We start from the raw sequence: 72089 nt of genomic DNA, 5'->3' as shown, positions 1-72089 counted from the left end.
ACTGCAACTGGTTGCTTATGCATTCAGGAGTCTGTCTAAGGCTGAGAGAACCTACAGCATGATTGAGAAAGAAGCGTTCGTGTGTGTCTATGGGGTAAAGAAAATGCATCAATACCTGCTTGGGCTAAAATTCGAATTTGAAACTGACCGCAAGCCACTCATATCCCTGTTTTCCGAGAGTAAAGGGATAATACCAACACATCGGCCCGCATCCAGAGATGGGCGCTCATGTTGTCCGCATACAACTACGCCATCCGCCACTGGCCAGGCACAGAAAACTGCGCCAATGCTCTCAATAGGCTGCCATTGCCCACCACGGGAATGGAAATGGCGCAGCCCGCAGATTTAGCCATTGTTCTGGAAGCATTTGAGAATGAGCAATCACCCGTCACTGCCCGGCAGATCAAAACCTGGACAAGCCAGGACCCCTTATTATTTCTAGTCAAAAGCTGTGTGCTTCACGGGAGCTGATCCAGTGTCCCAGTGGAAATGCAGGACGAGATAAAGCCATTCCAGCGGCGCAAAGATGAAATATTTATACAGGCAGACTGCCTTCTGTGGGGCAATCGTGTAGTGGTTCCCAAGAAGGGCAGAGACACCTTCATCAATGACCTCCACAGTACCCACCCAGGCATCGTAATGATGAAAGCGATAGCCAGATACCACGTGTGGTGGCCCGGTATCAATGCAGACTTAGGAGAGTCCTGCATTCACAGATGTAATGCATGCTCGTAGTTAAGCAATGCACCCAGGGAGGCGCCGCTAAGTTTATGGTCTTGGCCCTCCAAACCGTGTTCTAGGGTACACGTCGACTATGCAGGCCCGTTCTTGGGTAAAATGTTCCTTGTGGTTGTAGATGCGTACTCCAAGTGGATTGAATGTGAGATAATATCAGCTAGCACGTCCACTACCACTACTGAACACCTGCGGGCCATGTTTGCCACACATAGCTGACCCGATGTCCTGGTAAGCGACAATGAGCCATGTTTTACCAGTGCTAAGTTCAAAGAATTCATGACCCATAACAGGATCAAACATGTCATATCTGCCCCAATTAAACCAGCGTCCAATAGTCAGGCAGAGAGAGTAGTGCAAACCATCAAGGAAGGCTTGAAGAGGGTAACTGAAGGCTCACTGCAGACTCGCCTATCCCGAATCCTGCTTAGTTACCGCACGAGACCCCACTCGCTCACTGGGATCCCACCTGCTGAACTACTCATGAAAAGAGCACTTAAGACAAGGCTCTCGTTAGTTCACCCTGATCTACATGAACAGGTAGAGAGCAGGCGGCTTCAACAAAGAACATACCATGATAGCGCAAATGTGTCACGCGAGATTGAAATCAATGATCCTATATTTGTATTAAATTATGGACAAGGTCCCAAGTGGCTTCCCGGCACTGTCGTGGCCAAAGAGGGGAGCAGGGCGTTTCGGGTCAAACTTTCAAATGGACTCATTCACCGGAAACACTTGGACCAAATCAAACTCAGATTGACGGACTATCCTGAACAACTCACCTTGGACCCTACCTGTTTTGATCCCCCAACATGCACACCAGTGGCAACCAGCACCACAGTTGACCAGGACGCAGAACCCATCATCCACAGCAGCCCAGCAGGGCCCAACACACCAGGCCCAGCAAGGCTAGCTGCACAGCAGCCCAGCGAGGGCCCAACAAATGATTCAACAATACCAGCTTTCACACCGAGACGATCAACCAGGGCAAGAAGGGCCCCAGATCGACTCACGAATTGTAAATAGTTACACTATTGACTTTGTGTGGGAGTGTTGTTATATATGTAAACTTGTATTTACTCTGTACAACCACCAGAGGGCTCATCCCCTGGAGTCCCAAGGGATCCCATAAACTCGTGGGAGCACAGATATTTAAAGAGGCCTCACAGGTTGGAGGGGCACTTTGGAGACCTGCAATAAAAGACTAAGGTCACACTTTACTTTGAGCTCACAGTGTTCGTCTGACTCTTTCTCCATACATAACAGTTAGCCCAATCTATATGTAGATTAAAGTCACCCATGATAACTGCTGTACCTTTATTGCACGCATCCCTAATTTCTTGTTTGATGCTGTCCCCAACCTCACTACTACTGTTTGGTGGTCTGTACACAACTCCCACTAGCATTTTCTTCCCTTTGGTATTCCGCAGCTCTACCCATACAGATTCCATATCATCCAAGCTACTATCCTTCCTTACTACTGCGTTAATCTCCTCTTTAACCAGCAAAGCTACCCCACCTCCTTTTCCTTTCTGTCTATCCTTCTTGAATATTGAATACCGCTGGATGTTAAATTCCCAGCCTTGGTCACCCTGGAGCCATGTCTCCGTAATCCCAATTACATCATATCCGTTACCAACTATCTGCGCAATAACTTCATCCACCTTATTACGAAAGGTCCCATTCTGACCTTTAATTTCCCCCCTAGGTTGTATTTTGCGCATATCACGCAGCTTCTACATTGGTCCTCTATATCTCTACCCATTCCCTTCTACCACCAGCATCTGGACATCAAGCTTATCATGTTGGTTCTACTTGTATTGTACATGCTCCGACCTGGCCTACCCCGGCCAGTGTACCTGTCTCCACCACCCGCTTGGCTGCTTCGTCTGCCCATGCATTTCCTTGTTGATATTGATCGGTAATTTTTATGTGCGCTTTGACCTTTATTATCGCACACTCCCGGGGTAGGAGGGAGACTTCCACTAATTTTTTAACAATCTCCTCATGTTTAATTGGCCCTCCTCCTGAGGTCATGTATCCCCATGCACTACTCCAAAAGCATATCGATTGTCTGTATAGATGTTTACTCGTTTTCCCCTAGCCAGCCTCAGAGCCTCAGTGAGAGCCACTAATTCAGCCACTGGAGCTGATAGGCCCCCTTCTCACCTTCCTTCCCTTTTGACCTGTCCGCTGCTATCTACCACGGCCCATGCCGTCTGTGGTGTCCCGTTGATATAGCGCCGAGACCCATCTACATATAGATCCATGTCTGCCTCCTCAAGTGGGGTTTCACTAGCCTGACTACTTCCCTCGTCTTCTCCTGTTGGGCTACACTGATGCTCTTTTCCCTCCATAATGATCCACCCTGCAAGGTTGGTACAGTTGTCTTTTATTATTGTTACCGTCCCGTTAGGGGATAAAAGCATTGCTTCCCACCTTGCCCTTCGTACATCGGATACCGTTTTTAGCCTTCCTGCGTTAAGCAATTCTATTAAGGTATGCTGTGTATGTGTCCCAACATTACTATGCCACTGGCCTATGCCTATTCTCCGTGTAATGATCTTTACTGTGGTTGGTATAGATGTGGAAGGGCCTATTCTGGTCGGGTAATCCCAGGGCTGGAGCACTTGTGAGAGCTTGTTTTAATCTTACAACCACAATTTCCTGATCTCGGCATTTCTGCAGTAGTTGAATAGTCCTCGTACCCGCCTGACCCCTTTCATGGTTCCTGGCCTGGGCATTGATTGAATTGCTTCCTTTCTGTCCTTAGGCATCTGTCTCTTCCCTTGTGAAATTATGTATCCTAGATGTTACTTCGCTCCTTCCCACCTGCATCGGCCTAGGATTTATTTTTAATCCTGCGCTCTGTAGAGCTCCTAGCACTGTAATTAAAGCTAGTACGTGTTGTTGTTCTGTACTGGAGGCAATCAGGATATCATTCATATACTGCAGAAGGGTGCTCCCTTCTTTGCCTGTTGGGGGCCTTGCCTTCCTGCGCCTCCTCCCTTATTGCAGCTAAAACATATCAGGGGAGCTGCGCAGGGGTGTGTCTCTTCCCCCTTCGTCTCTGCTGCTAACATAACTGCTGTTATTTTAGCTACCTTCTCCCGTTGTTCTGACTTTAACTCCTCTATGTGTTCTGCCCACTCCAAAGTTTCATCCTGCACTCTAAATCCCAACTTAATTATTTTTGCTGGGCTTCTCCTAGCCCGTCTGTAAACATCCCCTGCTTGAGGAATTCCAATTTTTGCATTTTTTGCTACGGCTGTGCACTGCACTATCTTTTATCTCTTCCAGCTTATTTATCTTAGCTTCTAACTCTTGACTTTGTTTTGTTTGATTATCTATTCTTATTCTGACTATTCCAGCATTTCCTCTGTCAGGTGAGTTTTCTGGCTGCCATCCTTGCTTTTTCATTTCTTTTATTAAGAAACCCAAATGAATAATATCCAGTATAAAACAGCTGTCAATGGAAAGGGTTAACTTCTTTGCCGGTTTCTAAGAAGGCCTGATGTCATTATGTGACTTCGCGTAATTTTTTTAATCTTTCCCCATATCAGAAATTTTTTCCCAAGTCTTGGTGCCTTCAAAGCTTGCTTAGAAATTAGGAATCCGTTAAAGCAGCAGAAATCATTAGTAAAGCTGCCATAATTAGCTTTAAATAAAACATTTTCATCGGGAAAGACAGCATTCTAGATTAAACTCCAAGTGTTTCGAAACTTTCAATTCAAATACTTGCCAAAGGCTTTTTAAAAAATTGATTTAAAATGAGACCACACATTTTTAATAGCTATTTGTTTACTGGAATCCAATTTAAAATAAGTACTGGCAACTGTGGCTTATTTATCTTAGCTCTGTAGATCATAATCAAAACAATCAGGGAAACTGACACACTTTTTACATTTTCACACAAGCTATATACCAGGTTCTGTTCACTGAGCAAATCTTGTGTTTTATTTCTCTCAGCACAAAAGTTAAACTTCCATGCCGGTTCCATCTTTTTTAAGAATTTAAAATTCAGCAACATTTTCTAATTCCCAGTTTTTTTCCCTTCCTTTGCTGAGTTCACATAGCTTAGATCTTTTTCCCTCATTATTTTCAAAAGCTCTCCTGGTGTTTAGACCGTTCGGGACTTTTTCTCGATAAGCACTGTCCATTTTGAAAAGGTTTTCAAACTCGAAATTAAAATTTTTCTTTACTGCAGTGAAACCTTTTTGTAATTTAAAATCATTATCAACATAGAGTGTCTTTTATCTCTTTTCCAATATTCACACTTTGAAACAAAGCCGAGATTTCACTGTGGCCATTGTGAAAATTCGGCTTTCGTTTGTTAATTACCCTCCAATAAAACCAATATTTTTTTCACAGCCAATATCAACTAGTATCTCTTTCCCAATTAGACGTTCAATTCATTTTTCTTTTAGCAGTCTAGTTTCAAGGTTGCGTCTTTATCTTTTGATAAAAAACAAGCTGTCCTTTGTGAACTCAACAGTCAAGCTTCCACGCGAACACTTTCACTTAAAGACTGACATTCACACCTAATACAGCTTATCCGATGTTTTTTTCAGCAACTTAATCGCAAACATTTTTTCGTCTGGATACGTTTACACCTCTACCAGATTCCGTGTACTGTTTCCAAGCCCTTGGACCCGTCTAATGTCCGGGCGGACTAACAATACTGCTTGCCTCCCTAATCTGGTTACTCCGACTGGAAGTGTCGGTTTTATTTTTCGTCTTTTCCCTGTTAGCACTTGTACCTGGGACCCTTTTGGTCCATATCTCAGAGACCGCACTTGATCTTCATTTTATCCCACTGGCCAGTTTTCCTAAACATCTTGGGGTCCCACTCCCCTTTTTAGGTTGTATTCCTTCTTTTTCAGGCAATACACCTATCCCCAATCTTGGTTTTCATCCTTCCGTGGTTCGCTATAACTTTGTTCCACAGATTACCCCCTTCTAGTTCTTTATACAGATTACCTCCTTCCCCGTCAATGCTACAGCTGCAGGTGGTACAAAATCATACTCACTGCCATTGCTAGCTGTCACATCATCCAGGTAGGAGGGTCTGTACCCTGCTCGCAGCGTCAATTGTAGAGGTAAAAGGAAGGCTTCTAGCCCTCGGGACGGATTACCTGATATAGGTAATTGACACCTCGCCCTTCTGTTGGGGTAAAAGGAAGGCTTCTCTCCCTCGGGGTGGATTACTTGATATAGATAATCGACACCTCACCCTTCGCCCTCTGTATAGCGACCATGGAAGTAAACAAATGAAACCTTAGGTTTAACCGGCTTAATTTCGAGCAATGCAAGGGAAGGTTCAGTCGTGGAACCTTCAAAATATAAGAGGTTTCGAGTATAATTTATACAGGTTTTGGAGAGGAGCTACTCTCTTACAAAATCATCGATAGGTCTATTGCTATCAGCGGAGTTACATTGAGTTGTCGTCTCTTATCAGACTGGCTCTAAATGGTACATGCAATTTGTCTATCTCCCATCATAGGTTAATTGTGTTTGTTCACTTAAATGTGCACTTTGCCTTAGTCTATATCGCCGAAAGTAACTGTTCTCAAAATACTGGCTTCCTTATCTTTTCCTCAGAGACTTCTGATCAAAATTGTAACTGCTGACTTGTTATGTGTTATAAGTGCGCTATACCTACATACGCAAATGTTACGCACATAGGCAATTCCTCAGATCTAATACTGATTAGTTCACCACCTTCAGCATTGTGTTCTGACCACCTATCTGTCTACTCTTTTGCCTGCTATAATTTATATCCCTTACACATTTGTTTTAAAGAAAAGTTTATAGTTATTGACACAGTCTTGTTCAAAAATATTATTTTTATTTCCTTCTATATAAGTAATTTTAACTATTCAATCAAAACTGCGTGTCTGCCTTAGAGGTTCAAATACTTTTTCAAGCTTCCTTTCCGTGCACCAACATAATTTATAAGAACATTTAACCTGAATGCATTAATTGCAGGATCCAGAGCATTCTCCATAGAACTGTATATAGTGCACATGTGTAATTTCTAAACAGGTTGTGGTCAAGAAGGTAAATTCGAGCATTTTATGTTTTGTAATAACTAAAACATAACTGTAGGCGGAAGACCTTCTCCACCAGAGTATCATTTTTCTTCCTCGAACAGTCTGGTCACACGACAACAAGGAAAGACCCCAGAAATTTCTTCGCTGCTTTCTTCTGAATCTTTTCTAACTTGGTTTTTCCCAACATGTTAATTTTGCAACATTTCCACACATTTACATTCCATGGTTAATTTGTTCCAAGCCTGTGAAATGCCAATTTTTTTTCACAAGTCCAGACCGGTTAACAAAAACATAACTTTGTGTTGTGAAAAATGTGGTCAAGTTTTGGGAACTACATAATATTCTACACACAGGTTTGAAAATAATTCTCTTTGTTTGTGAAAGTTCTGCTGAATGTCTTAATGTTATGTTGCTTACGATGGACTGAATGGCCCGCTCTTTGGGCTCAATTTTCTCCGTTCATTTGCGCCGTTTTGTTTTGCGTATTTATTTTTTTCAAAGTTTCCCCCTGCGATCTGCGCCGGCGTAACTGACTTAGTTATGATTTTTTTACGTTCTCTCATGTCTGCGCTGGTTTTTTCAATTGATCGCAGTTTGACCAAAAAAATTTTCTGTTAGGTCGGCGTATCTGGTCACTCCCAAAAAACCTGCTGGTGAGTTAGGAAAACCAGCGCACATTCACAACTCTGCGCTGAAAGACGCCATTGTTGTTAAATCGAAGATTTTGGAGGGAGTCAAGAACACTGTCAAAATCAATAATAAAGTTCAACTTTTTTTTAGTGTAAATTTGTTGGATTTCAGAAGTTCTCTCATTTTTTAACTCACTCACATGCCACCAGCGAATGGCTTGAAGCAGGGCTGGTGGGTTATAGGTTTGGCCGACAAAATCGTCCCTGCGCCTGGACGAACGGGCTCAGCTAATACAAGCTGTGGGGGTAGCCGGGGTAGCCTCCATGAGCGCACCTCCTCCAAAGTCAGGAAAACAGTGGGAGCTTCATCCAGCTCCATCCCCTCCCCCTCCCCCTCAACCCCATGTTCTTGGTCTGGAGGGTTGGATTGGAAGATGTTCTCCTCTTCAGGCTCATCCTTTTCTGAATCTTCTTCTGCATTGTCAGGGTTGGCCTCAAGTTCTGCAAAAGATAACAGAACAGTCAAATGGTTAGCAGCAGAGGTGGGGGCAAGGTGGGTGGCAAGAGTAGGTTCACACATTGCAGGCCAGGCAGCAGGCTGATTTGAAGGACCACGATGAATTTGCAGGACTTACCCTCGCCCTCGAGTGTGGGCCCAGCTTGTGCAGTGGTGATTGCTTTTCTCCAGGCAGGACCCATCAAAGCAGCGACCCTCTCTTCCAAGGGTGTCAGTGAGTGCAGATTTGCCGAGCCTCCTCCTGTTTGAGTTCTTTCCCTTTTATTATGTGCCACCTTCCTCTGCAAAGATGAAAATGCAACTTTTTAGAGAGGGTGTCTTTCTGCTAGGTGAGACATATACAGCTGGTCACATTTACAATTGCAATTGCAATTCCAGTTAATAAATGAAAATATTACTTGCACTAACTACTTGACCAAGGTCCTGCCATTTCTTTTTGCACTGGCCTCCAGATCTCGTAGTGGTCACCATTGTACAGTAATTTTCTGCAAGTTGGTTCCAGCGTTTCTTCATTTCTTTGGGTGGAACTTTTATGTGACCTCTGCTGGTGTCCAGCTCCTGCCATCTGTTCTCAATCACAGTAACTAGTGCCTCCACTTCTTCCTGTAAGAAATTCTTGATCCTTGCACTGCGTTGCATCTGGTTTTGCTCCAGCTGTGATTTTCCCAATGCTTTCACACAGCACTCCTTCTCACACACAACTGGCTCTTTAAAAATGTCCAATTGCCAACTCGAAGCTGTACTGAGCATGTGTGTACATTGGAACGACGTCAAAAACATAACTTTTTTTCCGCACATGTGCAGAAGGTGCAGCTTCATTTTTCGGCGCAGGCAGCAGGCTCTATCCCCCAAGGCGACTGGACACGCTGCGCAGTGCCAAATTTGAATTATACTTTGGGGAAACTTTGGCAAAATATTTCTGCCACATTTCTGGCCTCGAAAAACGGGCGTAACTCTGGCAATACGCCAGAAAACGGGCTTGGGCAAAATTGAGCCCGATGTATTGAAGTGTTAAGGTGATGCGCGTTTGGGACATTGCCGGCTTTGGCCGCAGGTTTCTGGTGGAGAAAGAAATGCATAGTTTTTACAAGAGCTCAGGGATATACAAGAGGGATTTCTTACACTACATCAGTGACTACATCTCAAAAGGTACTTCATTGGATGTAAAACACTTTCTGACATCCTGAGGTCATGAAAGGCACTGTCTGTCTTACAAAAGTTCCTTTTAGATCCTTATTTGACAAACAAAAATGCCAAATTATACACACGTGAACATATTTCTGCTTATTGATTGTAAAGTTTTTCCTGAGTAGAGGCAATCATGATGTGAAGTAGAATAATGTTGATAATCATCTTTTCAGTTATTGATTGGAAGTATCCAGCAGAGCACACTGATAGCTGAAGAGTGTCAAGGTCAACAATACCACTTCCCCGGAGAGTTATACATTTCCTCTTCAGACTGAGTTGCATTCTGTGAGAAACTAGGTTTAGCTTAGATTTGCTTCACAGTGTTCAAAACTTTAAACATTTAAAAGGAATTGAGGGATCGATACATTGTTCAGTGACATAAAAATATTTTGTTCAATAAACGAAGGAGGTTGAAAAAGTCATATTTTATGAAATATTAGGTTCTGAGCAATGGAGTGGTAAAAACGTGATGCCTTATTGCGAAGGGGCATGGCTTTGCACTGAAACTCTTTTGAGTGAAACTCTTTTGAGTGGCTTTGCACTGAATTCCTGATCTCCAGCAGATCAGGTGGTGAAGATCATATTTCCAGGTGGATTGCATGTGGAAAGAAGAGGAATCAGAGGTCGGGACACCACTGTGCTGTTCACCTGCAGCTCAATGTGGCCAGTTCAAAGCAGCATTGGAAGACGCCCAGGAGCAGGTCACTTCCCCAACAGGAATGGAAACTGGAAATAAAGTGAAAATTAGAAAGAAAAAAAAAAGGAGGAGGTTGTCTCCTCATCAAGCTAAGAAAGGCTCGTAACTCCTCAGTGGAGGCAGATACAGGATTCAGTTAGTTAATTAACACAAGACAATTTTATTGAACAAGACACTTTTAGTGCTAAAAAAAAAACAGTAATGTTTTAAATAATATCTGTAATTTTACCAGAACTGTGCCAGAAATTATTAATACACCATGAGAGGCCCATGAGTGTTAAATATATCTCACAATGTGGGATAAAACACTGACAATCTCACTGATAATTTACAATTCCGAAGAACATACTACACAGTACTATACTGCTTAGATTGTACTAGGACTTATTTTTTAGGACGAAATAACCTTTCATTCACTAAAAGAATATAATTCCTGAAGGTCAATGATTACACGACCAATCCTTCAATAAACTATGAACAAAGGTTTTTAGGGAACATACTAAGAATGCAAATGAAATAAAATCACACCATCAGACGAGGCATGTAGCCTCATGGCTTCAACCAATAATACCTCAACAAGAGACATTGACAAATAATTATCAGTTTGTGGGTGGACACCTATTTTTTAGAACTAAAACTGTGTTACATGTGGGTGGGAGATACATGGGGGTCATCTCGCTTGTTTTTTTTTAAAGATTATTATCCGTTTATCACATTTTTGGAAATACCTTTACCTATTAAACTTTTGTGAAACTTCTTCAGTGGCCAGAATATTTATTGTTCAACCAAATGGACAGCAGATTCTGAGGAAAGGACACCACAAATAGCCCTCAGCTGGTCTCCAAACAGACTCATTCCTCTGATTTCAGTGGCCCAGATTTTTCTGGAGTGGACATCTTTCAGCCCCCACTGTGTTAGAATTTTTCCCCTTACCTTTCAGTTTGAAATTTGTTTTCACTTCAAATTGCTAGAAATGTGAGCTGATAACAGCGCACCGAGTGCAACAGGGCATCTAGGACCTTGGTGAGTGACAGGACCAATAGTCTATCTCCTTAACCAATGAGATTTAAGGATAAATAGAGGAACAACGGAGAAGGAAATAGGGTGAATTAGAGTCAAATTAGATACAGAAAGAGAAATAAAGAGAGGAAAAGAAAGATTGGATAAAAGAAAAGAAAAAAGAGACAGAAAGGAAAAGTTAAAAAAAATTAAAACTATTTAAAAATCTGTAGCAATCATTTACAACCTGTAGGACTAAGATTCCATAATTCCAATTGTTCCCTTTCTGGGCTAGAAAAGTTGTGTGGCAATGTAGGAACATAAATCTTGTCATTAAAATGTAACTTATGCTGTTAAGTATCAGCCCTAGCTTTCTGCAATTAATGTGCAAATGCAGCAACTTTGTGAAACTCACAGTGAGGTTGAGGACGAGCTGATATTTTCCTGAAGCTAACAGTGGAGTGGCGCAAATCATCCAGCAACTTGTGATGATTCGTAATTCATGGGGTTTCGCTTTCCCGCCACAAGTTGCTGAGTCATTTACACATTAATAATGGCGAGCGCTATTAAACTCGCTGTTATATCTATTGGCAGCAAATTCTGGCCCATTATGCCTATTTGTGAAGCATCTTGGGAAGCTCTTCTACATTAAAGGCACTATATAAATGCAAGTTGTTGCTGCTGATGTTCACTGAAATTCCATCGATATCAGTATTAAGGAGCAAACACAACCCAAGGCGATTCCTTTGGTGACATTGTCACAGCATGTCTGCACTACTATTTACTGAACTGAATATTGATCTACCTATCTAATATATATGTAAAATTAAGTAGATGGAGTGCGTGCTTCATTAAAAATATTCTTGATAATCTTGTCCCTTTGGGCAAATCCCTCATACTACATGTAATACCAGTTAATTGTTAATGTCCAGCGTGTCACACCTTGCCTGTCACACTCACCCACCCTGGAGTCTCATACAGCAGGACTGACTGTATTGTAAAAGTCATGTAATAATTCCTGCTCTGCAATGTAAAACTGAGGCAAAATAGTAATGTCAGTGAATTTGTTTGCAATTCACGACTTTCCAGCCCTTACCCCACCATTTATAAAATATTTTCATCCTGCTGTTAATAAAGATTAGTTTCAGCTGCCTCACACTCATGTTGAGCAAAACTTTGGGCCCTGATATATCAATTGTCTGAGGACCTCTGATCTCCTAGTATTAAATGTCCCCTCACCACCACCCCAGTGATAATCTGTGCACCATCAGTGGCCCATTCTTGAAGTCCTCTTTAAAAATCCTCATGTCTATGTTGAACTGTTAATATAACAGTCAGCTTTCAAAAACACCGTTCCTGCTTATCACATCTCTTTACTTTTCCCAAGGCCAATCCCAATAATAACTCAGTATCAGATCATCCGAGCACAACCAATGGCCACTGGTAAATAATTAACATCCACAATCCATCCCACTGAGCAACAAAACGCCTCCATGCCCGGCTCTCCAAACCGGCTCCTCCCCTACCCCGCCCCACCCCCGCATTATACAGAGCATCGTAACAGCTCCTGGCACACCACTAGACCCCCTCCACTGAAACTTCCAAAAGTGGCACAGGACTCCCAGTGAGCAGTGGAATCAGCCCTCGCACACCAGTCTTAACCCCCCCTCCCCCCCCCGTCTCCCCCCCACCAATACTTCAGCAGCAAAAATGCCTCTGGAGCACCAGTCACAGCAGCAAATCTGCCCAGTGAGGGTGAAGAACGCCCTTAGTGAGGGTCATTTTAACAGAACCCCCGCCAGAGAGGAACTGACGGGATCAAATCGGCCAACAGTTTACAACCTGCTCAATTTTACTTTCCGTTGAAGTCATAATTAGATTAATGTTTCCCCCAGTAAACATAGAAACATAGAAAATAGGTGCAGGAGTAGGTCATTTGGACCTTCAAGCCTGCACCACCATTCAATAAGATCATGGCTGATCATTCACCTCAGTAACCTTTTCCTGCTTTCTCTCCATACCTCTTGATCCCTTTAGCCATAAGGGCCATATCTAACTCCCTCTTGAATATATCTAACGAACTGGCATCAACAACTCTCTGCGGTAGAGAATTCCACAGGTTCACAACTCTCTGAGTGAAGAAGTTTCTCCTCATCTCGGTCCTAAATGGCTTACCCCTTATCCTTAGACTGTGACCCCTGGTTCTGGACTTCCCCAACATTGGAAACATTCTTCCTGCATCTAACCTGTCCAGTCCTGTCAGAATTTTACATGTTTCGATGAGATCCCCTCTCATTCTTCTAAACTCCAGTGAATACAGGCCCAGTTGATCCAGTCTCTCCTCATATGTCAGTCCTGCCATCCCGGGAATCAGTCTGGTGAACCTTCGCTGCTCTCCCTCAATAGTAAGAATGTCCTTCCTCAGATTAGGAGACCAAAACTGAACACAATATTCCAGCTGAGGCCTCACCAAGGCCCTGTACAACTGCAGTAAGACCTCCCTGCTCCTATAGTCAAATCCCCAAGCTATGAAGGCCAACATGCCATTTGCCTTCTTCACCGCCTGCTGTACCTGCATGCCAACTTTCAATGACTGATGTACCATGACACCCAGGTCCCGTTGCACCTCCCCTTTTCCTAATTTGCCGCCATTGAGAAAATAGTCTGCCTTCACGCTTTTGCCACCAAAGTGGATAACCTCACATTTATCCACATTATACTGCATCTGCCATGCATTTGCCCACTCACCTTACCTGTCCAAGTCACCCTGCAGCCTCTTAACATCCTCCTCACAGCTCACACCGCCACCCAGCTTAGTGTCGTCTGCAAATCTGGAGATATTACATTCAATTCCTTCGTCTAAATCATTAATGTATATTGTAAATAGCTGGGGTCACAGCACTGAACCTTACGGTACCCCACTGGCGACTGACTGCCATTCTGAAAAGGACCGTTTATTCCTACTCTTTGCTTCCTGTCTGCCAACCAGTTCTCTATCCACATCTATACATTATCCCCAATACAATGTGCTTTAATTTTGCACACTAATCTCTTGTGTGGGACCTTGTCAAAATCCTTTTGAAAGTCCAAATACATCACATCCACTGGTTCTTCCTTGTCCACTCTACTGGTTACATCCCCCCAAAATTCTAGAAGATTTGTCAAGCATGATTTCTCTTTCATAAAACCACGCTGACTTGAACCGATTCTGTCACTGCATTCCAAATGTGCTACTATTTCATCTTTAATAATTGATTCCAACATTTTCCCCACTACCGATGTCAGGCTAATTCCCCGTTTTCTCTCTCCCTCCTTTTTTGAAAAGTGATGTTACATTAGCTACCCTCCAGTCCATATGAACTGATCCAGAGTTGATAGACTGTTGGAAAATGATCATCAATGCATCCACTATTTCTATGGCCACTTCCTTAAGTACTCTGGGATGCAGACTATCAGGCCCTGGGGATTTATCAGCCTTCAATCCCATCAATTTCCCTAACACAATTTCGTGACTAATAAGGATTTCCTTCAGTTCCTCCTTCTCGCTAGACCCTCGGTCCCTTAGTATTTCCGGAAGGTTATTTGTGTCTTCCTTCGTGAAGACAGAACCAAAGTATTTGTTCAATTGGTCTGCCGTTTCTCTGTTCCCCATTATAAATTCACCTGATTCTGACTGCAAAGGACCTATGTTTGTCTTCACTAATCTCTTTCTCTTCACATATCTATTGAAGCTTTTGCAGTCAGTTTTTATGCTCCCAACAAGCTTCCTCTCATACTCTATTTTCCCCCTCCGAATTAAATACTTTATTCTCCTCTGCTAGATTCTAAATTTCTCCCAGTCCTCAGGTTTGCTGCTTTTTCTGGCCAATTTAAATGCCTCTTCCTTGGATTTAACACTAACACTAATTTCCCTTGTTAGCCACAGTTGAGCCACCTCCCCCATTTTATTTTTACTCCAGAGAGGGATGTACAATTTTTGAAGTTCATTCATGTGATCTTTAAAAGTCTGCCTTTGCCTATCCACCGTTAACCCTTTAAGTATCATTCACCAATCTATCCAAGCCAATTCACGTCTCATACCATCAAAGTTACCTTTCTTTAAGTTCAGAACCCCTAGTCTCTGAATTAACTGTGTCACTCTCCATCTTAATAAAGAATTCTACCATATTATGGTCACTCTTCCCCAAGGAGCCTCTCACAACAAGATTGCTAATTAATCCTCTCTCATTACACATCACCCAGTCTAGGATGGCCAGCTCTCTCGTGGTAATTTTAATTTCAAACACATATGAGACGGAGAGAGCGAGAAGCACAGATGGTTCCTGTCCTATTTTAATTTTATTTTATTTATAAAACAAGTTGAATTTTGAAAGCAAACAAAGCCTGTTTGAGGGAAATAGATAGGAAGAGAGGATGGCGAAAGAGAAGAGGAGAAGGAGAATTAGTTGAGGGTGAGGTGTCTCTGAACACTCGGCACCACCTTTGGGGGAACAATGGGGGTGGATGGATGCATAAGGGTAAGATAAGTGACAGCAAGGGGAGGGGAGTATCATGTATCTTCCATTATTATATATAACTGTATCCTAACATGCTATACATGACTGTAATAAGATATGACCTGTAACCACCAGCATACCTTACCACCAGGGGTGCACTTACAAGAGACAAGTATATAAGGACAGGTCTCAGGCAAGTGCAGCATTCCAGAGCTGTGAAATAAAGGTGCAGGTCCAGAGTGACCTTGACTTCACTACATGCCTTTTGTGAATCTGTACTGAGGGGACAGGACTTTACAGTGGCGACGAGTTACGGGATTACAGAATCCACAGAATGGCGAACAACGGATCAGATGAAAAGTACAATGCGGGAGACAATTGGGAGGACTTTATAGAAAGGCTCCAGCAAAGCTTTGTAACCAAAGACTGGTTAGGTGACGATAAGGCAGACAAGAGAGGAACCCATCTCTTGACCAGCTGTGGCTCGAAAACATACGCTTTAATGAAGGATCTGTTGGCACCCGAGAAACCAGCAAGCAAGTCGTTTGAAGAATTGAGCACACTGGTAAGAGACCACCTGAAGCCAGCGAGCAGCCGACACATGGCCAGACACAGGTTCTACAACTACAGACGCTGTGTGGGTCAGAGCATAACCGACTTCGTGGCAGAACTTCGGAGGTTGGCTAGTTTATGTGAGTTCTCCGATGAACTGAGGAGAGAAATGCTGAGAGACTTTTTCATTGAAGGAATAGGCCACACAGGCATATTCTGAAAGCTCATAGAGACCAAGAACCTGAACTTAGAGGCAGCAGCACTGGTTGCACAGACATTCTTGGTAGGGGAAGAAGAAACGAGGTTGATTTACAATGCAGGTACGACAACTAACGAAATATCGGAACAAGAAGTTCACAGCACTAAACAAGCTGCTACTCCCACACACAGACAAAACCGGGAGAACAGGCTCTCGACAGCAGGCAGAAGCCATCAAGTGCCACAGGAACGGCTGTTCACACCTCATCAACCCACAATGCGAGCAATCAACTACAAACTGAGAGAAGCTTAAGAGAGATCAGCCAGACGCAGCTCATTCTTTGGGAACACTTTGAACAATGGAACAGATCTGTGCTGGAGGTGTGGGGGTGGGCGCTCGTCAAGGGGATGTCAATTTCAGCAGGCTGTTTGCAGAAATTGTGAAAATAGAGGGCATCTGGCCCGCATGTGAAAAAAAATGGCAGCTCGGCTGGTATACGATTCGGATGGGTCGGAAAGCGGACCAGAAAATGGTGGGGACAGTACCCGGGACACCGGTGTACAGCGGGTCAACACGATCAATGGCCGCTGCTCCTACAACAGGATGCCTCCTATAATGATGAGGGTCCTACTCAACGGGATATCTGTCAACATGGAGCTGGATACGGGAGCGAGTCAATCTCTCATGGGCGCTCAACAATTTGAACAACTGCGGCTGCATAAAAGAGACAGACCAAAACTCACAAGGGTCGACACCACACTAAGGACCTATACCAAAGAAATCGTACCAGTCCTCGGCAGCGCCATGCTCTCTGTCACACAAAAAAGGGACAGTGAACCGACTTCCCCTGTGGATTGTCCCCGGAGACCCCCCAGCACTGCTGGGGAGAAGCTGGCTGGCAAAACTAAACTGGAAATGGGATGATGTCCATGCCATGTCATTAGAGGAACAGACCTCCTGCTCAACAGTTATAAAGCGATTTGAACATCTCTTTCAGCCAGGTGTGGGCACTTTCAAAGGGGCCAAATTCAAAATCTACATCACACAGGATGCTAGACCGGTCCATCACAAGGCCAGAGGTATACCCTATGTGATGAGGGAAAAGATTGAACACGAACTAGACAGGCTTCTGCGGAAAGGCATTATATCACCTGTGGAATTTAGCGACTGGGCAAGTCCCATCGTTCCAGTCATGAAGTCTGATGGATCTGTACGAATCTGTGGGGACTACAAATCTACCATAAACAGAGTCTCCCTACAGGACCAGTACCCGCTGCCCAGAGCGGAGGACTTATTTGCCACATTGGCTGGAGGTAAACTTTTCTCAAAATTATATGACGCAAGAATTGACCGAGGAATCCAAGCTACTCACCACCATCAACACACATCGAGGCCTTTTCATGTACAATCGATGCCCATTCGGCATCAGGTTGGCAGCTGCCATATTCCAGCGCAACATGGAGAGTCTGCTCAAGTCCATCCCGGGGATGGTTGTATTTCAAGACGACATACTTATTATGGGCAGGGACACTGACTCCCATCTCCGTAATTTGGAGGAAGTACTAAAGCGGTTGGATCGGGTAGGCCGACGAGTCAAGAAATCCAAGTGCCTGTTTCTCGCACCCGAGGTTGAATTTTTGGGCAGAAGGATTGCCGCTGATGGAATCCGCCCAACAGAGTCCAAAACAGAAGCAATTCGCCTGGCACCCAGGCCCCGGAATGTCTCAGAACTGCGCGCCTTTCTCGGGCTATTCAATTACTTTGGGAACTTTATGTAGAACTTAAGCACGTTGCTGGAGCCTCTCCACGTGCTACTCAGGAAGTGGTGCGATTGGTTTTGTGGGGACGCCCAGGAACGCGCCTTCAATAAGGCACGCAAACTTCTGTGTTCCAACAGTGTTTTGACTTTCTTTGACCCAGGTAAAAAGCTAGTTCTCACATGCGATGCGTCAGCGTATGGGGTCGGGTGCGTTTTGCAACATGTCAATAGTGCGGGCAAATTACAACCCATAGCTTATGCCTCCTGGTCACATTCGCGGGCGGAGCGCGGGTACAGAATGGTAGAGAAGGAGGCGATCGCGTGCGTGTACGGTGTCAAAAAGATGCACCAATACCTTTTCGGGGCCAAGTTCACGTTAGAAACCAACCACAAGCCCCTCACGTCCCTTCTATCCGAGAGCAAAGCAATAAACACCAACGCCTTGGCGCGAATTCAACGGTGGGCACTCATGCTGGCGTCTTACGATTACACCATAAGGCACAGACCAGGCACAGACAACTGTGCCGACGCGCTCAGTAGGCTACCCCTGGCGACCACGGAAGGGTCTGACGAACAGGACTGTGAGATAGTCATGGCAATCAATGCCTTTGAGTCCACAGGTTCGCCCATGATGGCTCGCCAAATCAGAGCCTGGACGGCCAGCGAGCCCACGTTATCCTTAGTAAAAAGATGTGTCCTAACCGGTGACAAGGCAGAGGCTCGCGATGCCTGCCCCGAGGAATTAAAACCCTTTCACAGGCGCATGCATGAGCTATCACTACAAGCAGACTGCCTGATGTGGGGCAGCCGAGTAGTCATGCCTCTGCGAGGCAGAGAGGCATTTGTCCGGGAGCTCCACTGCAAGCACCCGGGGATCGTTTTCATGAAGGCCATAGCCAGATCCCACGTCTGGTGGCCTGGTATTGACTCGGACTTGGAGCTCTGCGTCCGAAGGTGCACCATTTGTGCCCAACTCAGCAATGCCCCCAGGGAGGCTCCACTGAGCCCCTGGCCCTGGCCTACCAAACCGTGGTCGCGGGTGCACGTAGACTATGCGGGCCCATTCATGGGCAAAATGTTCCTCGTAGTTGTAGATGCATTTACAAAGTGGATCGAATGCACCATTTTAAACTCGAGCACAACCTCTACCACTGTGGAGAGCCTCGCAACCATGTTTGCAACGCATGGAATCCCGGACATATTGGTCAGTGACAATGATCCATGCTTCACCAGCGCAGAATTCCAAGACTTTATAATTGACCACGGCATAAATCACGTAAAGACGGCACCGTTCAAACCGGCCTCCAACGGCCAGGCGGAGAGAGCAGTGCAAATCATTAAACAAGGCATGCTTAAAATCCAAGGTCCCACGCTGCAGGGTCGCCTGTCGCGACTGCTGCTGGCATACAGATCTCGTCCGCACTCATTGACTGGGATCCCCCCGCGCAACTGTTGATGAAAAGTACTTTAAAAACAAGGCTCTCATTAATCCTCCCAGACATGCACAAAATCATTGAGGCAAAGCGCCGTAAGCTGACTGAGTACCATGACAGAAATTCGAGGGGGAGATAGAATGAGATAGGGGACAAAGTGTTTGTACTAAACTATGGCAGGGGTCCCAAATGGCTTGCAGGGACAGTAACAGGCAAGGAAGGAAACAGGCTACTAGTAGTACAAATGGACAATGGCAAAACCTGCCGGAGGCATGTAGACCAAGTCAAAAGCAGATTTACCAACAATACTGTGGAACCAGAGGCAGACTACAATGTGGAACTCGCACCACACCTGGTGGACAGACAGAGGGAACAACCTGAGGAAAGGGCAATCCCAACAGACAGCCCAGGCGAGTCAACAACAATCACACCAATTGAAACAGACAGCACAGGCGAGGTACCAGCAACCACACCCAAAGAAAAACAGACACCAAGGCAAACAACTGAACCACAACTCAGCCGCTCCACGCGAGAGCGTAGACCACCTGAGAGACTGCGTATGGGGTCGGGTGCATTTTGCAACATGTCAATAGTGCGGGCAAATTACAACCCACAGCTTATGCCTCCAGGTCACTTTCGTGGGCGGAGCGCAGGTACGGAATGGTAGAGAAGGAGGCACTCGCATGCGTGTACAGTGTCAAAAAGATGCACCAATACCTTTTCAGGGCCAAGTTCGCATTAGAAACCGACCACAAGCCCCTCACATCTCTCCTATCTGAGAGCAAGGCAATAAACGCCAATGCCTCGGCGCGAATTCAACGGTGGGCACTCATGCTGGCATCCTACGACTATACCATAAGGCACAGACCAGGTACAGACTATACCATAATGCACAGACCAGGCACAGACAACTGTGCCGATGCGCTCAGCAGGCTACCCCTGGCGACCACGGAAGGGTCTGACGAACAGGACTGTGAGATAGTCATGGCAATCAATGCCTTTAAGTCCACAGGTTCGCCCATGATGGCTCACCAAATCAGAGCCTGGACGGCCAGCGAGCCCACATTATCCTTCGTAAAAAGATGTGTCCTAACCGGTGACAAGGCAGAGGCTCGCGATGCCTGCCCCGAGGAATTAAAACCCTTTCACAGGCGCATGCATGAGCTATCACTACAAGCAGACTGCCTGATGTGGGACAGCCGAGTAGTCATGCCTCTGCGAGGCAGAGAGGCATTTGTCCGGGAGCTCCACCGCAAGCACCCGGGGATCGTTCTCATGAAGGCCATAGCCAGATCCCACGTCTGGTGGCCTGGTATTGACGCGGACTTGGAGCTCTGCGTCCGAAGGTGCACCATTTGTGCCCAACTCAGCAATGCCCCCAGGGAGGCTCCACTGAGCCCCTGGCCCTGGCCTACCAAACCGTGGTCGCGGGTGCACGTAGACTATGCAGGCCCATTCATGGGCAAAATGTTCCTCGTAGTTGTAGATGCATTTTCAAAGTGGATCGAATGCACCATTTTAAACTCGAGCACAACCTTCTCCACTGTGGAGAGCCTCGCAACCATGTTTGCAACGCACGGAATCCCTGACATATTGGTCAGTGACAATGGTCCGTGCTTCACCAGCGCAGAATTCCAAGACTTTATAATTGACCACGGCATAAATCATGTCAAGACGGCACCATTCAAGCCGGCCTCCAACGGCCAGGCGGAGAGAGCAGTGCAAATCATTAAACAAGGCATGCTTAAAATCCAATGTCCCACGCTGCAGGGTCACCTGTCGCGACTGCTGCTGGCATACAGATCTCGTCCGCACTCATTGACTGGGATCACCCCGCGCAACTGTTGATGAAAAGGACTTTAAAAACAAGGCTCTCATTAATCCTCCCAGACATGCACAAAATCGTTGAGGCAAAGCGCCGTAAGCTGACTGAGTACCATGACAGAAATTCGAGGGGGAGATGGAATGAGATAGGGGACAAAGTGTTTGTACTAAACTATGGCAGGGATCCCAAATGGCTTGCAAGGACAGTAACGGGCAAGGAAGGAAACAGGCTACTGGTAGTACAAATGGATAATGGCAAAATCTGCCGGAGGCATGTAGACCAAGTCAAAAGCAGATTTACCAACAACACTGTGGAACCAGAGGCAGACTACAATGTGGAACTCGCACCACACCTGGTGGACAGACAGAGGGAACAACCTGAGGAAAGGGCAATCCCAACAGACAGCCCAGGCGAGTCAACAACAATCACACCAATCGAAACAGACAGCACAGGCGAGGTACCAGCAACCACACCCAAAGAAAAACAGACACCAAGGCAAACAACTGAACCACAACTCAGCCGCTCCACGCGAGAGCGTAGACCACCTGAGAGACTGAACCTATAAAGACAATAAGACCTTGGGGGAGGGTGGTCATGTATCTTACATTATTATATATAACTGTATCCTAACATGCTATACATGACTGTAATAAGATATGACCTGTAACCACCAGCATACCTTACCACCAGGGGTGCACTTGCAAGAGACAGGTATATAAGGACAGGTCTCAGGCAAGTGCAGCATTCCAGAGCTGTGAAATAAAGGTGCAGGTCCAGAGTGACCTTGACTTCACTACATGCCTCGTGTGAATCTGTACTGAGGGGACAGGACTTTACACTGAGTCCACGGCCAGATCAGCCATGATCTTGTTGAATGGCGGAGCAGGCTCGAGGGGCTAGATGGCCTACTCCTGTTCCTAATTCTTATGTTCTTATGTTCTAAAGCATCTTAGTTATCAGGATAGGTTAAAAGAGTTGGGACTCTTTTCCTTAGACTTAAGCGTAGAATTAAGGGGGATATCATTAAGGTTTACAAGATAATGAAGGGAATAGATAGTGTTCCAGCTGACCATTTATATCAATTAAATAGGTTATACAGGAGCAGGGGGCACAAATTTAAGTTGTATAGGGCTAGATCTAGGTTAGATGTCAGGAGCTGGTTCTTTTCACAGAGAATAGTAGACCTCTGGAACAAGCTGCTGTTTCATGTGGTGGATGCAGACTCACTGAATTCCTTCAAATAAAAGGTTGGAGCGTCGGCCGGCAGAATCGCTCCCTCACCAAAACACAGGAGCTCAGGATCCATTCCACCCACCCCCCTGCCACCCCCCGCCCTCCGAACTTCTTTTGAAGCTGCTGTATAGCCTCTGGATTTTCATCCCTTATGTAAGTGGCTGGCAGTTCAGTTCGGCTTCCACCCCGCCCCACCCGCACCCCCGGGCTTCTTTTGTGTCCGGGCGAGGGAGTGATTCTGCCGGCCATCGCTCCGACCCTCGAGCCCGGTGAAGAAACGTTCGGTGGTGCCACGGGACTTTGAAAAAATCAAAAATTAAAGAATTGCATTCGACTTCCATTTTCTCCCTTTTGACTTTGAAACAATTAAGATTTATGATGCATATTCTTTGCCTTCTTGACTCCCTCCAAAATTTCGCCTAAAAACAATGGCATCTTTCTGCGACAATTTTTTAATGTGCGCTGCTTTTTCTTAAGTGCCCAGAAAGTTTTTTGGGAGTGGTCACATACGCCATCCTAGGAAAAATGTAAGTTGGCCAAACTTGCTTAAATCTGAAAAACTGGCGCAGACATCAGGTTACAAAAACCTGATGCAAAAACATCCTAACCTAAAATAAGCCTACCTAACTGAGTTACGCTGGCACAGGAACTTGGAGGAAACTTGGAGATTTTAATTTACTCCCAAAAAGCGGTGCACGCCAAAAAAATGGTGCAGATAACTGGGGAAGATTGAGCCCATTATTGTCCCAATCACTTTCTGGTAAGATAAAATCTCCAACTACTATAGTTGGACAATGACTAGTCACCATCCTTATCTCATCCCATAGTTCCAGATCAAGGCTTTTCCATAGCCTGGAGGTTTAGAGCATACCTCCAATAATAGTTTACCTCTGTTATGATCAATCAATTCCACCCAAAGTGATTCTGTGTCTGTCCTTTCCTTTGTTTATATCTTGATAGAAATGAGAAAACATTGCAATTACTAATAGGGGTATTCAACATTTAGGAAGGATAAACAGAAAGGAAAAGGAGGTGGGGTAGCATTGCTGGTTAAAGAGGAAATTAATGCAATAGTAAGGAAGGACATTAGCTTGGATGATGTGGAATCGGTATGGGTGGAGCTGCGGAATACCAAGGGGCAGAAAACACTAGTGGGAGTTGTGTACAGACCACCAAACAGTAGTAGTAAGGTTGGGGACAACATCAAACAAGAAATAAGGGATGCATGCAATAAAGGTACAGCAGGTACCATGGGTGACTTTAATCTACATATTGATTGGGCGAACTGAACTGGTAGCAATGCGGTGGAGGAGGATTTCCTGGAGTGTATTAGGGATGGTTTTCAAGACCAATATATCGAGGAACCAACCAGGAGCTGGCCATCCTAGACTAGGTGATGTGTAATGAGAAAGGACTAATTAGCAATCTTGTTGTGCGAGACCCCTTGGGGAAGAGTGACCATAACATGGTAGAATTCTTTATTACGATGGAGAGTGACACAGTTAATTCAGAAACTAGGGTCCTGAAATTAAGGAAAGGTAACTTCGATGGTTTGAGGTGTGAATTGGCTAGAGTAGACTGGCAAATGATACTTAAAGGATTGACAGTGGATAGGCAATGGCAAACATTTAAAGATCATATGGATGAACTTCAGCAATTGTACATCCCTATCTGGAGTAAAAATAAAATGGGGAAGGTGGCTCAACCGTGGCTAACAAGGGAAATTAAGGATAGTGTTAAATCCAAGGAAGAGTCATATAACTTGGCCAGAAAAAGCAGCAAACCTGAAGACTGGGAGAAATTTAGAATTCAGCCGAGGAGGACAAAGGGTTTAGTTAAGACGGGGAAAATAGAGTATGAGAAGCTTGCCAGGAACATAAAAACTGACTGCAAAAGCTTCTATAGATATGTGAAGAGAAAAAGATTAGTGAAGACAAACATAGGTCCCTTGCAATCGGATTCAGGTGAAATTATAATGGGGAACAAAGAAATGGCAGACCAATTGAACAAATACTTTGGTTCTGTCTTCACGAAGGAAGACACAAATAAGCTTCCGAAAGTACTCGGGGACCGAGGGTCTAGTGAGAAGGAGGAACTGAAGGATATCCTTATTAGGTGGGAAATTGATGGGATTGAAGGCCGATAAATCCCCGGGGCCTGATCGTCTGCATCCCAGAGTACTTAAGGAAGTCGCCCTAGAAATAGTGGATGCATTGGTGATCATTTTCCAACAGTCTATCGACTCTGGACCAGTTCCTATGGACTGGAGGGTAGCTAATGTAACACCACTTTTTAAAAAGGGAGGGAGAGAGAAAGCGGGTAATTAGAGACCGGTTAGCCTGACATCAGTGGTTGGGAAAATGTTGGAATCAATTATTAAGGATGAAATAGCAACGCATTTGGAAAGCAGTGACAGGATCAGTCCAAGTCAGCATGGATTTATGAAAGGGCAATCTTCTGGAATTCTTTGAGGATGTAATTAGTAGAGTGGACAAGGGAGAACCAGTGGATGTGGTGTATTTGGACTTTTAAAAGGCTTTTGGCAGCGTCCCACACAAGAGATTGGTGTGAAAAATCAAAGCACATGGTATTGGGGGTACCATACTGACGTGGATAGAGAACTGGTTGGCAGACACGAAGCAGAGAGTCAGGATAAACGGGTCCTTTTCAGAAGGGCAGGCAGTGACCAGTGGAGTGCCGCAGGGCCCAGTGCTGGGACCCCAGCTCTTTACAATATACATCAATGATTTAGATGAAGGAATTGAGTTTAATATCTCCAAGTTTGCAGATGACACTAAACTGGGTGGCAGTGTGAGCTGTGAGGGGGATGCTAAGAGGCTGCAGGGTGACTTAGACAGATTAGGTGAGTGAGCAAATGCATGGCAGATGCAGTATAATGTAGATAAATGTGAGGTTATCCACTTTGGGGGCAAAAACACGAAGACAGAATATTATCTGAATGGTGGCAGATTAGGAAATAAGGAGGTGCAACGAGACCTGGGTGTCTTGGTTCATCAGTCATTGAAAGCTGGCATACAGGTGCAGCAGGCGGTGAAGAAGGCAAATGGCATGTTGGCCTTCATAGCTAAGGGATTTGAGTTTTGGAGCAGGAAGGTCTTACTGCAGTTGTACAGGGCCTTGGCGAGGTCTCACCTGGAATATTGTGTTCAGTTTTGGTCTCCTAATCTGAGGAAGGACATTCTTGCTATTGAGGGAGTGCAGTGAAGGTTCATCAGACTAATTCCCGGGATGGCAGGACTGACATATGAGGAGAGACTGGATCGACTGGGCCTGTATTCACTGGAGTTTAGAAGGATGAGAGGGGATCTCGTAGAAACGTATAAACTTCTGACGGGACTGGACAGGTTAGATGCGGGAAGAATGTTCCCGATGTTGGGGAAGTCCAGAACCAGGGGACATAGTCTTAGGATAAGGGACAGGCCATTTAGGACCGAGATGAGGAGAAACTTCTTCACTCAGAGAGTTGTTAACCTGTGGAATTCCCTGCCGCAGAGATGCCAGTTCACTGGATATATTCAAGAGGGAGTTAGATATGGCCCCTACAGCTAAAGGGATCAAGGGGTATGGAGAGAAAGCAGCAAAGGGGCACTGAGGGATTGATCAGCTATGATCTTAGCAAATGGTTGTGCAGACTTGAAGGGCCAAATGGCCTGCTCCTGCACCTATTTTCTATGTTTCTATGTTTCTGTCAGACATCAAGGCAAAGAAATAACTTGCATGTGATTGGGATCAAAAGTCTGCAATGTTTGCAGTGCATTTAGGGTGTGATTAGAGTGGGCACGTTGGATTTTGGGGTTGGACCCAGTTCTGCCATGTGTTTGACACATTTTGACTGTGCCAGAGTTTGCTGAGCCATTTGGAGGCAGGCAGTTTTTGTGTCTGCCCAATTTCCAGACGCTGTTAGCAAAAGAAGAGAGAATTCCCAACAGTTCGACTTCTGTTGCTCCAGTATCATATACTCATGCATGAAGTTTTTTTCTACTCCATGGAAAATTGAATCATACCATATTATAGAGACAGTACAGATTTGTAGAACATCAGAAATCGGTCAGATTAAATACTTACACCAGTCAAAACCTAATCACTAAATTGATATATTTCATTACAAATTATTTTCATAAAACCATACAGCCCATCATGTCTAAGCCGGCTCTTTGAAAGAACTATGCAATTAACCCCACTCCCCTGCTCTTTTCCCATAACGCTGCAGGTGTTTTCTTTTTCCAATATAGATCCAATCCCCTTTTGAAAGTTATTATTGAATCTGCTTCCACCACCCCTCCAGGTAATGCATTCCAGATCATCATAACTTGTTGCATAAAACTATTTTTCATTTCCTCCAAGGATTTTTCTCAATTATCGTAAATCTGTGTCCTCTGGTTACCGACCCCCCTGCCAGTGGAAACAGTTTCTTCCTATCGACTCTATTAAAATTGCTCATAATTTTGAACACCTCTATTAAATCTCTCCTTAAACTTCTCTGCTTTAAGGAGCACAATTCCAGCTACTCCAGTCTCTCCACATAACTAAAGTCTCTCATCCCTGGAATCATTCTGGTAAATCTCCTCTGCACCCTCTCCAAGGCCTTAACATCCTTCTTAAAGTGTGCTGCCCAGAATTGGACCCTCACTGAGGCTGAACCCGTGCTTTATAAAGGTTTAGCATAACCTCCTTGCTTTTGTGCTCTATGCCTTTATTTATAAAGTAAAAGGATCCAGTATGCTTTTTTAACATCTTGCTCTCCCTGTCCTGCCACCTTCAAAGATTTGTGTCTGTGAACCCTGGTAAAACATTTTTGCATTGCAGGTTCTATTGTGGAGAGGCTTATTTGCACTGTGCTTCTGACTGATTGGCACTCCATTATCACATGACCTGATTATTGATGGTACTCTTGGAGGATAAGCCACACTCAGAAGTTTCTCTGGAGTGTGTAATTGGAACCGCCCAGCCCAAGTTCTGAGTGACCTTGCAAAATGTAATTCGAGCCATTTTGACTTCAGAATCATCTGCAAGCAGTCACAGAGAGGATAGAACTCCCAGCAAAGGCTTCCCAAACTCCTGTCCCACCCGAAGTGCATGCATCTCAAAGCCGAAGTTCCTTACCCCAGTACAGGTGCATGATCTTGCCGCCCCCGCCCTGCCATAGATGGGGCATTGTGTGTGGGTCACGGATTGTTAACAGGCTTATTGATTATGAGTGAATAGTGACAGTGTCATGATTTCCGGATTTCATCCACTGTGGTGTAAAGGGGATTGGAAGTACGTGATACGTCTTCCCTGAATTCCCTCCGATCCCCCTTCCCGCTTCCCCATCTCTCTCACCCCCCCATGTCTCTCCCTCCCCCCGCCCGTCTCTTTTTACCCCCGTGTCCCTCTCTCTCTTCCCCCCACACATGTCTCTTGCTCTCTTCTCCCCTCCGTGTCTCTCTCTCTCTCTCTCCCATGTCTCTCTCTCTCTCCCCCCATGTCTCTCTCTCTCCCCCCGTGTCTCGCTCTCCCCCCCATGTCTTTCTCTCTCCTCCCCCCGTGTCTCTCTCTCCCCCCACCGTGTCTCTCTCTCCCCCCCATGTCTCGCTCTCTCCTCCCCCCGTGTCTCTCTCTCTCCCCCCCCGTGTCGCTCTCTCTCCCCCCGTGTCTCGCTCCTCCCCCCGCCCGTGTCTCTCTCTCCCCCCCGTGTCTCTCTCTCCCCCCCATGTCTCTCTCTCTCCTCCCCCCGTGTCTCTCTCTCTCCTCCCCCCGTGTCTCTTTCTCTCCCTCCCCCCCGTGTCGCTCTCTCCCCCCCCCCCGTGTCGCTCTCTCTCCCCCGTGTCTTGCTCTTCCCCCCACACATGTCTCGCTCTCCCCCCGTCCCTGTCTCCCCCCCCGTGTCTCTCTCTCCCCCCCATGTCTCTCTCTCTCCTCCCCCCGTGTCTCTCTCTCTCCTCCCCCCGTGTCTCTCTCCCTCCCCCCCGTGCCGCTCTCTCCCCCCCCCGTGCCGCTCTCTCCCCCCCCGTGTCGCTCTCTCTCCCCCGTGTCTTGCTCTTCCCCCCACACATGTCTCGCTCTCCCCCCGTCCCTGTCTCCCCCCCCCGTGTCTCTCGCTCTCCCCTTACTCGGCGCCTCTCCCCCCCACCACCTGTCGCCTCTCTCCCCCGCCCTCTCTCTCCCACTAGCTCCGATGTTTTCTCTCCCACAGAAGCCTGCAATAATGCAAAGGCTGGAAGCAATGTTTCAGCAGCAGACTACATGCGGACTCGTCAGGGCCCCACTTCCGGTTCCAGTTCCGGGTCCGAGGAGTCTGCGCATGTGCGAGAAGTGTCGGGGGCGGAGTCCAGAGGTCGCTGGCGCTGAAAAACCACAGTGCATTTCGACACTCTGTTCTATTATAGTAAAGCATTAGATTGTCGACTGCGGAAGGCCACTGGTTCAGAATGTCAGCTAATATTTGCATTTCATGTTACCTGACAGGAAGAGTTTGAGTGTCAGTCAGGTGATATGGATGTTGGTTGGGGAAAGACTGAGTAAATACAGAAAGTGCTGGAATACTCAGCAGGTCAGGCAGCATTTGTGGAGAGAGAAACAGAGTGAACATTTCAGGTCGATTACTTTTTGAAATGTTAACTTTGTTTCTTTCTGCACAGATGTTGCCTGACCTGCTGAGCATTTCCAATACTTTGTTTATATTTCGGTTTTCCAGCATCCGTAGTATTTTGCTTTTGTTAAAGTTCTGAGTAGTTTTGTTATGTAGAACATACTTTTATTGGAAACCTACATCTTATTGTTTACTTAGGTGTCCAAAGACCTTAAATCGACTGTAACAAAAGCATTTGGAATCTTTGAGTCCAAGCTTGAATTTGACCTTCATGAAAAGAGGTAAGAATCCAGAATCACAAGGTAAATACTGATGAGGACGGCCATTTAGCGCACCTTATCTCATCCATCTTATAAACTTACAAATCCCCAATCACAGCCTTCAACCGTCTCTTACATTGCCAGATTTTCAGAGGAAAGCTCTGCTCTCAGCATAGAGTCTCACATGATTGCAGCACAGATTGGAGAATCAGGCACGGAGGTTAGCACATTCAGTTTGTGCACTTCCGATTCTCCAGGCATTGAAACGATGGCTGGAAAATCCAGATTGATGACCTCTTCATTATTGCCATTCAAAAATGACACAAATCTGTAAGAACCTCTGCTGGTAAGGAATAGCGGTGAAATCTCTATACTAATTTCTAATTGGCAACGTGAAGCTAAAATCAAACCCTTTTAATCAAACCCTTCATATATTAAGTTTAAATATTAGAGTAATGTTTACCCCCAAGTAAATAGAAATATTATGTGTACTATTTGGGATCAAACCCCCTCTCTCGGATTATGTGTGACAAAAGCTTTTCCTGTGGAATAGTGGAATTTAAAATTCTGCCCACAATTTATTTCCATGAGACAAAAGTAAATTTGGGGGGATGTAATCTATGACTCATAGATAATGTAAGTATAACCAAATTACGTAACTTAGGGTCATATTTTCTTCTGTTCTCAAAAAAAGTGTTTAATGCCCTTTTTTCCCATGAATTAAAACCTGCTAAAAAGTGGCAGATACGTGCTGTTTTCAAACATGCAATCTCATTGAACAACAACTTGTATTTATATAGAACCTTTAACGTAGTGAAACGTTCCAAGGCGCTTCACAGAAGTATTATGCGCGAAAGATTTGACACCGATCCGCATAAGTAGAAATTAGTGCAGGTGATCAAAAGCTTGGTCAAAGAGGTGTGTTTCAAGGAGCATCTTCAAGGTGGAAAGAGAGGTAGATAGGCGGGGAGGTTTTGGCCGGGAGTTCCAGAGCTTGGGGCCTAGGCAACAGAAGGCACGTCCACAATTGGTTGAGCAATTATAATCAGGGATGCTCAGGAGGGCAGAATTAGAGGAGCACAGACATTTCTGCAGGGTTGTGGGGCTGGAGGAGATTACAAAGATAGGGTGGGGTGAGGCTATGGAGGGACTTGAAAATAAGGATGAGAATCATAAAATTAGGCATTGCTTAACTGGAAGGCATAGTAGGTCAGCGAGCACAGGGATGATGGGTGAGTGGGACTTGGTGCGAGTTCGGACACGGGCAGCCGAGTTTTGGAACACCTCTAGTTTACGTAAGGTAGAATGTGGGAGGCCAGCCAGGAGTGCGTTGGAATAGTCAAGTCTAGAGGTAACAAAGGCATGGTGAGGGCTTCAGCAGCGGAAAGGCTGAGGCAAGGGCAGAGACGGGCGATGTTACGGAGGTGGAAATAGGCGGTCTTAGTTATGCTGCGGATATGTGGCCGAAAGTTCATTTCAGGGTCAAATATAGCACCAAGGTTGCGAACAATCTAGTTCAGCCTCAGACAGGAGCTGGGGAGGGGGATGGAGTCAGTGTCTAGGGAATGGAGTTTGTGGTGGGGTCTGAAAAGAATAGCTTCGGCCTTCCCAATATTCAATTTGAGAAAATTTCTGCTCATCCAGAACTGGATGTCGGACAAGCAATCTGACAATTTAGAGACCGTGGACGGGTCGAGAGAACTGATAGTGAGGTTGAGATGGATGTCATCAGAGTACAGGTGGAAACTGACGCTGTGTTTCTGGATGATGTCATCAAGGGGCAACATGTAGATGAGAAATAGGAGGGGGCCAAGGATAGCTCCTTGGGGGACACCAGAGGTAACGATGCAACACAAATTTATTTGTGGGAGCGACAAAAAAAGCCATTCATGGTGCGATTATAGGAATAAATCCTGTAACATTTCTCAGTTAATGAGTCACTTAATTGGTACAAATTATGCAAATGTTGATAATCCAGCTAAAGAGGTGAAAAATTTCTCAGAAACACTGAGCAGCAACTTTGAAAAGCTCCTTTTTCCTGTGAGATTCCCAAATACTGGTGAATTGTGTAATGGAGAAATGTCAGACCTTTTAGTGCCGAAGACGGGTAATCATGCTGCAGAGGAGGCAAGTATGGCAATATGTCTCTAACCACCAACACCACAGACCATGAGCTGAATTGGACCAGACACATCAACACCTTGGCTACAAGAGTACACAAAGGCTGGTTACTCTGCAACGAATGGCTCATCTTCTGATCCCTCAAAGCCTATCCATCATTGGGAAGGTACTTCCTCCTTGAAATTGGTTTTCTTTTTATCGTGCCATGGAATTGCTTTTTTACATAGAAACATAGAAACATAAAAAATATGTGCAGGAGTAGGCCATTCGGCCCTTCGAGCCTGCACCGTCATTCAATGAGTTCGTGGCTGAACATGCAACCTCAGTACCCCATTCCTGCTTTCTCGCCATACCCCTTGATCCCCCTAGTAGTAAGGACCTCATCTAACTCCTTTTTGAATATATTTAGTGAATTGGCCTCAACAACTTTCTGTGGTAGAGAATTCCACAGGTTCACCACTCTCTGGGTGAAGAAGTTTCTCCTCATCTCGGTCTTAAATGGCTTACCCCTTATCCTTAGACTGTGACCCCTGGTTCTGGACTTCCCCAACATTGGGAACATTCTTCCTGCATCTAACCTGTCTAAACCCGTCAGAATTTTAAACGTTTCTATGAGATCCCCTCTCATTCTTCTGAACTCCAGTGAATACAAGCCCAGTTGATCCAGTCTTTCTTGGTATGTCAGTCCCGCCATCCTGGGAATCAGTCTGGTGAACCTTCGCTGCACTCCCTCAATAGCAAGAATGTCCTTCCTCAAGTTAGGAGACCAAAACTGTACACAATACTCCAGGTGTGGCCTCACCAAGGTCCTGTACAACTGTAGCAACACCTCCCTGCCCCTGTACTCAAATCCCCTCGCTATGAAGGCCAACATACCATTTGCTTTCTTAACCGCCTGCTGTACCTGCATGCCTACCTTCAATGACTGATGTACCATGACACCCAGGTCTCGTTGCACCTCCCCTTTTCCTAATCTGTCACCATTCAGATAATAGTCTGTCTCTCTGTTTTTACCACCAAAGTGGATAACCTCACATTTATCCACATTATACTTCATCTGCCATGCATTTGCCCACACACCTAACCTATCCAAGTCACTCTGCAGCCTCATAGCATCCTCCTCGCAGCTCACACTGCCAGCCAACTTAGTGTCATCCGCAAATTTGGAGATACTACATTTAATCCCTTCGTCCAAATCATTAATGTACAATGTAAACAGCTGGGGCCCCAGCACAGAACCTTGCGGTATCCCACTAGTCACTGCCTGCCATTCTGAAAAGTACCCATTTACTTCTACTCTTTGCTTCCTGTCTGACAACCAGTTCTCAATCCATGTCAGCACATTACCCCCAATCCCATGTGCTTTAACATTGCACATTAATCTCTTGTGTGGGACCTTGTCGAAAGCCTTCTGAAAGTCCAAATATACCACATCAACTGGTTCTCCCATGTACACTCTACTGGAAACATCCTCAAAAAATTCCAGAAGATTTGTCAAGCATGATTTCCCTTTCACAAATCCATGCTGACTTGGACCTATCATGTCACCTCTTTCCAAATGCGCTGCTATGACATCCTTAATAATTGATTCCATCATTTTTATATTATATCAGCCAAGTTTTGTCGTGACAGCACTCATGAGTGCATGTTGGGCACATGGTTCTCTGAATTGTACCACAGGTTGGTAGGGTATGGGTTTGCCTCCACAATTTCATAATGTAAATTTTTAATCTCACAGACCAATGCCACACGATATCCAGCTGGACAGTGATTCAGGTCAACATTACAGATAAGCAGGCAGATATACTTCCCACACAACTACTTGTGTGGGAAGTGTATCCACCTGCAGCACCTGACAGACTGCATTGCGGCACTGGAGCTGCAGGTGGATTTACTCTGGAGTATCCACGATGCTGAGAATGACGTGAATGACGTTTCGTGAGTTGACCACACCGCAGGTAAAGTGTACACACCCTGATAGGGGATGGGTGGCCAACAGGAAGAGCAGTGGAAGGAAGGTAGTGCAGGGGGCCCCTGCGGTCATGCCCCTGCAAAACAGATACATCGCTTTGGGTACTATTGAGGGGGATGACTCATCAGGGGAGAGCAGCAGCAGCCAAGTCCATGGCACTGTGGCTGGCTCTGCTGCACAGGAGGGGAGAGCTAGAGTGATAAGGGATTCAATTGTAAGGGGAATAGATAGACGTTTCTGCGGCTGCAATTGAGACTCCAGCTTGGTATGTTGCCTCCCTGGTGCAAGGGTCAAGGATGTCTCGGAGCGGGTGCAGGACATTTTGAAAAGGGAGGGTGAACAGCCAGTTGTCGTGGTCTATATCGGTACCAACGATATAGGTAAAAAACGGGATAAGGTCCTACAAGCTGAATTTAGGGAGCTATGAGTTAAATTAAAAAGTAGGACCTCAAAGGCAGTAATTTCAGGATTGCTACCAGTGCCACGTGCTAGTCAGAGCAGGAATCACAGGATAGCTCAGATGAATATGTGGCTAGAGGAGTGGTGTAGAAGGGAGGGATTCAAATTACTGGGACATTGGAACCGGTTTTGGGGGAGGTGGGACCAGTACAAACCGGACGGTCTGCACCTGGGCAGGATCGGAACCAATGTCCTAGAGGGAGTGTTTGCTAGTGCTGTTGGGGAGGAGTTAAACTAATATGGCAGGGGGATGGGAATTTATGCAGGGAGACAGAGGGAAGTAAAATAGGGGCAGAAGCAAAAGATAGAAAGAAGAAAAGTAAAAGTGGAGGGCAGAGAAACCCAAGGCAAAAATCAAAAAGGGCCACATTGCAGCAAAATTCTAAAAGGGAAAAGTGTGTTAACAAGACAAGCCTGAAGGCTCTGTGCCTCAATGCGAGGAGTATTCATAATAAGGTGGACGAATTAACTACACAGGCAGCAATTAATGAATATGATACCATTGGCATCATGGAGGCATCGCTCCAGAGTGACCGAGGCTGGGAACTCAACATCCAGGGGTATTCAACATTCAGGAAGAATAGACAGAAAGGAAAAAGAGGTCGGGTAGCGTTGCTGGTTAAAGAGGAAATTAACACAATAGTAAGGAAGGACATTAGCCTGGATGTTGTGGAATCTGTATGGGTGGAGCTGCGGAATACCAAAGGCCAGAAAACGCTAGTGGGAGTTGTGTACAGACCACCAAACAGTAGTAGTGAGGTTGAGGACAGCATCAAACAAGAAATTAGGGATGCATGCAATAAAGGTACAGCAGTTATCATAGGCGACTTTAATCTACATACAGATTGGGCTAACCAAACTGGTAGCAATACGATGGAGGAGGATTTCCTTCAGTGTATTAGGGATGGTATTCGAGACCAATATGTCGAGGAACCAACTAGAGGGCTGGCCATCCTAGACTGGGTGATGTGTAATGAGAAAGGACTAATTAGCAATCTTGTTGTGCGAGGCACCTTGGGTAAGAGTGAGCATAATATGGTAGAATTCTTTATTAAGATGGAGAGTGACACAGTTAATTCAGAGACTCGGGTTCTGAACTTAAGTAAAGGTAACTTCGATGGTATGAGATGTGAATTGGCTAGAATAGACTGGCAAATTATACTTAGAGGGTTGACGGTGGATAGGCAATGGCAAACATTTAAAGATCACATGGATGAATTTCAATAATTGTACATCCCTGTCTGGAGTAAAAATAAAACAGGGAAGGTGGCTCAATCGTGGCTAACAAGGGAAATTAAGGATAGTGTTAAATCCAAGGAAGAGGCATATAAATTGGCCAGAAAATGCAGCTGAGGACTGGGAGAAATTTAGAATTCAGCAAAGGAGGACAAAGGGTTTAATTAGGAAGGGGAAAATAGAGTATGAGAGGAAACTCGCCAGGAACATAAAAACTGACTGCAAAAGCTTCTATAGTTATGTGAAGAGAAAAAGATTAGTGAAGACAAACGTAGGTCCCTTGCAGTCAGATTCAGGTGAATTTGTAATGAGGAACAAAGAAATGGTGGACCAGTTGAACAAATACTTTGGTTCTGTCTTCACGAAGGAAGACACAAATAATCTTCCGGAAGTACTAGGAGACCAAGGATCTATTGAGAAGGAGGAACTGAAGGATATCCTTATTCGGCGGGAAATTGTGTGAGGAAAATTGATGGGATTGAAATCCCAGGGGCATGATAGTCTGCATCCCAAAGTACTTAAGGAAGTGGCCATAGAAATAGTGGATGCATTGGTGATCATTTTCCAACATTCTATCGACTCTGGATCATTTGCTCTGGACTGGAGGGTAGCTAATGTAACACCACTTTTTAAAAAGGGAGGGAGAGAGAAAACGGGTAATTATAGACCGGTTAGCCTGACATCAGTAGTGGGAAAAATGTTGGAATCAATTATTAAAGATGAAATAACAGCACATTTAGAAAGCAGTGACAGGATCGGTCCAAGTCAGCATGGATTTATGATGGGGAAATCATGCTTGACAAATCTTCTGGAATTCTTTAAGGATGTAACTAGTAGAGTGGACAAGGGAGAACCAGTGGATGTGGTGTATTTGGACTTTCAAAAGTCTTTTGACAAGGTCCCACACAAGAGATTGGTGTACAAAATTAAAACACATGGTATTGGGGGTAATGTACTGACGTGGATAGAAAACTGGTTGGCAGACAGGAAGCAGAGAGTCAGAATAAATGGGTCCTTTTCAGAATGGCAGGCTGTGACTAGTGGGGTACCGCAAGGTTCAGTGCTGGGACCCCAGCTATTTACAATATACATTAATGATTTGGATGAAGGACTTGAGTGTAATATGTCCAAGTTTGCAGATGACACTAAACTGGGTGGCCTTGTGAGCTGCAAGGAGGACGCTAAGAGGCTGCAGGGTGAATTGGACAGGTTAGGTGAGTGGGCAAATGCATGGCAGATGCAGTATAATGTGGATAAATGTAAGGTTATCCACTTTGGGGGCAAAAACACGAATGCAGAATATTATCTGAATGGCAGCAGATTAGGAAAAGGGGAGGTGCAACAAGACCTGGGTGTCATGGTACATCAGTTATTGAAAGTTGGCATGCAGGTACAGCAGGCGGTGAAGAAGGCAAATGGTATGTTGGCCTTCATAGCTAGGGGTTTTGAGTATAGGAGCAGGGAGGTCTTACTGCAATTGTACAGGGCCTTGGTAAGGCCTCACCTGGAATATTGTGTTCAGTTTTGGTCTCCTAATCTGAGGAAGGACGTTCTTGCTATTGAGGGAGTGCAGCGAAGGTTCACCAGACTGATTCCCGGGATGGCTGGTCTGACATATGAGGAGAGACTGGATCGACTGGGCCTTTGTTCACTGGAGTTTAGAAGGATGAGAGGAGATCTCATAGAAACATATAAAATTCTGACGGGACTGGACAGGTTAGATGCAGGAAGAATGTTCCCGATGTTAGGAAAGTCCAGAACCAGGGGACACAGTCTAAGGATAAGGGGTAAGCCATTTAGGACTTAGATGAAGAGAAACTTCTTCACTCAGAGAGTTGTTAACCTGTGGAATTCCCTACCGCAGAGAGTTGTTGATGCCAGTTCGTTGGATATATACAAGAGGGAGTTAGAAGTGGCCCTTATGGCTAAAGGGATCAAGGGGTATGGAGAGAAAGCAGGAAAGGGGTACTGAGGTGAATGATCAGCCATGATCTTATTGAATGGTAAGTACTGTCTCGAAGGGCCGAATGGCATACTCTCGCACCTATTTTCTATGTTTTTATGGTTCTAATTCCATTCTTCTCAGCTGCAGCCTGAAAACCTTTGCTCTACATTACATTTTCCAGCTTACATATTGCCTGGTATCTGAGTAATTCTGAAAGTTTGGAGATGGCAATATGAAAGCTTAAAACAAATTAAACATGTAAATAATTCGTAAACCACAACACCCAAATTCTTTATAAAATATAGCTTTGTTTTCTCTTTGGTTTGTTTCTATCTATATATTTTCAAATCGGTCAGAGGGACGATTTTGCCAATGGGGGAAAGTTGGGTGCAGGCGGCATTGGTGGTGTGCACTGTAAGTGGTTTTGCCCCTGGTGGTTTCGAATCACCCCTCTTACAGTATTTCTAGACACAGGTGTTATAGTCGTGAACAGTAATATACAGTCACATACAAATCTTTTCGGTCGCCACCATCACAATGCTTTTATTCAAGTTAAAACACACCTGCACCCAGTAAAAAGATACCCTGGTAATGTAATACAAACAAACACAGTACAACACACAGTCTGGCCTGTCTAAAATGACCCATAACGCGAAGTACCCATATCTGAAACACCCCTGCTCAGATTCAAAATAGCACCACTGGATCTGTGCAACAGAATGTGCATATGCTTATGATCCTTGCAAAAACCTCCCCACTAAAACCCCTAAAGCTTGATTGGACACACGACACCCTTTCACACTATGCAGTGGTCTTAAAGATGTGTGGACTGGGGTAAATGCTCACCAATTACCCTTCTGGCTTACTCGCTGCTTCTCCCGCTGAGGCGTATCTTCTGGGTCTTCAAGTCCAGTCTCAAGGTCAGCTTCCCAGTCGAAGTAGCAAGGCTCTCTGGTGTTTCTTCTCTCCATCCCAGATGGAGTGCTCAGTCCTTGTGCATTGCAAGCAGGCTTAAGAGAGGGGGAGAGAGAGAGAGATGGCAGCCAAAACTGCCTCTCTTATACTTGCAAAAATGCTCCTTTTTACGCCAAAAGTCCACCTGTACTTCCCCTGAGGCTGTCCAACTGAAAAGCAAACTCAAGTCTGTGGCTTGTTCATTTGTCAACTGGGCTGTACCACGATGTGTGGCTCCGATGGGTCTGTGGTCGAATAACTTTCCTTTGTCTTTCGATGGCCTGAAAACGCAGCCACTTTACTTAATGTCGCATTGATTGCTTCTCATTCCATGACAAAAGGCACCCATCAACCATGATGTTCCTGCTTTTAGCCATTCTCATTCCCGCCCAGCTGATGTGTATTCAAGTTAAACATGTTTGGACCTGCCCCAGGTCAGTGCTGTCCGCTCTCTGCAGTAACAGAAAATGTTACCAAGCAATTTAAGTTTTTGCTGTCGATGTTTGCTGAATCTTATAGCACTCCCAGCTGCAGCCCACCCTCTGATAGCAATCTTCCATTAATGGGCTTGTTAAGCCCGCCCTGCGAGGTTCCCAACCAATTAACAGGAAGCTGGTCTGATGATGTCATCTAATGACATATCATCAGCTGGTTTTCTTAAAGGGACCATGGCCACATTCATTTTGACAGTTCTTCTGTCAGTGTTCTACAGCATTGAACTGCTGCAAACACTGAGAAACACTGCACAAAGGTATACGGCTGGACCCAGGCTCTCCCATGACTCCCTCCAGATGCTTATAGAGGGAGTCACAGCACGCAGAGAGGTTCTCTTCCCTTCCAATGTATGGAAAAGACCTCTCCAGGACACCAACGCAGCCACATTGCACAGGAGGGCACAAGCAGGGATGTCGTCAGGTGCTGGTTACAGTGGCACAAACCTTTCAATGATCTTAGTGGATCACGAAACGTTACTGCAAAGCCAAACTCAGCCTCATCCTGCTGTGCCATTCATCACATCCCCATCACTCTGCATTCCGTACCCTACTCCTGCACAAACTTACTCACACCAATTTACCTTGCACCTCCACCCATCCCGCTATCCACATTATCACTTCCCCATCTCACTAGCCACCATTCACTCTCACCCTCATCCTTGTCCAATCATACCAACTAATAACTCGCAAGGCTAGGCACTTGGGTTTTAGCCAATCTTCATGTAAAGTTTCTGCTAATGTGTTGTCAAACATTGAAATCTTTATTTTGAACACTTCGTGTTCTTGGACAGATTTGTGTGCACCTTTGGAAGTGGCTTAGTGAGTTGTAGTGAATGGTAAGACATAACGGTACCCTTCACAATGGTGATGAGTGTGAAAGGAATGGTTTGGGCATTGCAGGAATGCTCTATGGAGCTGGTGTGGGGCCAAGGTGCACAGCATCAAATGAAGTAAATGTAGCCATGGTGTGGCCATCCCTGGCAGCAATGTGGTTGGGTGCTGATGCCCCGTGTTCTGTGCAGCACCAGGTGATTGCGGAGAAGGTTGGTGTTATTGTTGGCGACGCTCGTGTGCCTGGTGATTTTGGTGTTGGTGCTGATCGTGGTGGGATTCCATGGACCAAGGTGAGATTTTTTCAAGGGCACCAATGCTGTTGGAGTAGATGGCAGGTGAGGTTGAAATGACAGAAGAGATCTGTCAATGGTAAGAGAGATTGTTCCAAGGAGATGACAGTGAATGGACAGTTCACTGCAAACACTTCCAACTGCATTCGGCTCAAAAGTTTCTTCCAGTTCCTGAAGGCTTCAGATTCTGACATTGGAAAGTGAACAGCTGTGAAATTATAACTTTTGTCCCACTTCTTCAGCTGTCAACTTGCCAAAGCAATAGAGTCATTGAGAACCTGACTCCACTTACCCCTGCCGTGTTCCCCGAGGTACGGCAAACCCGTCAGAAGGTTGGTAAGATTGTAAGTGCCTGCTTTAAATGCTCTTAAGTAGCATTCAACTACCCCTTAACGACTTTAATTAACTGACCTGCCGCTTGCTGTCAGGTCTGTGATCCGCACGCAGACTTGTCAGGTCAGAAACTCACACAGAGGCAGGTTTAGAGCAGGATCCCGACCCGCTGTCAATCAGAGCCGCCTCCAAATCTGCACTCGCAGGGCTGGGAAGATGCCGGCCAGGGTGTGGGTGTTGCACTACATGCTCTATTTGAATCATTGTCGTGGAGTATTTAAAATAAATACTCAACACCAGATCTGGGTTTGAAGATTCAAATAGTCTTTATTTTACACCGGTGGGGAACTTGCCTGCTGGTTGTCTGTTGCCAGGCCTCTCCAATGATACAAAGTTCCAAGAAACCTTTTATACACTTAATGATACATGTCAGCCTCGTGCACGGCCCCCCTGTGCCGTTTAATTGGCCCAAAGCCCGTGTGCACAATTGTTGCTTGACGAATTCCCTTTCGCATCACACAATCAGTCGCCTTTGTCTCATACTAAATGGAGTTTTTCCAACATGAGACTTTTGACCTCTTGCCCTGTTTAGCTGCCCTTCTGGACCTCCTGTGGTTCAACAGTTTGGCTATTTGTGGTTCAATAGTTTGGCCTCCTGTGGTTCAACAATTTGGCCTCCTGTAATTCTTAACCCTTTAATTATAACAGAGCTCGAAAGCCCCACTTCATACTTTACACTATGTTTTAAATAATTTTGTAAAGAAGCTGTCATCTAGTTTTTGCATAAAGCAAAAGGAAATAACACACATCTATCCAGCCTTATCTGCCAACCTACTTATAGTTTATTTATGGGTAAACAGATATGTTAATTACGATCTGATCATTAATAAACTTAAATTTTGTCCTGTAATGCTCCCCTTTCATTATGTAAAATATGCTAACTCAATTTATTTTTCATTTTAGATGGAAGTCCTTCAGAGGAAAGATTAGAACTCAGGGCAAGAATCCAAAGCCAAGAATATGGCAGCTGGTGACCACATCTCTGAAAAATTAATTAAAGATAAAGCAATTTGAGGAAAACAAAGAATTAAAGTCTGACTTCAGCAATATGATCAAAATGGTATGTTAGAATTTCATATTTAGAACTAAAATTTCCACTTGGTGGGAACACTCTTACTATCACGAGCTGGTTGTGTAGTAACTGGGAAAACCAACATCCAGTGATGTCATCCGACCCCATTCATTTTTTGACTGGGCTTAATCCTTCAATTAGACATCTTGGGGGTAATGTACTGACGTGGATAGAAAACTGGTTGGCAGACAGGAAGCAGAGAGTCGGGATAAACGGGTCCTTTTCAGAATGGCAGGCAGTGACTAGTGGAGTGCCGCAGGGCTCAGTGCTGGGACCCCAGCTCTTTACAATATATATATTAATGATTTAAATGATGGAATTGAGTGTAATATCTCCAAGTTTGCAGATGACACGAAACTGGGTGGTGCTGTGAGCTGTGAGGAGGACGCAAAGAGGCTGCAGGGTGACTTGGACAGGTTAGGCGAGTGGGCAAATACATGGCAGATGCAGTATAATGTGGATAAATGTGAGGTTATCCACTTTGGGGGCCTTTATACACTGGAGTTTAGAAGGATGAGAGGGGATCTCATAAAAACATATAAGATTCTGACGGGACTGGACAGGTTAAATGCGGGAAGAATGTTCCCGATGTTGGGGAAGTCCAGAACCAGGAGACACAGGATAAGGGGCAGGCCATTTAGGACTGAGATGTGGAGAAACTTCTTCACTCAGAGAGTTGTTAACCTGTGGACTTCCCTGCCGCAGAGAGTTGTTGATGCCAGTTCATTGGATATATTCAAGAGGGAGTTAGATATGGCCCTTATGGCTAAAGGGATCAAGGGGTATGGAGAGAAAGCAGGAAAGGGGTACTGAAGGAATGATCAGCCATGATCTTATTGAATGGTGGTGCAGGCTTGAAGGGCCGAATGGCCTGCTCCTGCACCTATTTTCTATGTTTCTATGTTTCCTCATTCACTAGTGAATGCTTGCTTAATAAAATCTCTGAGCGGGAGTTTAGTTAAGTTGCATCCTACTTGCTAATAAGGGCCTGCAGTAGTATTGAAGGATTTCCAAATCTTTGGGCAGAAATCTCACCCAGCATTATTCCATTCCACAAATCCCACCCGTTTACATTGCACATTAAAGGTAAGCTGTATGTGGAAGGGAGTTCTTAATGTGACAAGAGAGGTTTGCTTGGGTTTTTGGGGAGGGTTGTTATCTTTTGTTTTTATCAGAACAGGTATGGTGTTTATGTTGATAGGAAAGCAGCCAAATGAATGTTTTGAAAATCACCAGAAAGCCGACTGAAGATAAATTATTTGTAAAAGTTCAACAGAACAGGAAGATCTTTAAAGAAGAGATCTGTGTGAGACGGCTGTTAGAATACAAACTTTCACTGCAGTTCAGGGAGCAACAAGTATCTAATTTCAAACTAAAAATTCCAGCGGTCACATTTTCAGCTGCCTTGGCCCTACGTTCTGGAATTCCCTCTCTAAACCCCTCAACTTTCCCTCCTCCTTTAAGACCTTCCTTATAACCTACCTCTTTGACCAAGCTTTTAATCACCCCTCCTAATAGCTCCTTTTTTGCCATCGTGTTGCTTTTTGTCCAATTATGCCTCTGTAAAGTACCAAGGGCCAATTTTCTATGTTAAAGGAGCTATATATTCTCAAGCTGTTGTCCTTAGTTGATTCTTCCATAATTCGATTGATACCATAAAATGCCAGAAATTATGGTGGAATTTGTGGAATAACGCTGGGAATGTGCCAAAAAGGTCAATAATTTTTGGATCGAATGATAGGTGGAATAGGAAGCAGAAACATTTATACTGGTGCATCCTTTGAGGTTGGAAATAGCCTCAATGTTGGAGCAAAGTAGGAGGAGCTTTATTCTACAGCTGGCCTGTGTTACAGCTGCCCTTTAGTGTATGATGTTGACAATGGGGAAATTATTCCATTCCACAATATTAACATCTCTTACCTGGATGAGCCCAAAATAAAATAGAAAACAAAATATGAAATATTAAGATACTCGGAATGTGGCCACCCTTTGCCCAGTATATAAATTCACTGAGTGCATTGTGCAATGCAAATCATTAGATTCCAGGTTTGATTCCTGGTTTATGCTGAAGGCAAATTCAGCCAAGGTGCGAGTGAGGTACCACAATTTTCCTCGTTATTTATAGGTGAGGGAAGAGAAAAATCGATCACTAATCAACATCTCCTGTTGGATGTGCATGTGTCGATTTCAGGCAAAGATAGGATCAGGAAGGGCTCCAATGACCCGATAGCGAACCATCCCCAAAAGCCATGGCAGGATATGCAGCCTTGTGTAAGTGATAGGATGCTCCCACCCAGGACTTGTCCTGCTGACCCTGCCAAGGAGAAATTTGTTGATTTAAATACTGCCAAAGGAACCGGCCTGCCCCAGAGGCTGCATACTGCAGTGGAAGAATCTTACCCCCTCCCCAGAAAGTGGCAGTAACTACCTGCCAGGCCACAATTCAGGCCTGGACTCCAGGTCGACCTCACTTGCGCCATCTGCTCCGCCACTGAGAGGCCACGGACAATGGGAACTCACTCGCCAGATGTCCCAGATCCCTCACTCTCCTATGCCATTGGAATTTAGATTAAGGTGTGATCTGTTCGAAGTTTTCAAGATATTAGGAGAACAGATAGGGTAGATGGAGAGAAACTATTTCTGCTGGTTGGGGCAACTAGGACTAGGGGACATAGTCTAAAAATTAGAGCCAGACCTTTCAGGAGTTAAATTAGGAAACACTTCTACACACGAAGGGTGGTAGAAATTTGGAACTCTCTTCCACAAATGGCAAATGATGCTAGATTAATTGTTATTTTTAAATCTAAGATCGACACATTTATGTTAACCAAAGGTATTAAGGGATATGAGGCAAAGGCAGGTATGTGAAGTTAGATCACAGATCAGCCATAATCTCATTGAATGGCAGAACAAGCTTGAGGAGCTAAATGGCCTACTTCTGTTACTATGTGTTGTGTATGGAGAAAGAGTCAGGCTGAACACTGTGAGCTCAAAGTAACGTATGACCTTAGTCTTTTATTGCAGGTCTCCAGAGTGCCTCTCCAACCTATGAAGCCTTCTTAAAGACCTGTGCTCCCAAGGGATTATGGGATCCCTTGGGATTCCCAGGGATGAGCCCTCTGGTGGCTGTACAGAGTAAATACAAGTTTACATATATAACAACACTCCCCCCCGCACAAAGTCAATACTGTAACTATTTACAATGTGAGTCGATCTGGGGCCCTTCTTGCCCTGGTTGATCATCTCGGTGTGAAAACTGGTGTTGTTGAATCATTTGTTGGGCCCTCGCTGGGCTGTTATGCAGCTGGCCTTGCTGGGCTGCCTGGTGTGTTATCCCCTGCTGGGCTGCTTCCTGGTCAACCGTGGTGCCGGTTGCCACTGGTGTGTATGTTGGGGGATCAAAAAAGGTAGGGTCCAAGGTGGGTTGCTCAGGAAAGTCCGTGAATCTGAGTTTGATTTGGTCCAAGTGTTTCCGGTGAATGAGTCCATTTGAAAGTTTGACCCGAAACACCCTGCTCCTCTTTTGGCCACGACAGTGCCGGGAAGCCACTTGGGACCTTGTCCATAATTTAATACAAATACAGGATTATTGATTTCAATCTTGCTTGACTTATTTGCGCAATCATGGTATGGACTTTGTTGAAGCCGCCTGCTCTCTACCTGTTCATGTAGATCAGGGTGAACTAACGAGAGCCTTGTCTTAAGTGCTCTTTTCATGAGCAGTTCAGTAGGTGGGATTGCAGTGAGTGAGTGAGGTCTCATGCGGTAGCTAAGCAGGACTCGGGATAGGCAAGTCTGCAGTGAGCCTTCAGTTACCCTCTTCAAGTTTGCTTGATGGTTTGCACTGCTCTCTCTGCCTGACCATTGGACGCTGGTTTAAACGGGGCAGATGTGACGTGCTTGATCCCGTTACGGGTCGTGAATTCTTTGAACTCAGCACTGGTAAAACATGGCCCATTGTCGCTCACCAGGCAAACATGGCTCGCAGGCTTTCAGTAGTGGCAGCAGACGTGCTAGCCGACCTTATCTCACATTTAATCCATTTGGAGGACGTGTCGACAACCACAAGGAACATTTTACCCAAGAACGGGCCTGCATAGTCGACGTGTACCCTAGGCCATGGTTTGGAGGGACAAGACCATAAACTTAGCGGCCCCTCCCTGGGTACATTGCTTAACTGCGAGCATGTATTACATCTGTGAACGCAGGACTCTAAGTCCGCATCGATACCGGGTGACCACACGTGGGATCTGGCTATCGCTTTCATCATTACGATGCCTGGGTGGGTACTCTGGAGGTCCCCTTCTTGGAGACCACTACTCGATTGACCCACAGAAGGCAGTCTGCCTGAATAGACATTTCATTTTTGCGCCGTTGGAACGACTTTATCTTATCCTGCATTTCCACTGGGACACTGGATCAGCTCCCGTGATGCACACAGCTTTTGACTAGAGATAATAAGGGGTCCTGGCTTGTTCTGGTTTTGATCTACCGGGCAGTGACAGGTGATTGCTCACTCAAATTCTTCCATAACCATGGCTAGATCTGCGGACTGCGCCATTTCCACCCCTGTGGTGGGCAATGGCAGCCTACTAAGAGCATCGGCGCAGTTTTCTGTGCCTGGCCCGTGGCGGATGGCGTAGTTGTATGCGGACAACGTGAGTGCCCATCTCTGGATGTGGGCCGATGCGTTGGTATTTATCCCTTTACTCTCGGAAAACAGGGATATAAGTGGCTTATGGTCAGTTTCCAATTCGAATTTTAGCCCAAACAGGTATTGATGCATTTTCTTTACCCCATAGACATTAACGTTAACGCTTCTTTCTCAATCATGCTGTAAGCTCTCTCAGCCTTAGACAGACTCCTGGATGCATAAGAAGACAGACTGTAGTGTAACAAAATTTGCAGATGACACAAAGATTAGTGGGAAAGCGGGTTGTGTAGAGGACACAGAGAAGCTGCAAAGAGATTGAGATAGGTTAAGCGAATGGGCTAAGGTTTGGCAGATGGAATACAATGTCGGAAAATGTGAGGTCATCCACCTTGGAAAAAAAACAGTAAAAGGAAATATTATTTGAATGGGGAGAAATTACAACATGCTGTGGTGCAGAGGGACCTGGGGGTCCTTGTGCATGAATCCCAAAAAGTTAGTTTGCAGGCGCAGCAGGTAATCAGGAAGGCGAATGGAATGTTGGCCTTCATTGCGAGAGGGATGGAGTACAAAAGCAGGGAGGTCCTGCTGCAACTGTACAAGGGATTGGTGAGGCCACACCTGGAGTACTGCGTGCAGTTTTGGACACCTTACTTAAGGAAGGATATACTAGCTTTGAGGGGGTACAGAGACGATTCACCAGGCTGATTCCGGAGATGAGGGGGTTACCTTATGATGATAGATTGAGTAGACTGGGTCTTTACTCGTTGGAGTTCAGAAGGATGAGGGGTGATCTTATAGAAACATTTAAAATAATGAAAGGGATAGACAAGATAGAGGCAGAGAGGTTGTTTCCATTGGTTGGGGAGACTAGAACAAGGGGGCACATCCTCAAAATACGGGGGAGCCAATTTAAAACCGAGTTGAGAAGGAATTTCTTCTCCCAGAGGGTTGTGAATCTGTGGAATTCTCTGCCCGAGGAAGCAGTTGAGGCTAGCTCATTAAATGTATTCAAATCACAGATAGATAGATTTTTAACCAATCAGGGAATTAAGGGTTATGGGGAGCGGCCGGGTAAGTGGAGCTGAGTCCACGGCCAGATCAGTCATGATCTTGTTGAATGGCGGAGCAGGCTCGAGGGGCTAGATGGCCTACTCCTGTTCCTAATTCTTATGTTCTTATGTTCTTTTGTTGCAGTTTCCCGAAATCATTAGCTTGTTCAATACACACCCGACGCCATATGATGATGCATCACATGCTAGTACCAAATGCTTACATGGATAGAAATATAGACACATAGAAAATAGGTGCAGGAGTAGGCCATTCGGCCCTTCGTGCCTGCACCACCATTCAATAAGATCATGGCTGATCATTCACCTCAGTACCCCTTTCCTGCTTTCTCTCCATACCCCTTGATCCCTTCAGCCGTAAGGGCCATATCTAACTCCCTCTTGAATATATCCAATGAACTGGCATCAACAACTCTCTGCGGTAGGGAATTCCACAGGTTAACAACTCTCTGAGTGAAGAAGTTTCTCCTCATCTCAGTCCTAAATGGCTTATCCCTTATCCTTAGACTGTGTCCGCTGGTTCTGGACTTCCCAAACAATGGGAACATTCTTCCTGCATCTAACCTGTCCAGTCTCCTCAGCATTTTATATGTTTCTATGCGATCCCCTCTCATCCTTCTAAACTCCAGTGAATACAGGCCCAGTCGATCCAGTCTCTCCTCATATGTCAGTCCTGCCATCCCGGGAATCAGTCTGGTGAACCTTTGCTGCACTCCCTCAATAGCAATAACGTCCTTCCTCAGATTAGGAGACCAAAACTAAACACAATATTCCATGTGAGGCCTCACCAAGGCCCTGTACAACTGCAGTAAGACCTCCCTGCTCCTATACTCAAAACCTCTAGCTATGAAGGCCAACATACCATTTGCCTTCTTCACCGCCTGCTATACCTACATGCCAACTTTCAATGATTGATGTACCATGACACCCAGGTCTCGTTGCACCTCCGCTTTTCCTAATCTGCCGCCATTCAGATAATATTCTGCCTTTGTGCTTTTGTCACCAAAATGGATAACCTCACATTTATCCACATCATATTGCATCTGCCATGCATTTGCCCACTCACCTAACCTGTCCAAGTCACCCTGCAGCCTTTTAGCGTCCTCCTCATAGCTCACACCGCACCGAGCTTAGTGTCAGCTGCCAACTTAGAGATATTACACTCAATTCCTTCATCTAAATCATTAATGTATCTTGTAAGTAGCTGGCATTCCAGCACTGAGCCCTGCGGCACCCCACTAGTCACTGCCTACCATTCTGAAAAGGATCCGTTTATCTCGACTCTCTGCTTCTTGTCTGCCAACCAGTTCTCTATCCACATCAGTACATTACTCCCCATGCCATGTGCTTTAATTTTGCACACCAATCTCTTGTGTGAGACCTTGTCAAAAGCCTTTTGAAAGTCCAAATACACCACATGCACTGATTCTCCCTTGTCCACTCTACTAGTTACATCCTCAAAAAATTCCAGAAGATTTGTCAACCTTTCATAAATCCATGGTAACTTGGACCAATCCTGTCACTGCTTTCCAACTGCGCTGCTATTTCACCTTTAATAATTGATTCCAACATTTTCCCCACTACTGATGTCAGGCTAACCGGTCTATAATGCCCCGTTTTTTCTCTCCCTCCTTTTTTAAAAGTGCTGTGATATTAGCTACTCTCCAGTCCATAGGAACTGATCCAGAGTCGATCGACAGTTGGAAAATGATCACCAATGCATCCACTATTTCTATGGCCACTTCCTTAAGTACTCTGGGATGCAGACTATCAGGCCCCTGGGATTTATCGGCCTTCAATCCCATCAATTTCCATAACATAATTTCCTGCCTAGTAAGGATTTCCTTCAGTTCCTCCTTCTCACAAGACCCTTGGTCCCCTAGTATTTCCGGAAGATTATTTGTGTCTTCCTTCGTGAAGACAGAACCAAAGTATTTCTTCAACTGGTCTGCCATTTCTTTGTTCCCCATTACAAATTCACCTGAATCTGACTGCAAGGTACCTACGTTTGTCTTCACTAATCTTTTTCTCTTCACATAACTATAGAAGCTTTGGCAGTCAATTTTTATGTTCCTGGCAAGCTTCCTCTCATACTCAATTTCCCCCCTCCTAATTAAATCCTTTGTCCTCCTCGGCTGAATTCTAAATTTCTCCCAGTCCTCAGGTTTGCTGCTTTTTCTGGCCAAATTATATGCCTCTTCCTTGGATTTAACACTATCCTTAATTTCCCTTGTTAGCCACGGTTGAGCCACCTTCCCCGTTTTATTTTTACTCCAGACAGGGATGTACAATTGTTGAAGTTCATCCATGTGATCTTTAAATGTTTGCCATTGCCTATCCACCGTCAACCCTTTAAGTATCATTTGCCAGTCTATTCTAGCCAAATCACGTCTTATACCATCAAAGTTACCTTTCCTTAAGTTCAGGACCCTAGTCTCTGAATTAACTGTGTCACTCTCCATCTTAATAAAGAATTCTACCATATTATGGTCACTCTTCTCCAAGAGGCCTCGCACAACAAGATTGCTAATTAGTCCTTTCTCATTACACATCACCCAGTCTAGGATGGCCAGCCTTCTAGTTGGTTCCTCGACATATTGGTCTAGAAAACCATCCCTAAAACACTCCAGGAAATCCTCCTCCACCGTATTGCTAGCAGCTTGGTTAGCCCAATCTATATGTAGATTAAAGTCGCCCATGATAACTGCTGTACCTTTATCGCACGTATCCCTAATTTCTTGTTTGATGATGTCCCCAACCTCACTACTACTGTTTGGTGGTCTGTACACAATTCCCACTAGCATTTTCTGCCCTTTGGTATTCCGCAACTCCACCCATACAGATTCCACATCATCCAAGCTAATGTCCTTTCTTACTATTGTGTTAATTTCCTCTTTAACCAGCAACTCTACCCCACCTCCTTTTTCTTTCTGCCTATCCTTCCTGAATGTTGAATACCCCTGGATGTTGAGTTCCCAGCCTTGGTCACCCTGGAGCCATGTCGCCGTGATGCCAATTTTATCATATTCATTAATTGCTGCCTGTGCAGTTAATTCATCCACTTTATTACGAATATTCCTCGCAGTGAGGTACAGAGCCTTTAGGCTTGTCTTTTTAACCCACTTTGCCTCTTTAGAATTTTGCTGTAATGTGGCCCTTTTTGATTTTGCCTTGGGTTTCTCTGCCCTCCACTTTTACTTTTCTTCTTTCTATCTTTTGCTTCTGCCCCCATTCTACTTCCCTCTGTTTCCCTGCACAGGTTCCCACCCCCCTGCCATATTAGTTTAACCCCTCCCCAACACACTAGCAAACACTCCCCCAGGACATCGGTTCCGGTCCTGCCCAGGTGCAGACCGTCCGGTTTGTACTGGTCCCACCACCCTCAGAATCGGTTCCAATGTCCCAGGAATTTGAATCCCTCCCTTCTGCACCACTTCTCAAGCCACATATTCATCTGAGCTATCCTGCGATTCTTACTCTGACTAGCACGTGGCACTGGTAGCAATCCTGAGATTACTACCTTTCAGGTCCTACTTTTTAATTTTACTCCTAGCTCCCTAAATTCAGTTTGTAGGATCTCATCCCGTTTTTTACCTATATCGTTGGTACCTATATGCACCATGACAACTGGCTGTTCACCCTCCCCCTCCAACATGTCCTGCAACCGCTCCGAGACATACTTGACTCTTGCACCAGGGAGGCAACATACCATGCTGGAGTCTCGATTGCGGCCGCAGAAACGTCGATCTATTCCCCTTCTTTTTCCTGCCTTCCTGTGCAGCAGAGCCACCCATGGACTTGGCTGCTGCTGCCCTCCCCTGATGAGTCATCTCCCCAGCAGTACCCAAAACGGTGTATCTGTTTTGGAGGAGGATGACCGCAAGGGACCTCTGCACTACCTTCCTTCCACTGCTCTTCCTGTTGGTCACCCGTTCCCTATATGTCTGTGTAACCTTTATCTGCGGTATGAACAACTTACTAAACGTGCTATTCACGGCATCCTCAGCATCACGGATGCTCCAGAGTGAATCCACCCACAGCTCCAGTGCCGCAATGCAGTCTGTCAGGAGCTGCAGCAGGATACACTTCCAGCACATGTAGTCGTCAGGGACACTGGAAGCGTCCCTGAGTTCCCACATAGCACAGGAGGTGCATGACACGTGTCCGAGCTCTCCTGCCATGACCTAACCCCTAGATTAACTTAATTTGGCAACAATAACAATAAAGGTTATCTACTGATAAAGGAAAAGAGAAAGAAAAACTACTCACCAATCACCAGCCAATCACTTACCCCATTGGCTGTGACGTCACCTTTCGATTTCTTTCTGCTTCTTTGTTTACCTTCTGTCTCTGCACCAGCTGGCCTCTCCGACGCTTCCTTGACTCTCGGACCTTTTATAGGCCTCCGACTTCCCGGACTCCCACTGCTCAAACTCCCGCCTCCTGAATTCTCGAGCTTTTTATAGGCCTCAGACTCCCCGGACTCCCGCTGCTCGAACTCCTGCCTCATCGACTCTCTGGCCTTTTATAGGCCTCTGACTGCCCGGACTCCCGCTGCTCGAACTCCCGCCTCCTCGACTCTCGGGCCTTTTATAGTCCTCCGACTCCCTGGACTCCCACTGCTCGAACTCCTGCCTCCTCGACTCTCCGGCCTTTTATAGGCCTCTGACTGCCCGGACTCACACTGCTCGAACTCACACCTTCTCGACTCTCGGGTCTTTTATAGGCCTCGGACTCCCCAGACTCCCGCTACTGATCATACAACACAAGCAATTTGTTTGAGCATAATAATTTTCTTGCTTTTACAAAGGCATTTTCTTGGCTTTTGCCCCTTTTTGCCCCTTTTTGTAGTAAGACATGTAGTGGTTCTAAGAGTGTGCTGAGATCCGGTAAGAGGTTACCAAAGTAGTTCAAGAGTCCCAGAAACGACCGCAGCTCCATCACGTTCTGTGGCCTCGGTGCGTTCTCAATTGCCTCTGTCTTTGCCTGATGCCGTCCGCCGCAATCCTCCTTCGCAAGAACTCCACTTCAGGCACCAGGAAAATGCACTTGGAGCATTTTAATCTGAACCCCATGCGGTTGAGTCAACTAAGAACCTCCTCCAGGTTCTGCAGATGCTCGACTGTGTTCCGAACTGTGACCAAGATGTCGTCCTGGAAGACCACATGTGTGCGGGACCGACTTCAGTAAACTTTCCACATTTCTCTGGAATATCGCCAAATGGGCATCTATTATAAACAAAAAGATCTTTGTGCGTGTTGATGCAGGTGAGGGCCTTCGATGATTCCTCCAGTTCCTGCGTCATGTCGGCTGAAGTCAGATCCAGCTTCGCGAATGTCTTTCCTCCCACCAGCGTAGCAAAGAGGTCATCGGCCTTTGGTAGTGTATATTGGTCCTGCAGGGAAAAACGATTGATAGTTACTTTGTAATTGCCACAGATTCTGACGGTGCCGTCTCCCTTTAGGACTGGGACAACAGGACTGGCCCACTCGTTGAACTCGATCGGTGAAATGATGCCCTCTTTTTGCAGCCGGTCTAGCTCAATCTCTACCCTTTCTCTCATCATGCACGGTACTGCTCTCGCCTTGTGATGAATGGATTGCGCCCCCAGAATTAGATGGATCTGCACTTTTGCTCCTTTGAATTTCCCGATGCCTGGTTTGAACAGCGAAGGAAATTTGTTTAAGACCTGGGCACACGAAGTGTCATCAGCAGGCGATAGCGCTCGGACGTCGTCCCAGTTCTAGCGTATCTTTCCCAGCCAGCTCCTGCCGAGCAGCGTAGGACCATCGCCCGGTACCACCCAGAGTGGTAGCTTGTGCACCACTCCATTGTAGGAGACCTTTGTGGTAGCACTGCCAATTACAGGAATCAGTTCTTTTGTGTAAGTTCTTAGTTTCGTGCGAACTGGAGTTAAGACTGGCCTTGAGGTCTTGTTGTACCACAACCATCGAAAGTCTTTTTGCCCATGATGGATTGGCTCGCGCCCGTGTCCAGCTCCATTGACACTGGGAGTCCATTTAGTTCAACATTCAGCATTATCGGGGGACAATTCGTGGTGAATGTGTGTACCCCATGTACCTCTGCCTCCTCGATCTGAGGCTCTGGTTCATCGTGATCCTCCGTGGATCTGTCCTCCTCTGCAACGTGGTGGTTTTCAGGTTTAACAGGCTTTGCAGTTCGCCTGCACACTCGTTGGAGGTGTCCCATTGTTCCACAGCCCTTGCAAATGTACTCTTTGAATCGGCATAAATGGAAACGATGATCACCCGCGCAGCGCCGACAAGGTATTAATGGCCTTGCATTCATCACCCTTGATGGTGGACTCAGACATCTGTGGATGTGCAGCTGCAGGTATGTGTGACTTTTTCGTACGTTACGATTTGAAAACAACATCACTTTGTTCACAGTACTTGTAGCAGCACTTGTGTACTGAGAGATTTGCTTTGTATTGTCACTGGTGGCAACGAATGCCTGGGCTATCGCTATGGCCTTACTCAAGGTTTGGGTCTCCCCAGTCAAAAGTTTGCGAAGTATGGTTTCATGGCCAATGCCAAGTACGAAAAAGTCTCTGAGCATGTGCTCCAAATGTTCTTCAAATTCGCAATGTCCTGCAAGGCGCCTTAGCTCAGTGACATAACTCACCACTTCCTCGCCATCAGAACGCTTTCCTTCGGGTTCAAATGCTCTCAGACCAGTGTGCACAAATTGTTGTACGATTTCTCCGTGGGTTTCGCTGGAGTGAGCAGATTCTTCATGAGGCCATACGTTGGTGGCCCACAGAAGGTGAGGAGGATCGCCCTTCGTTTGGCAGCACTCTCTTCCCATCTAGCTCGTTGGCCAAAAAGTATTGGTCGAGTTTCTCCACAAAAGTTTCCCAGTCATCTCCCTCCGAGAATTTCTCCAGGATGCCCACTGTTCTCTGCATCTTTGGGTTCACTATCTGTATCTCGTTGCCAGTTGTTTGTATGGAGAAAGAATCAGACTGAACACTGTGAGCTCAAAGTAACGTGTGACCTTAGTCTTTTATTGCAGGTCTCCAGAGTGCCTCTCCAACCTGTGAAACCTCCTTAAATATCTTTGATCCCAAGGGATTATGGGATCCCTTTGGACTCCCAGGGATGAGCCCTCTGTTAGCTGTACAGAGTAAATACAAGTTTACATATATAACACTATGTTCCTCACATCATCATAGGCAGTCCCTTGATATCAAGGAAGACTTGCTTCCACTCTAAAAGTGAGTTCTCAGGTGGCTGTACAGTCCAATGTGGAAATTACAGTCTCTGTCACAGGTGGGGAAAACAATGATTTAAAGAAAGGGTGGGTGCTGCATATGGTTCACCGCACGCTCCTTCCGCTATCTGCGCTACGGGACTCGAGGTGCTCAGTACCCTCCGGAATGTTCTTCCTCCACTTTGGATGGTCTTGGGCCAGGGATTCCCAGCTGCTGGTGGGGATATTGCACTTTTTCAAGGCGGCTTTGAGGGTGTCCTTGAAACATTTCCTCTGCCCACCTGGGGCTTGCTTGCCGTGTAGGAGTTCCAAGTAGAGCACTTGCTTAGGGAGTCTCGTGTCGGGCATGTGGACAATGTGGCCTGCCCAACGGAGCTGGTCGAGCGTGGTCAGTGCTTCGATGCTGGGGATGGCCTGAGCAAGAACACTGATGTTGGTGCGCCTATCCTCCCAGTGAATTTGCAGGATCTTGCCGAGGCAGCGTTGGTGGTACTTCTCCAGCGCTTTGAGATGCCTGCTGTATATGGTCCACGTTTCTGAGCCATATAGGAGGGCGGGTATTACTACTGCCCTGTAGACTATAAGCTTGGTGCCAGATTTGAAGTCCTGGTCTTCGAACACTCTATTCCTCAGGCGACTGAAGGCTGCGCTGGCACACTGGAGGCAGTGTTGGACCTCCTCATCGATGCCTGCCCTTGCTGATACTCGGCTCCCAAGGTATAGAAAATGGTCCACATTGTCCAAGGCCTCACCATGGATTTTGATAACCGGGGGACAGTGCTGTGTGGCGGTGTCAAGGTTGGTGGAGGACCTTTGTCTTACGGATGTTTAGTGTAAGGCCCATGCTTCATACGCCTCGGTGAAGGTGTTGATGATGGCTTGGAGTTCGGCCTCTGAGTGTGCGCAGAGGCAAGCGTCGTCCGCGTACTGTAGCTCGTGACAGAGGATAGGGCGACCTCAGTTCTAGCCTGGAAGTGGGGAAGGGTGAACAGGTTCCCATTGGTTCTATCGTTTCATTCCACTCCAGCGGGGAGCTTGTTGAGAGTGAGATTAAGTATTGCAGCAAGGAAGATCGAGAACAGCGTTGATGCGATGACCAGCCCTGCTTGACCCCAGTCCAGATGTGGGTTGGGTCTGTGGTGGATCCGTTGGTCAGGATCATGGCTTGCATGTCATCATGGAGCAGGCGGAGGATGGTGACAAACTTTTGGGAGCAGCCGAAACGGAGGAGGACCCTCCATAGTCCCTCGCGGTTGACAGTGTCAAAGACCTTTGTGAGGTCAAAGAAGGCCATGTACAAGAGTTGGTGCTGTTCCCAGCATTTCTCTTGTAGTTGTTGCGCGGTGAAGATCATGTTCGTTCTATCCCTTAGTGGGCGGAATCCGCATTGCGACTCTGGGAGGAGCTCTTCAACCACAGGGAGAAGACGAGATTGAGGAGGATTCTTGCAATGACTTTCCCAGTGGCCGACAGCAGGGAGATTCCTCTGTAGTAACTGCAGTCGGACTTGGCCCCCTTTTTAAAGATGGTCACGATTACGGCATCTCTGAGATCTCCTGGCATGCTCTCCTCCTTCCAGATAAGAGAGATGAGGTCATGCATTCGTGCCAATCATGTTTCTCCACCATACTTTAGTACCTCGGCTGGGATTCCATCTGCTCCTGATGCCTTGTTGTTTTTGAGCTGACTTTTCTACCTTGTGCAGGGCTGGGGTTTTGCTGAGATGGTGGCGGATTGCATGCTGCGGGATGGAGTCAAGGACACTTGTGTCAAAGGCAGAGTCTCGGTTAAGGAGATCTTCGACGTGCTCCTTCCAGCAGGCCCTGACTGCCTCGGTGTCCTTAATGAGTGTCTCTCCGTTGTTTGCCAGCAGTGGGATCGGGCTTTGGGTGCTTGATCTGTAGGTGGGCTTGACTGCGCTGAAGAATCTTCGCATGTCGTGGTTGTTCCTATGGATCGGCTGTCATGTTGGTCTGAAGTTGTGGCCTTCTGTTGTTTCCCGTTGAGCTGCTCTGGGTTGCTGCCCATGGTGATATCACAGATCCCCAGTGCAGAGCAGAAGCCTCATCTCACAGGCCTTCCAGCAGATAACGAAATTGATCTTTTTATAAAATAAATCATAATTTGATGTTAAATCCGATTTTGATGAGTGCTTCTTTTTCAGTTTAGGTTAACAAAAATTTTCAGACATTTTTTTCAGTGGTTTTACATTTTTCAAAAAAGAGAGTATAACTTTTTTTAACACACAATGTGGAGGTACTATTGTTTTATTTTTAATAACACAGAGTAGCGATAGTAATTGTGATGCTATGAACATTTCTCTGTGACTGTGTGGCAAGGAATCGTTTTTATTATAGTAGTAGGCGGGTTTTGGAATGTAATGTCTGATTGCTAAAACATCATAACCCAATGTACAGCTTCAAAAATACTGCTAAGGCAGCGTAATTTTCGTTTAAGTTTGGAGGATTTTTTGCTGTCACAGTGAGCAAGATTTCACAGAATTACACAGATAATGTTCATCATAGGAACAGACCATTCGGCCCAATTGGTTCCATGCAGGTTTTTATGCTTCACATGAGCTTCCTCCCACCCTACTACATTGAACCCCATCAACATATCCTTCCAGGATAGAGATTTATGACAACATAAATGTCAAATGTTAAGCTTTCCTGCTGGTGGCCAAAACTAGTGGGAGGACAGAAGATTGAAAAGCTTTAAAAAGCCAGCAAAGAATGACTAATAAAATGATTAAGAAAGGGAAGATAGACTATGAAAGTAAACTAGCACAAAATATAAAAACAGATAGCAAGAGTTTCAATAGGTATATAAAAAGGAAAAGAGTGGCTTAAGTAAATGTTGGTCCCTTAGAGGACGAGACCGGGGAATTAGTAATGGTGAACATGGAGATGGCAGAAACTCTGAACAAATACTTTGTATCAGTCTTTATGGTAGAGGACACTAACAATAACAACAGTGGATAGTCAAGGGGTATGGGAGGGAGGAACACAATCACAATCACTAAGGAGGTGGTACTCAGTAAGATAATGGGACTAAAGGCAGATAAATCCCCTGGATCTGATAGCTTGCATCCTAGGGTCTTAAGAGAAGTGGCGGCAGGGATAGTGGATGCACTGGTTGTAATTTACCAAAATTCCCTGGATTCTGAAGAGGTCCCAGCAGATTGGAAAACTGCAAATGTAACGCCCCTATTTAAAAAAGGAGGCAGACAAAAAGTGGGGAACTATAGACCAGTTAGCCTAACATCTGTGGTTGGGAAAATGTTGGAGTCCATTATTAAAGAAGCAGTAGCAGGACATTTGGAAAAGCATAATTCGGTCAGGCAGAGTCAGCATGGATTTATGAAGGGGAAGTCATGTTTGACAAATTTGTGGAAATTCTTTGAGGATGTAATGAACAGGGTGGATAAAGGGGAACCAGTGGATGTGGCGTATTTGGACTTCCAGAAGGCATTTAACAAGGTGCCACATAAAAGGTTACTGCATAAGATAAAAGTTCACGGGGTTTGGGGTAATATATTAGCATGGATAGAGGATTGGCTAACTAACAGAGAGTCAGGATAAATGGTTCATTCTCGGGTTGGCAATCAATAACTAGTGTGGTGCGGCAGGGATCAGTGCTGGGACCCCAACTATTTACAATCTATATTAACGACTTGGGAGAAGGGACCGAGTGTAAAGTAACCAAGTTTGCTGACGATACAAAGATGGGAGGAAAAGCAATGTGTGAGGAGGACACAAAAAATCTGCAAAAGGACATAGACAGGCTAAGTGAGTGGGCAAAAATTTGGCAGATGGTGTATAATGTTGGAAAGTGTGAGGTCATGCACTTTGGCAGAAAAAAAAGAGCAAGTTATTATTTAAATGGAGATAGATTGCAAAGTGCTGCAGTACAGTGGGACCTGGAGGTACTTGTGCATGAAACACAAAAGGATAGTATGCAGGTACAGCAAGTGATCAGGAAGGCCAATGGTATCTTGGCCTTTATTGCAAAGGGGATGGAGTATAAAAGCAGGGACGTCTTGCTACAGTTATACAGGGTATTGGTGAGGCCACACCTGGAATACTGCGTGATGTTTTGGTTTCCATATTTAAGAAAGGATATACTTGCTTTGGAGGCAGTTCAGAAAAGGTTCACTAGGTTGAGTCCGGAGATGAGGGGGTTGACCTTTGAGGAAAGGTTGAGTAGGTTGGGCCTCTACTCATTGGAATTCAGAAGATTGAGAGGTGATCTTATCGAAACGTATAAGATTATGAGGGGGTTTGACAAGGTGGATGCAGAGAGGATGTTTCCACTGATGGGGGAAGACTAGAACTAGAGGGCATAATCTTAGAGTAAGGGGCCTCCCATTTAAAACTGAGATGAGGAGAAATTTATTTTCTCAGAGGGTTGAAAATCTGTGTAATTCGCTGCCTCAGAGAGCTGTGGAAGCTGGGACATTGAATAAATTTAAGACAGATAAACAGTTTCTTAACCGATAAGGGAATAAGGGGTTATGGGGAGCGGGCAGGGAAGTGGACCTGAGTCCATGATCGGATCAGCCATGATCGTACTAAATGGCAGAGCAGGTTCGAGGGACCGAATGGCCTACTCCTGCTCCTATTTCTTATGTTCTTATGTTCTTATGTAATATGCATACACCCCTGGAATTATATTTGATTAATTAAAACAAAAATATTGAGTTATTGTTACATGGTGTTTAAAAATAAACCACTGTGCTTTCTTTGTTTGATGACTTTCTGTATCTGTGGTCCAGCTTCTCAAGGGTGACTAGAGATGGATAATAAATGTCGGCATTGTCAGCGATGCTCACATCCCAAGAATGAATTATAAAAACTCCTGTAATCTGAAATTCATAGGAACGCTGGGTGCTCTAAATCCAGGGAGTAATTTTGCAAATCTCCACTGCTATCATGGAGACTCACTAGAGAGACTCACTAGAAACTCAGTTGAGATGTCTAGAAATCATGGGGCTGATTTTCATTATTGTCAGAACAATGGTGTCACCAGTCCGATGCGGAGCCAGCATTCGCAGGCAATTTGGCGATTGAGGGAGGGGCAAAATCTTGTAGCTCCCCCTTCATGGGACCTCAATTCTCCTGCATTAATGAGGTGCCACCTGAAAGCAGGTTAGAAAATAATATTCTTAAAGCCACAGGATCAATCACCTGCCCATCCACTTCAAATTTATGAAGCATGGGCAATGTTTTACAATGAGGAATAAGCGTGTTGTGTAAAACATATAAACAAATAATAGGAAAAATTATACTCATGTTAACTGTCGATCTTTTTAACTTGTAGCTAATAATGGATATTTGTAGCTTAGTAAGATTTTTTAAATATTTCTGTTTCTACATGTTTTATATAAAGCAAGCAATTATGAGTCTAGATTTTTACCCATATTATAGCGTGAATACACACTGAAGACATACACAGTTTTTCTTACTCAATAAGGAAACATTGGCCCTGAAATTGCGGCCTCTCCGGGTGTGTATGATGTGTGCAAGTGCCCAAAGAGGCCCCGCAAGTTCCGGGTTTAGGCACACGAGCATGCGCCTGAACCCGACACATGCGATCGCATGCACCCCTGGGAGAAGGGCCTTCACGGGCTGAGATTTGAGTTATTTGCTCAACTGTTGCCCAGCAAATTTCCTTCAAATTCTTATGCCTGGTAAAAGCAGGCATAAGGTCTGCTTTTACCACGTATGAGTTTTAATAGATAGAAAAATAAATGTTGTTACTTATCTTTATATTAAAAACACTGTCTATGATGGTAAGTTTATTTTTAACACTATTAAAACATTTTTCTTTTAATTAAAAAAAAATGAAATTTTCTCTAAAACATTTAATGCAATCTCCCTTAATTTTTAAAAAGTAGTGTTTTTTTTATTTATGTTTGTGGGTGTTATTTATTTTTAGGGGTATTCTCATTGAGAGTAATGGGAGCTCGGAGCTGCTATTACTATGAATGAGAATACTACATTGTGATTGCTGGTCTAGTCCCACGTGATCCCAGGATGCACATATCCTCCTGGAATAAGTGGGCCTCTGCACTGGGCTGTGCATCGAGGCCGCGGGGTAGAAGTCTTTGTTCCTCCGGGACATTTGTAAATATTTTTGTGGTCGGCGGCATCCACCCGCGGGAAGCCTCCGACCGCAATTTCAGGGCCATTACTAATTCATTTATAAATTGTGAGATTTGTACAATGGCAGAGAGCTTCATCCACTGTCAGCGCAAATGATGAAAAATTGTAGGTCGTGCATGCACAAATTTTCAATTTGCTCTGCCCGTTGGCGAGGCTCCCTGCAGCACCAATAGTTAACACCCACCTGATGTCCAGATTATGTTATCAATGATGACTGACAGTGGATGTATTTATTTTCAGGTTGACGCTGCACTGAAGGGTACAAGAACCACATCTTGAGCCACATTCAGGATGTGGGCGATGGTGGCAAGGCTGCATTTATTACCCATCGCAGGTTTCCCTGAGAAAGCCTTTTCTTTCAGTACTGCACTGAAGTCTGAGCCAAGACTATGTGCTGCACTCATTAGGCCCAAGTTTCCACATGATTCACGCCTGATTTTTAGGAGCAACTGGTGGAGAACGGACTATTTTAGAAATCGCAATTCTCCACATTTTTTTTTCTGCAGTTCTAGTCAGGTAGAACAGTTCTAGTTTGGAACAGAATTTTTTCTTCAAAAGGGGGTGTGTCCGGCCACTGACGCCTGATTTGAAAGTTTCCACAGTGAAAATGTACTCCAAAGTAAAGTAGAATGGAGCCAGTGAAGATTTTTGTAGAACTGAAAAAACCTGTTCTACACATTAAAAAATCAGGCGCAGGTTACAAATTAGGCGTCCAAAACGAGGTGGGGAGGGGGGGGGGAAGGGAACTCATTAAATTCGACAATAAATCCTTATTTATACTTCTACAAATATTATACAAATAAATCCAACCTGAATAAACATTTATAAGCCAAGAAAAGATTAAATAAACCATCTTCCTACCTGTGTGAAAGTGCTTCAGCCAGGGAGAATTCTGCAGCTGTTCGTGCCGCTGAGCAAGAGAGGGAGGGAGAGAGAGGAGGGAGAAGAGAGAGGGGGGGAGAGAAGAGAGAGGGGGGGAGAGAAGAGAGAGGGGGGGAGAGAAGAGAGAGGGGGGGAAGAGGGGGGGGAAGAGAGAGGGGGGGAAGAGAGAGGGGGGGAAGAGGGGGGGAAGAGAGAGGGGGGGAAGAGGGGGGGAAGAGAGAGGGGGGGGGGGGGGGGGGGGGGGGGAGGGGGGGGGGGGGGGGGAGGGGGGGGGGAGGGGGGAGGGGAGGGGGGGGGAGGGGGGAGGGGAGGGGGGGGGGAGGGGGGAGGGGAGGGGGGGGGGAGGGGGGAGGGGAGGGGGGGGGGAGGGGAGGGGGGGGGGAGAGGGGGGGGGGGAGAGGGGGGGGAGAGGGGGGGGGGAGGGGGGGGGAGAGGGGGGGGGAGGGGGGGGGAGAGGGGGGGGAAGAGAGAGGGGTTCGGGGAACAAGAGCGGGTGTCAGGTCGGGGGGGGAGCGGGTGTCGGGTCGGGGGGGGAGCGGGTGTCGGGTCGGGGGGGGAGCGGGTGTCGGGTCGGGGGGGGGAGCGGGTGTCGGGTCGGGGGGGGGAGCGGGTGTCGGGTCGGGGGGGGGGGGGAGCGGGTGTCGGGTCGGGGGGGGGGGAGCGGGTGTCGGGTCGGGGGGGGGGGGAGCGGGTGTCGGGTCGGGGGGGGGGAGCGGGTGTCGGGTCGGGGGGGGGGGGGAGCGGGTGTCGGGTCGGGGGGGGGGGGAGCGGGTGTCGGGTCGGGGGGGGGGGAGCGGGTGTCGGGTCGGGGGGGGGGGGGAGCGGGTGTCGGGTCGGGGGGGGGGGGGAGCGGGTGTCGGGTCGGGGGGGGGGGGAGCGGGTGTCGGGTCGGGGGGGGGGAGCGGGTGTAGGGTCGGGGGGGGGGAGCGGGTGTCGGGTCGGGGGGGAGCGCGTCTCGGGTCGGGGGGGGGGGAGCGGGTGTCGGGTCAGGTCTCGGGTCGGGTCGGGGGGGGTGCGGGCCTTGGGTCGGGTCGGGTCGGGTCGGGGGGGGTGCGGGCCTTGGGTCGGGGCGGGGAGCGGGTCTCGGGTCGGGGCGGGGGGGGGGGGGGGAGCGGGTGTCGGGTCGGGTCTGGTCGGCGGGGGTCGGGGGGGAGCGGGTGTCAGGTCGGGGCGGGGGGGGGGGAGAGCGGGGGTCGGGGGGGGGAGCGGGTGTCAGGTCGGGTCTGGTCGGCGGGGGGCGGGGGGGAGCGGGTGTCGGGTCGGGGCGGGGGGGTGAGAGTAAGGGTCGGGGGGGGAGCGGGTGTCGGGTCGGGTCTGGTCGGCGGGGGGCGGGGGGGAGCGGGTGTCAGGTCGGGGCGGGGGGGGAGGAGAGCGGGGGTCGGGGGGGGGAGCGGGTGTCGGGTCGGGTCTGGTCGGCGGGGGGCGGGGGGGAGCGGGTGTCGGGTCGGGGCGGGGGGGTGAGAGTAAGGGTCGGGGGGGGTGTCGGGTCGGGTCTGGTCGGCGGGGGGGGGGGGGGGGGAGCGTGTGTCGGGTCGGGTCTGGTCGGCGGGGGGGGGCGGGGGGAAGTGAGTGTCGGGTCTTGTCGGGGGCGGGGAGCAGGAGCTGGCCGTGGGAGGAGCCTCATTCACGCAGCCCCAGTGAGGCCATTGGGCCAGGGCTAGGGGCTGCGTGCTTCGGGCCCCTCCCACACAGTTCGGCGCCTGGAGCTACTGCACTTGCGTGCCGACTGTAGCGCGCATGTGCAGAGGTCCCGGCACTGTTTTCAGCGCCGGGACCTGGCTCTGCCCCCCCACAGCTCGTGCTGGCTGCGCCGAGTGCTACAGGACCTGTAAGTAGGTGGAGAATACTGAGGATTTTTTTAGGCGCCGTTTTAGGCGCGAGAAACGGGCGCCCAGCTCGGAGGGGCGCCTGTTTTTTTTCTTGTGGAAACTTGGGCCCCTAGAGTGGGACTTAAACCCGCAACCTTAGATGTAATCACATGCTGTAAAAAAGATTTAAATTGCGATTATTTCCTCCAAGTTTGGAATTTTTAATATGAACTAGCTAGAAGTACTTTATATTGAATGTACTTTTCCTTTGCGCTGCTTTGCTTTAGGATTTTTTAATTTTTATACGGCAAGAGAGACTGAAAGTTTTCAGATTAAAGAGACTTGGTTGATAGGAGACTGGAAATTGTTCATTCCCTATTGAGCAATGGAATATTAATCACTTTTTTGGACTGGAAACAGAGAATTCAAATTTACACAACTTATAAGAGCACTTGTAGCTACAAGTTTTCAGTTCGACAGCGATGGCAAAGCTTGCTTTACTTACTGTGGGTGTGATCTTTGTATTTGTTTTCTTTTGGTCCTGATAATCAAAGATTTAAAAATGTTACTAAATGTGGACGTGCATTTTTCATATACAATGGATCAGCGACACATTATGAAATGTCTTTTTATTATTCATTTCGATTTCTTAAGTAGTTTAGATGTCAGAAGAAAGGCAAGCGAGAAGACTGCAATACCAAGGATTTAATGTTAACAGGATGTGACTCATCCTAGGTTTGCAATTCAGGGGAGCAGAAGTTCTGTTACAAGATTTTTCACTGAAGTGAATAAAGGAAATCACAAAGCTTCTGCTGATTTATATTGTTTTACTAAAACATTATTACTTTATATAGAATGCTTTCAGTTTCATCAATGATATCAGGAAAATGGTGATCATTGTATGCCTGGCTTATTTTTTCTGTTAACAATAAAAAAAATCTACCTTAAGCATGGATATCTGTCTTTCACTTAGAAATTCAAATAGTGCGTGCCATTCTGAAGACATTTTTTATATTTATATATGGGATGTGGGTCACACTGGCAAGACTGCATTCATTGCCCATTCCTAGTTATCCTGAGACAGTGATGGTGGGCATTTTCCTTGAACTGCTACAGTCCTTGTGGTGATGGTGCTCCCACAATGGTTTATATAGGGATTTGCAGGATTTTGACCCAGTGATTTTGAAGGAACAGCGTTAAATGTCCAAGTGTGACTGGGAGCCAATAGTTTAATTGGTCATTTATCTCATTGCAATTTGTGGGATCTTACTGTGTAAAGAATGGCTGCTGTGTTTCACTGCAACAGCCACTGTACTTCAAAAATTGGCTGTGAAGTGCTTTGGGACATCCTGAGGTCGTGAAAGGCGCTATATAAATGGGGGGAAGGTGAACAGTCATGTCGTTGTCTATATTGGTACCAATGACATAGGTAGAAAGCGGGATGAGGTCCTGCAGGCCGATTTTAGGGAGCTAGGAAAGAGATTGATAATCAGGACCTCAAAGGTAGTAATCTCTGGATTACTCCCAGTGCCATGAGCTAGTGAGTGCTCGGAGGATAGAACAGATGAATGCATGGCTGGCGGGATGGTGCAGGAGGGAGAGCTTTAGATTCCTGAGGCTTTGGGACTGTTCTGGGGGAGTTGGGACTTGTACAAGCTGGACGGATTGCACCTTAACAGGGCCGGGACCAATTTCCTCGCAGGGAGGTTTGTTAGTGCTGTTGGCAGAGGGATGGGAACCTAAGCATAGATTCAGAAGGGAAAGCAGTTTGGAAAGCAGAGGAAACAAAAGCTAGAAAATAGACAACAAAGCGGTTTGGCAATGCTTAATGGTATATACTTCAATGCAAGGAGTCTAGTAAAAAGGCAGATGAACTGAGAGCACAGATAGACACGTGGAAGTATAATATCATAGCTATTACTGAATTCTGGCTGAAAGAAGGGCAGGGATGGCAGCTAAACGTACAAGATTCTGAGGGGGATTGGCAGAGTAAATGCTGGGAGGTTGTTTCCCCTAGCTGGAGAGTCTAGAACTAGGAGGAATAGTCTCAGTATAAGGGGTCAGTCATTTAAGACTGAGATGAGGAGGAATTTCTTCACTCAGAGGGTTGTGAATATTTGAAATTCTCTACCACAAAGGGCTGTGGATGCTGAATCGAGTATATTCAAAACTGAAAGAGATAGATTTTAGGACTCTAGGGGCATCAAGGGATATGGAGATCGGGTGGGAAAGTGGTTCTTATATAGGCCATGATCTTATTGAATGGTGGAGCAGGCTCAAGGGGCTGTATGGCCTACTCCTGCTACTAATACTTATGTTCTTAAATATTCTTGGTTTCAGGGCTTTCGGACGAGATAGATAGTGGGATAAAAACAGAGGAGGTATCACAATATTGGTTAATAGGCAATTACAATTGTGAGGAGGGTGACATGTTAGAAGGATCATCAAATGAGGCCATATGGGTTGAACTGAAGAACAAAAATGAGACAATCACATTGCTGGGAGTGTACTATAGACCCTCAAACAGGCAGAGGGAGATAGAAGAGCAAATATGTAGGCAAATATCTAAGAGCCAAAGCAATAGGGCAGTAATAGTAGGGAATTTCAACTACCCGAATATTAACTTGGATAGAATCAGTGTAAAAGATATAAGGCTAGACTTTCCATAAGTTTTGCATCACTACCGCCCACTTAATATCCATTTTAACACTGAGATGAGGTATAACGCCCAGATAGTGCCCATTTAGCAAAAAAATGGAAACTTACACCCATTTATCGCTCACTTATCGCCCATCATTACTTTCGGCATATAGTTAACGCCGAGAATTAATAATACTGCCCGCCCAATTTTTTTTGCCGTAAATGTCAGAAAAATGGAAACTAATGCCCATAATATCGCCGAGTGTTACTTTGAATCTCGCCCACATATCGCCGAAAATATCGCTTGTCGAAACAAATGCTGAGAAAAAGCTGCTCTCTCCTGACCTTGACCCTGCGGTATGGACGCACTTTTGTAAATCGGAGGACTTTTCATATAAAAGGCTGCTTCAACTTCTGGGGAGTTTTGATGTAATCTGCAGTTATTTTAAGGTGATTTGAATATCTGAACAAACATACAAACATCTTATACAATGGACGAATTGAACGGGGTAGCATAAGGCAAAAAAGGGAAGTATATGTCAAATACCGAGAGCTAAATACTGCAGAAAGCTTAGAAGAGTATAGAAAGTGCAGGGGAGAAATTAAAGAGAAAATTAGGAAAGCAAAGAGAGGGCATGATTGGCTAGTTAAATCAAGGAAATCCCAAAGATGGTTTATAAATACATAAAGATCAAGAGGATAACTAAAGAAAGTGTAGGGCCTATTAGAGACCAAAAAGGTAACATTGGTGTGGAGGCAGAGATGTGGATATGGTTCTGAATGAATACTTTGCTTCTGTCTTCACAAAAGGGACAATGCAGCATTGTAGTTAAAGAGGAGGGGTGTGAAATACTAGATGAAATAAACATAATGAGAGAGGAAATATTAAGGGGTTTAGCATCTTTGAAAGTGGATAAATCCCCAGGCCCGGATGAAATGTATCCCAGGCTATTATGAGAAGCAAGGGAGGAAATAGTGGAGGCTCTCTCCATCATTTTCTAATCCTCTCTGGCTAGAGGTGTGGTGCCGGAGGACTGGAAGACTGCTAATGTTGGACCATTGTTTGAAAAAGGAGAAAGGGATAGACTGAGGAAAGACAGGCCAGTCAGTCTAACCTCAGTGGTGGGCAAATTGTTGGAAAAAATTCTGAGAGACACTATTAATTGTCATTTTGAAAGGCACGGATTAATCAAGGGCAGTCAGCATTGATTTTTTAAGGGAAGGTCATGTCTGACTAACTTGATTAAATTTTTTGAGGAGATAACAATTCGATGAGGGTAGCACATTTGATGTAATCTACCTTGATTTTAGAAAGGCTTCTGACGAGATCACATATGGCAGATTGGCCAGTAAAGTAAAAGCCCAGGATCCAAGGGAACATGGCAAGTTGGATCCAAAATTGGCTCAATGGCATGAACCAAAGTATAATGGTCAATGGGTATTTTGTGACTGGAAGGCTGTTTCCAGTGGGGTTCTGCAGGGCTCAGTACGAGGTTCTGGTGAGGGAGTATAAACAGATAGGGACTAAATTAAAAAGCAGAACCACAAAGGTAATAATTTCTGGATTATTACCTGCTCCATGAGTAAATTTGCATTGGGTAAATAAGATCAGAGAGACGAATGCGTGGCTCAAAGAATGGTGTGGAAGAAATGGGTTTCGATTCATGGGGCACTGGCACCAGTACTGGGGTAAGAGGGAGCTGTTCTGTTGGGACAGGCTTTACTTGAACCGTGCTGGCGAATCGAATAACTATGTCTGTAGAGAGGGCTTTAAACTAAATAGTGGGGGGGGTGGGGGGAAGGGTTCAGGTGAGCGGAAATTTAAAAAGTCAAAGAGAAAGGAGAAGACAATAGAGCAGGGTAGCGATGGGAGAAATTATAACCAGAGTGGTGACAGGAAGAGACAGAATGTATAAAAATAAGAGTGCATCAGAAAGTGGGGTCAAAGCAGGGGAAAATGGTAAAAAGACAAAATTAAAAGCCCTTTATCTGAATGTACGCCGCATTCGTAACAAGATAGATGAGCTGACAGCATAAATAGATATAAATAGGTATGATCTGATAGCCATTACAGAGACGTGGTTGCAAGGTAACCAAGGCTGGGAACGAACTATTATGGGGTATTTGACAATTCCGAACGATAGACAGAAAGGAAAAGGAGGTGGGGTAGCTCTGTTAATAAAGGATGAGATCAGTGCAGTAGTGAGAAATGATATTGGCTCAGAAGATCAAGATGTAGAATCAGTTTTGGTGCAGATAAGAAATAATAAGGGGAAGAAGTCACTGGTGGGTGTAGTCTAAAGGCCCCCTAACAGTAGCTACACTGTTGGACGGAGTATAAATCAAGAAATAATGGAGGCTTGTAAGAAAGGTACGGCAATAATCATGGGCGATGTTAATGTTCATATTGATTGGACAAATCAAATTGGCCATGGTAGCCTTGAGGAAGAGTTCATAGAGTTTATCCGGGATGGTTTCCGTGAACAGTACATTGTGGAACCAACTAGGGAGCAAGCTGTCTTAGATCCGGTTCTGTGTAATGAGACAGAGTTAATGAATGATCTCATAGTAAAGGATCCTGGATCCTCTAGGAAAGAGTGATCATAGCATGGTTGAATTTCAAATTCAGTTGGAGGGTGAGAAATTTGGATCTCAAACCAGTGTCCTGATCTTAAATAAAGGCGATTACAAAGGTATGAAGGCAGAGTTGGCTAAAGTGGACTGGGAAAATAGATTAAAGGATAAGACAGTTGATGAGCAGTGGCAGACATTTAAGGAGATATTTCATAACTCGCAACAAAAATATATTCCAGTGAGAAGAAAAGACTCTAAGAAAAGGAAGAATCATCTGTGGCTAACTAAGGAAGTAAAGGATGATATCAAATTGAAAACAAAGGCATACAATGTGGCCAAGATTAGTGGGAGGTAAGAGGATTGTGAAATTTTTAAAAACCAATGAAGAATGACTAAAAAAAAATAAAGAGAAAGAAGATGGATTATGAGAGTAAACTAGCAAGAAATATAAAAACAGATAGTAAGAGCTTCTACATGTATATAAAAAGGAAGAGAGTAGCTAAAGAAAATGTTGGTCCCTTAGAGGATGAGACTGGGGAATTAATAATGGGGAACAGGGAAATGGCAGAGTCATTGAACACATAATTTGTATCGGTCTTCACGACAGAAGACACTAAAAACATCCCAATAATGGATAATCAAAGGGCTATAGGGACGGGGGAACATAAAACAATCACCAAAGAAAAAGTACACAGTAAAATAATGAGACTAAAGGTGGACAAGTCCCCTGAACCTGATGGCCTGCATCCTAGGGTCTTAAAAGAAGTGGCTGCAGGGATTGTGGATGCTTTGGTTGCAATCTACCAAAATTCCCTTGATTCTGGAGAGGTCCCAACAGATTGCAAAACCACAAATATAACGCCCCGATTTTAAAAAGAAGGCAGACAGAAAGCAGGAAACTATAGCCTAACATCTGTCATTGGGAAAATGCTGGAGACCAATATTAAGGAAGCAGTAGCATGACATTTGGAAAAGCATAATACTGTCAAGCAGAATCAGCATGGTTTTATGAAAGGGAAATCATGTTTGCCAAATTTGCTGGAGTTCTTTGAGGATGTAACGAGCAGGGTGGATAAGGGGGAACCAGTGGATGTGGTGTATTTGGATTTCCAGAAGGCATTCAATAAGGTGCCACATAAAAGGTTACTGCACAAGATGAAACCTCACAGGGTTGGGGGTAATATATTAGCATGGATAGAGGATTAGCTAACTAACAGAAAACAGAGAGTCGAGATAAATGGGTCATTTTCCCATTGGCAAACGTTACTAGTGGGATGTCACAGGGATTGGTGCTGGGACCTCAACTATTTACAATCTATATTAATGACTTGGATGAAGGGACAGAGAGTAATGTAGCCAAGTTTGCTGATGATACAAAGATGGGTGGGAAAGCAAGTTGTGAGGACACAAAGAATCTACAAAGGGCTATAGACAGGCTAAGTGAGTGGGCAAACATTTGACAGATAGAGTATAATGTGGAACAGTGTGAGGTTATCCACTTTGGCAGGAAAAATAAAAAAGCTAATTATTATTTAAATGGAGAGAGATTAAAAAATGCTGCAGTACAGAGGGACCTGGAGGTCCTTGTGCATGAAACACAAAAAGTTAGTACGCAGGTACAGCAAGTAATCAGGAAGGCAAATGGAATGTTTACCTTTATTGCAAGGGGGATGGAGTATAAAAGCAGGGAAGTCTGGGGTGTAGTTAATCGAAGAACTTTTTATTTAATTTGATTAGGTTTGAGGTACTTAAGTGACAAACAATGCAATTATGATGTGTATATAAGTCTCAATTGAATTAGATTATTTCAAGTTGTACAGATTGAAATGTTTAAAGACTATGTTTATATCTGTTTTGGAGGACCATGCACTGTACCATTTCATTTTGACTGCAGTGTGATTTATTTCTTGTTTTTGAATTTACAGAATATTGGTGAGACCACACCTAGAGTACTGCATACAGTTTTGGTCTCCTTAATTAAGGAGGGATATACTTGCATTAGAGGCAGTTCATAAAATGTTTACTAGGTTGATTCCTGTGATGAAGGGGTTGACTTATGAAGAATGGTTGAGCAGGTTGGGCCTCTAGTTATTGGAGCTTACATAAATGAGAGGTGATCTTATTGAAACATTTAAGGTACTGAGAGGGCTCGACAAGGTAGATGCAGAGAGGATGTTTCCCCTCATGGGGGAATCTAGAACTAAGGGGCATAGTTTCAGAATAAGGGGTCACCCATTTAGAACTGAGATGAGGAGGAATTTTTTCACTCAGAGGGTTGTAAATCTGTGGAATTCTCTGCTGCAGAGAGCTGTGGAGGCTGGTCATTGAATATATTTAAGGTGGAGATAGACAGATTTTTGAAGGGTTATGGGGAGCAGGCATGGAAGTGGAGCTGAGCCCAAGATCAAATCAGCCATGATCTTATTCTTATGTAATGGCGGAGCAGGATCGAGGGGCCAATTGGCCTACTCTTGCTACTATTTCTTATGTTCATATGTCCCTTGCTTTTTGTGGTATATATGTCAATGATTTAGACTTCAATGTAGGGGGCATGATTAAGAATTTTGCAGAATTTTAGGGTAAAAAGGAGGCTTCTCTCCTTCAAGGTGGACTAACTGATATAGTTAATTGACACCTTGCCCAGATTCCCACTGTATAACGACCACGGAAGTAAACAAACGAAACCTCAGTTTTACCGGTTTTATTACGAGCAATGCACGGGAAGGTTCAGCCTAAATCCTCCGAAATACAAGAGTTTTCAAGTACAATTTATACAGGTTTTGGAGAGGAGCTATTCTCCTACAAAATCATCGATAGGTCTATTGCTATCAGCGAAGTTACATTGATTTGTCGACTCTTATCAGACGGACTCTGAGTGGTAAATGCAATTGTCCATCTCTCATCATTGTTTTGTTCCATCTTGCCCTCTACCCCAGTCTATCCGATGCCTAGGGTGGTTGTACTGGCTTCTTTATCTCTTCCTCAGGGACTTTTAAACAAACTGCTGACTTCGGCTGTTTAAGTATTACTAAGGTTAAGCTATAGTTTAATGTGAATAATTCTGCTATACCTAAACAAGCAAGTGTTACAGATATAGGCAATTTATAAGTTCACTACCTTCAGCATAAATCTGACCCCCTATTTGCATCCCCTACAATTTATCCCTTATAATTCCCCCCTAATGGCCCTTGGCTATATGCCGAAGATAGGCCATTTCCCAATTAATTTCTCATGGGTGGGCTTCCAGGGTTGTCCTTTCGCTTGGGAAGCGCTACTTCCCGAGCTGCAGGATCTACCTGTTGGATTTCCCATCAAGGTGATACTGAGTAAGTCCTTTCTGCCAGACTGTCCGATTTTCCTTTATTCAATGTTTTAACTGTAGTACGGGCTAGGGCCTGCCTCTTACGTCGGTTACACCTTTTTGCAGGATAATACAACAAGGTGAGTTCCCTTGCACTACAACCAATACATTTAGTCCAGCATAGTTTGTGTATAAGCCCTTTTTAGCCAACATTTTCTTGGTGTTCGAATCTTTCCTCCACTTGGGGTCTTCTCTATTCTGCCGAATCAATTTCTCTTTTGCCCCAGCGTTCATAGTTGGACACGTTTGTGGTGCTGGGGGTATGATGGTCGAGGTCCTGGTAGTGCTCACTGTTGCTAAAGTTGTTGTGTATGCATGCCTGCTTACTGTGTGATGTCTGTAACACTGTTATGCCACACTGAATGTACCCTTATACTGTACACGCCTTACCTGTACACCAGAGGGTGCTGCTGCTGGAGACCTAAGGGTTACCTGCACACTGCAGTATAAAAAGGAACTCACAGCTTGTTGTCCTCACTCAGGAGCTGCTAATAAAGGACTACAGGTCTACACAGTTTAAGTATCATACCCTGCCTCGTGGAGTCATTACTAAAGGTGCGCACATACACTACAAAAGTAGTGGGTGGGGTCGTGGTGGTGCGTCTATCTCGGGAGATATCCCTCCACCACCATTCAGAGATGTTGAGTGAAACCTGCACCCACTTCCCCCGGGGGCAGTATCTCTGTCCCTCCGGATTATGAAACACACCGTGGTCTTATTCCCACTAATTATTGGTCCCGTATTCCTGGCCCATCCCCAATGTTGTTT

General features: G+C 45.6%; 1 protein-coding gene and 1 long non-coding RNA gene across 2 annotated transcripts; one reads left to right on the top strand and one right to left on the bottom strand.

The window, feature by feature from the left end:
* The first annotated feature begins 29104 nt into the window (after positions 1-29104).
* LOC139241453 (uncharacterized) lies at positions 29105-60756 on the top strand. Its single transcript, XR_011588907.1, has 3 exons — positions 29105-29188; positions 40769-40925; positions 60296-60756. It is a non-coding gene; the product is annotated as an uncharacterized lncRNA (long non-coding RNA).
* LOC139241452 (uncharacterized) lies at positions 50794-61002 on the bottom strand. Its single transcript, XM_070870013.1, has 2 exons — positions 60917-61002; positions 50794-55992 (listed from the first exon to the last, which is right to left on the bottom strand). Exon 2 carries the CDS (start codon positions 53484-53486, stop codon positions 52572-52574), a length of 915 nt encoding a protein of 304 aa, XP_070726114.1. The 5' UTR covers positions 53487-55992; positions 60917-61002; the 3' UTR covers positions 50794-52571.
* Positions 61003-72089: the final 11087 nt, after the last annotated feature.

Source organism: Pristiophorus japonicus, unplaced genomic scaffold (assembly GCF_044704955.1).
Source record: "Pristiophorus japonicus isolate sPriJap1 unplaced genomic scaffold, sPriJap1.hap1 HAP1_SCAFFOLD_1084, whole genome shotgun sequence".
NCBI classification, from domain to species: Eukaryota; Metazoa; Chordata; class Chondrichthyes; family Pristiophoridae; genus Pristiophorus; species Pristiophorus japonicus.
Note: the sequence above shows the minus strand (reverse complement) of the source record. Positions and strands in the feature narration are given on the sequence as shown.

What these genes read in the sequence shown, in the direction of transcription:
- LOC139241452 (XM_070870013.1), bottom strand. Translation starts at nt 53,486, where the DNA reads ATGGGAAGAGAGTGCTGCCAAACGAAGGGCGATCCTCCTCACCTTCTG.